Consider the following 71,863-nt stretch of genomic DNA (forward strand, 5'->3'; position numbering starts at 1 on the left):
GAACAGTAATTGACAGTGTTGTGGTCACTCACTGACCCTTAGGCTATGGCATTCTGACTCATATTGTGCTGCAAGGTGTGACCTTTGACCCTCTCCTAAAATATGTGATGATTGTTCTGTCTCATCCAGGAGTAGAACATTTGGAATCTGGTTTTCCAATGTCTCCTGGTATTTTTCTCTTATGTTCTGGAATTTCTCACAATTTAGCAGGAAGTACATCTCTATCTCCACCTCACCTGCCGTACAGTGACCACATATTCTTTGCTCTTTTGATATCCAAGATGTTTTGTGTGTCTGCCGTTTTCAGTGGCGAGACTGTAGCCAGTGAGCCTGTACTTGGTAAGGATGTGTCTGTGCTGACAGTGGACAGATAGTCAGCCAGTTTGTGTTCTCTTTTTAGGGCCCGATAACATTCTCATTTGTGTTGTAATTTGGTTTCTATGTCCCAGTGTTCCACATATGAGTCGTTGCATTGTGTGATGATGTGGTTTACTCTAATCTGTAGTTGGTCAGCAGTGCTAGTCGGAAGCTCGTCTATGTTAGTGGTGACGGGGTTAGTTAGTTTCACAACCAGCTTACTGAGGGGACTCTTTCTTAGCTCTTGGATTCAAAATGCTTTAAATTGCAGTGTGTCGTGGGGACTTGATTTAAGGTGCATCCAGAATTTTGCAATTTTAGCAGGGCATCATCAGCTGTTGACAGCTGAGAATTGCTTATGGCATGAAACAGGCTTGTACTGTCTCATAAAAAATGTACTTGACTCATATATATATATACTTGTGTGTGTGTGTGTGTGTGTGTGTGTGTGTGTGTGTGTGTGTGTGTGTGTGTGTGTGTGTCCCATCCTGAGGAAATTTCTGATCACCAGTCTTCTTCTTTTGAGATTACTTTAAACAGCAAGGTATATAAAAAGTGTTTTGTATTATCTCTATGCAAACCAATCACTTCTTTACTAGGACAGTGTTACTGAGGGCATTTTGCTCCTCCGTGCTGTGGCTGTCTCCCTGATTAATTTGGTCTGTGTGGTCTGGTGGGTTTCTAAGTGAACTTGATCCTGAAGCTTGAGGCTGGCTGCGGCATGCAGGGCAGAAAGGGTCTGTATGCAGCTAGTCTGGATCTGGGCCAGCTATGTACTTAACACTTGTCCACATCCCTTTAATGAAAGTGGCCTTTTCCTCAGTGGCCTCTTTTTCATTAACAGGGTCAAGGGTCAAAACTCAGTGCTGGTGTGTCTGCTTGGCGGACAGGGTGGAAGGGTGAGGAAGACCTGAGAAAGGTAAAATGAGGGGAGCAGAGATTTGCGGGCTGAAGGTAGAAACCATGTGGTAACCAGTCGGTTCTTGATCCCTTTGCTTCCTTTTCCCATAGCTTACAGTCAGCCTTCACCTTCACCTGGACTCCTGGTTCTTCGTAATGGACACAATTCTTTTTCTAAGGGCAAAGTTTCTGTTAAAAGTTGTTCCTATTGCAGACACCACTCCAGTCTCTTTGCTCGTCTTCTCTGGCCAAGGTTTTTTTTTTTTTGTGCTGTAGCCTGGTGTTCCACTTATTTTGCAACCTGGTTAAACCTGCAGAAACTAGCTAAAGTTAATGACATGCTCCATCATAAAAGGGATAATTGTTATTGATTTCAAAGCAAATATTGTCTGTATATTTAGATAAGTGTTCTGTAGTGTTAAACCTTGATAGACAACTCTACTTGTTAATTTCCATCTTCTGCTGCTACCTGGCTATGGGAGACCAAGGCAAGCTATACCCCACCATTGGCCCCTGTCAGGGTACACTAGAAAACAGATACCAGAGCGCTCAGAATCAGAAATACTTTATTTGTCGTTTCATTTCATGCACTTGCGCACATGAAATTAAATGAAACATCATTTCCCCCAGTCCACAGCAGTGCAACACAAAGACAAAACACATCCAAAAACTACAAGAACACACATATCCAAACTAACACAAAAAAAAAAATCACTTTCCAGGAGAACGAATGCCAGCCAGGACGACTGTTGGAGCTGCAGGTCTGCATGGGCTAGCAGTTAGCTTAGCCTGCCCCACTTTGGCATCCTGTCAGACCGCCCTCGGTGTTTCCGCTTCGGGTGCAGCTCCAGTCAGGGCCGTGGTCCTTGGGCCCACAGGATGCAGCAGACCAGGCTCCCTCAGCCGATCCAATGCTAGCTCTCCCAGCCAGACACCTTCGACAAACTTCCCCGCACTCCACACGACAACACTAAAAACACAGTCAACCCTAAGTGAGGCCGCCACCAGTCCGCCCTCAGTGTTATCGGAACTGCCGCTCTGCGTGGGATAGCAGCTAGCTTAGCCTGCCCCGCTTCCACTTCCTGTCAGACCGCCCTCGATGTTACCTCTTCGGGCACAGCTCCAGGCAGGGCTATGGTCCTCGGGCCCACAGGACGCAGCAGACCAAGCTCTCCCAGCCGATCCAGCGCCAGCTCTCCCAGCCATCAAACGAAGACAAAGTTAGACGTGGACAAAGACACTGCATGGACGGTACTGGGTGAGGCCACCGCAAACATGAATTCATGCCGCCATCTTCCCACACCAGAAGAAGCTGACTTCAAACCTACGTGTTGAGTTCTTAATTCAGAATAACCACCTCCCTTCTCTTTGACTAAAGAGACTCGAGCAAAATCTATCCTTAAAGCCACACTTTGCATTTCTTTCTTTAACCAATTAAGTGTTCACGGAGAATTAATTGCACCCACTGGTGATTCAATACACCGAGTAGTTTTGCTGCTGTAGTTTCAAATGGTTCGGTGCAAATGAACCTGGTTTTGAACAGTATAATACGGTGGTAGCAAGAAAATAGACATTTTTGCATCAAGACCTCCTTACTGGGTGTCACTGCACCCTTACAATGTTTATAGAAAGCAGTGAGGAAGTACCGCCCATAGCAAAAAAGCGCTGCTACTGTGCCAAACATTTAAAGCCTAGTTTTAAGCTATTCAGCTGCAAAACCAGTAGGGGTAAAAGAACAAGACCCATTCGTACAGTAGGCACATGCCTATATATCTCAAACATGTCTACTGGCAATAACAAAACAAAAAAAACTCATTTACATTACAATCCAAAACTTAAGAGTTGGTTCTGGTCATATTTAAAGACCTTGATTTACAAGTTTCAGATCTCGGCTTTAACCAGTGAGGGCTGGTGCTAAAAATTATTTGGGGGGGGGGCAATTTAGGTTGGCGCGGCACACCTGACAGCTGCTTTAATGTCTACAGTCAGTTATTAAGAAGGACAATGTAGCCTATAGATTTTATCAGGGTTCGTACACGGTGGATGATTGACAGTCGAGACGAGGCATCATGGTGGGAGTGAACATGATTGACAGCCACGAGAATTGTCCAATCACATTAGATCAAACAACATTAAAACAATACCAATTCATTGCCAATAAAAGTGGGCGCACAGAACTGCGCCCCCTGGAAAATCTGAAGAAACCAATCAGACAGCAGCCTCAGGTCACCGGCTCGCCACAAGTTTGAGGGCTTACATAAGGTATCGTTTGGCCGGCGCTCCTCACCCAGGAAGTATATGTATTCAGACAGGAAGTATATGTATTCAGACAGAAATCAACCAAATACCATTGGAACCAGTATTTAATGCTGCTGACAGGCGCTCACAGACTGACAACACTTTTATTTCATCATTATTTGCATTATACACCTACATTATATTTAACATGTTCAGTAGATTTTCATCTCTTGATATTTGAAGGGGGCGGCGCCCCAGTGCCCTGTACTGGCCAGCCGCCACTGACTTTAACCCCTAAGGTCCACATTCCCAACCTTTAAATTGATTTAGTTTCAGCACCAGTGGTCTAGCCGAGTCAAAAGTTCAAAGTCTGCTTCGAACAAGAGGTGTCTGTGAGTTTGCCACTTGCACAGCATCCCTCTGCTCCTCTCCCATCCGCCTCGGGTTGCAACTTGGCTGAGGAGACAGGGCACTGCTGAGAGCAAGTGAAGTGTGTATGGGTGTGAGTATAAAGAGACGGAGAGACAGGAGTTCACATCCCTTCCTTCCAATTGCCGTCAACACTCTTTCACCCCCCCCCCTTCCTGTTCCCTTTTCGTTTCTTCTGGCTCTCCTCCCTCTTCCTTTCTTCTCTCTCTGTTATGCCCCCTTTACACAGATGTGGTCAACTAGAGACAGAAAGAGAGAGAGAGAGAGAGAGAGAGAGAGAGAGAGAGAGAGAGAGAGAGGCAGCCAGCCAACATCCCTCTCTTCCTACTCTTACCCTTTACCCCGGCCTCTTGCACATGAAAGGGGCCGCGGTGGGCCGATGATGGGCCAGTGGGGTGTGTGCTATGCGAGGGCCCCAGACCCAGACACAACACAACACACAGAGCACCACAGGCCTCTACAGCTGGGCTGGAATGTGACCTGCTCCAGATTTTAATGCCTGTCCGGGCCATGTGTGTGTGTGAAAAGGAAATGGGAGGGGGAGTATGTGGATGGAAGGATGTCAAATATAACACTACACATTCATCTGGGCACATCTAAATCTAATGTTTGGATGTGCTTTCTGATACAGGTTTTCTAAATAAGCTGCGAGGGTTGTTTTCCCTCTTGCACACAAACAGCACAACGTTAAAGAGAACGGGCAATTGTCACAAATTGTGTCTTGGTCATCTTTATTTCTTTACCGTCTCATTGCATAAAAGTCTTAAGAACAGTAATATGTCGTGATAACAATATTTCTACTCTTCTCCTAGTTAGATTCACGAAAGTACACACTGCTTATAAATCAACTGGTCGTAACCCTATAAAGAGAGGATCAAAAAATAAATATAAAATTCAAAAATCCATGTAAATACTGATGGAAATCACTACCTTTCAAAATGGATTCCACATAAAGTAGAACCAAGGAGCTTATTTGATTCTGGTGGATGAAAATGAGGCTTCACAATAAATCTATTTGTGAGCTCGAGTGCTCAGAACATTTACTCACAATGAATCTTTCCAGACACCCCACACAGCATAACACAGAAGTACCAATTATATAAAGCCATACTTTTATAGGACCGTCATTAGTGAATACAAGATAAAGTTTGAAAATTAAAACTTGATGTATAAAGCCATTTTAGTTTAACTTAAAAAGTTACAAAGATTAAATACTTTTTACAGGGTATGCGGGTTTCACTATTACTATTTAGTCAAGGCTTAGACTCTAAAAAGATCTCCAGGCTTTCATTTCATTTGGACAGCTTTAACAAAGCAATAGTCCAAAAGTAATACATGAGAAATACTGAAAATAAAATCTATGTTGATTGATGTGGCTAACAAGCTTTCTTAAGATCTACTAAGCAATGGTACAAGAGTCAGAGAGAATGAAAACATATGAGACCTGCGTCACAAAAACCCACATAGACTGCAGATAACTTGCTAAGTTTGTGGTAAATGACAGTCACTCAGACTGGTGAGGTCACTGGAACTTGATACACAGAAATATGGGAAATAGATCGATGGAGCATCTGTCCATTGGTTCTATAATGTGGAAGAGCTTGAAAGACTCTACTGGCTGGTAGGGAACTCTTTAAGAAAATCACACGTCTTCTTTTGAATGACTTCTCGAAGCTTTCTTACCCTCCGGGTACTGGAGTAGCCTACAAAACTGTCAGGCTGCAGCACGGCCATGCCATTGTGAACATCTCCCATAATGATCAGCTGTCCTTCAGCCATAGTGATATTGGGACAGGGGCACTTCCAGTCCATGTTCAACAGAGTCACCTCCAAGGGTTCTTTGCCAAAGAACTTGAGACCCATCTTCTCATCCTTCAAGATCTCCTCCACTGTCAACAGAGCATGGCCCGACTCTTGCTCCTCTGTCAGCTCTGTTACGTGCCCCAATATCACAAAGTCACTCTTGCAGAAGCTCGTCACCATTTTGGCCCGTGGTTTACATATCTTGCAGTTGAGGTTCTTCGGAAAGGGGCACATCTCTTCACAGGCTTCTTTGGACTCAAAGTTGTTCTCATTGCCGCCACAGCCTCCATATACAAAGGACTGGCACTGTTTGAGGCTGCTACTGTATGCCCAACGAGGTTCATAGGCCTTGCAGGGTCCTTGGAGGCTGGGAAGGCTACAGGGTGCAGATAGTTCTGCCCCACATGACAGCATGCAGGCTTCATAGGTGTCAAAATGGTTACGGTTTTTATTGCACTGGCTGTAGGTGAAGGTGAAACAATTGTTCCTCTTTGATTCGTAGTACCAGCTCATGCTCTCTTCACCGCAGTCATCTGTATCTGGACTTTTCAGGCACTCCTCTGCTGGAAAGGGCAAATTGGTGCTATTAACTTCTGCATTTTTACCTCTCGGTTCTCTCCTAATCACCGCCAAGGGAAAGTGGGATGATATGGTACCACCGACATTTCTGGCAGTACATGTGTATATGCCAGCGTCCTTGAGTTGAGCATTGTATATGACCAACTGGCCAATGTTGGTGACCACAACATTCCCTCGGACGTGATTAGGCTTCATTATAATGTTTTCCTTGCCCTCTAACTGTTTTTCCCAGGTGATTTCCGGTCGTGGCTTCCCAGACACCTCACACAAGAAGCTGGCTGTCTCACCCACAAACACAGCCTGTTGGGTGGGGCCACTAAGCATGGTTGGGGGGTGAATGTCAGCTGGTAGAGTGGTCTGAAGTGTAGTGGTAGGGCGAAGGGTGGTCTCCACAGGAATGGGGCTGGTGTTTGGCCAGGTCAAGTGGTACCTGTAGGTAAGGTGCAAAAATATGAGTCAATTCCAGGCTACAGTATACCGGTGGTAAGCAAGGCTCCTTTAATTATTTATTTTTTTATATTATAGATTTTTTCTCCCCAATTGTACTTGGCCAATTACCCCACTCTTCCGAGCCGTCCTAGTCGCTGCGCCACCCCCTCTGCCGATCTGGGGAGGGCTGCAGACTACCACAGGCCTCCTCCCATACATGTGGAGTCACCAGCCGCTTCTTTTCACCTGACAGTGAAGAGTTTCGTCAGGGGGACGTAGCACGTGGGAGCATCACGCTATTCCCTCCAGTTCCCCCTCCCCCTAAACAGGCGCCCCGACCGACCAGATGAGGCGCTAGTGCAGCAACCAGGACACATACCCACATCCGGCTCCCCAGCCGCAGACACGGCCAATTGTGTCTGTAGGGACGCCCGACCAAGCCGGAGGTAACACGGGGATTTTAACCGGCGATCCCCGTGTTGGTAGACAACGGAATAGACCGCCACGCCACCCGGACACCCTACTCTAATTATTTTGACATACAAAGCATGGGTACAACACATTTGTGACATGACAGCAACACATTTATGACGCACATATGAGACATAACAAATAAAGAATCTTGAATTTGTGCTTCGTACGAAAAACAATCACAAAAGGTAAACATACAGAATCATAGTTTTAAATATTCAGCACTGATGCAAGATCACTTTACCTCAGTACAGCAACAAGAATATGGGCAGAGATTTTAAATACTTAACATGTTACCTGCAGGTGACCACAGAGATAGAGATACCCTTTGAGCAGGCCTCTGCATCCATGTAGCACTTATTGTAATAGGTCATGCCATCAGATGCACAGGTGAAGTGAGGCTCTCTCTCACAGCGGTCCCGGCACTTACAGACAGGCTGGCCATCCCAGATGTCACACTCAGACCCCTGCTGAGTGCACATGAACTTGTCACAGGTGGCGCCCTTTGGCATCCCAATGGGGCCCTTGTTGCCCTTAATGTCCATGTACCGCGCTGCCACACAGCTCTTGTTGCCGCATACGTTGGCACAGCACTTCTCGAACGCCTCGCAGTCCTGGGGGGTTATAAGAGAAACACAACAGTTGTACTAATGAAAGCTCGTTTGTCCTGATGATTTAGATGTGTGAATAAAACAAAACAAAACATATGGCTTTATGTCGCAGTTTCAAGCAAAAAAGACCACAGTCGTACTATTGTTAGCATAACTGGCATCAAAATTTCGAAGTGCGAATGAAAAAAAGTCAAAGACTTTATCCAAAATGTAACGGCTTCAGTCTACAATTTGTCTGTAGTGATCTAACATATATTATCAAGCCCAGACAGCATCTGGATGTGGGCCACTTCAGGCAATGATGCGGCACTGATGGCCTTCTTCTGGCCCTGACAAAACGGGTGTGAGCCTGAAGTGGCCCACCTGTATAGTAGCAAATATGGCCCAAATATGGCAAATCAAACGTGGGCCTTTTTGGCAAAGATGCGGTGCTCTGGGCAACATGTGATCTGGATGTGACCCTGAAGTGCCCCGTGTGGTAAACGGTGAACGTGGCCCAAATATCACAAAACAAATATGGCCACCTTTGGTAAATATGTGGCACATGAAGCATTGCTATGGCTTGGTTCTGGCCCAGATCTGGCAAACGGGAGCGGACCGCCCAAGTGCCATCATTCCACGCGGTATGTGGGCCGGATGAAAGTGTCGGGTGTGGGACGGGTCCGGGCCACAGCAGTTTTGCTATCTGGGAGGCTAGGAAAAAATAGTGCTGCACCTGGATTACTTAAATAAAAAAATAAAAAAATAAAAATAAATCAAATTGTGAGTTGTATTCATGTATACAATGATCAAGTGTTATATTTTGGAAAACTGTTATTACCATTTCAATGTGTTCTCAAATGGCACGGCGTGCATACGTCACACTATTTATGCATGGTGCAGATTTAAAGTTAAATGGAGCTAAAGTGCGTAAAACAAAACTGTTGGCATACTATTAGTCATGCAGATAGACGGTGAAGTTGTGTGCTTCTAGTTGATTTTCATTTTGACCCCTTTGTAGGATCACTTGCTTATGACAAAAGACACTACATTGATGGTTAATGATCATTTTGCTGCGTTGTTGAAGTCGGCGTTTCACATCGACCACATAGTCCACACAACACAGTCGAAAGAAATACAAAACTGAAGTGGAGAAGGTTCACAAAGCCCATGAAGATGCATTCAGAACCACGACACTGGGTTGGATGCACTGACAGCTGCAATGCAACACAAGTCTAATAGTCTTCCATAATATATATATTTCTCTTTCAAAGCCATTATGTCTCATGCTTTAATGAGGCTATAAATTATTCTGGCGTGCTAAGCATTTCGTCCAGTTCTTCCTCAATGCACAACCAGTTCTTACTAACATTGTATTACTCGGAAACGCTGCAAGCGGTCACGCCGTCCAGCTTGGGGGTCATGCTGTGTCCTCCTCATCACACGGTGTCCCAAACCGTGACGCGACTCTAACACAGGCTGTGATATTCAAGCGAAGCAGTGTTTTATAACTTGCTCATGGGCAGCGTCAGGTGATCTAGACAGCAGAGTACGCAGCGTACGGCCATCACAGGGTCGCATAGTGTGTGTGTGTGTGGGGGGGGGGTCAGATATGTAGCCAAGTGCACGTGCCGCCCGCTACAATTGCGTGTTTGGCTGTCAAAACGTTTGTTAATCAACTTAAATCCCACTGGGGAAAGAAAGCCTACCTGGTCGGATTCACACTCGCGCATGCAGGTGCTCATGGCATCCACCCACAGGTTGGGGTTCATGTCGTTGGGGCACATGCCCGCGTGGGAATACACCACTTTCGCCACGGACATGGGCATCGCCCTGGCGCGGAACCCGTCCAGAACCAGGAGCAGAATACAACATCGTCCCAAGAGAAACCAGATCCATCGAGGGAACAGCATCCACCACATGTCCAGCGCGTAACGGGACGGCCACGGATCCCGAGGAGACGGATCCAGAGAGAGCCGCTGTAGGGAAATGACGCAAGTCAGATGGCTTCCAAGGACGTACAAAAGAAAAAACAAATGCGCCTCGGAAATGTCAGCTGATGAATGGCCAAATCTCAGAGACCGTAAGAACTCTTGTGTGGTGGGGTGGGGTGGGGTGGGTGGGTGGTGGGGGTGGACAAGCCGAGGGACGTGCAGCGGTGGTCTCGATGCAAGTGGAGAACTCCTGACGAGTCCGCTCTCCCACCTTTAGTAGTGCTACCAGATTAGGGTCGCGGCGTGCAAACCTTACTACGATCTGACTACTTGAATCACGGCGACTCGTCTCCTTCGGCAGCGAGTCCCAGCGGAGCTACACTGATGGTGAACCTCATTCAAGAAGAAGAAGAAGAAGAAAGTGCTACAATAGTCTGCAGGCTGCGGTCTCGCGCGGAGCACCGGCGAGACACCTGTGCGTAAAAGCCACCTTAACCCTTCGCTCGCCATGTCCACGTGAACGCGATACCTCAACGGATGCGACGAAACGTGCGTCAATACGCATTTCACGAGGCGTGTGCCGATTGTTTCACTGCCAAATGGCAAGTGTGCCCAGAAATGTTGAGCCTGTACACTGCAACTTCACATCCCAACAGCTGCTGCTTCTTCTTTTCTTTTTTCGTCAGGTGAAACTGAACAACTGGGCTTAATAATAACCACTGGCGGCTGCTGCTGCTAAACATTTTTTTTGGGGGGGGGCGCAATTTAGCTTGGTGCAGCACACCTGACAGCTGCTTTAACGTCCACACAGTCACTCACACAGTTATTAAGAAGGACAACGTAGCCTATAGATTTTATCAGGGTTCATAGACGGTGGATGATTGACAGTCGAGACGAGGCGTCGTGGTGGGTGTGAACATGATTGACAGCCACGAGAATTGTCCAGTCACATTAGATCAAAAACCGTTAAAACAATACCAATTCACTGCCAATAAAAGTGGGAGTGTCTGGAAAATCTGAAGAAACCAATCAGACAGCAGCCTCACGTCACCTGCTTGCCACAAGTTGGAGGGCTTACATAAAGTATCGTTTGGCCGTCGCCCCTCACCCAGGAAGTATATGTATTCAGACAGGAAGTATATGTATTCAGAGCCAGTGGCAGCTGGCCAGTACAGGGCGCTGGGGCACCGCCCCCTTCAAATATCAAGAGATGAAAATCTACTTAAACATGTTAAATATAATGTAGGTGTATGATGCAAATAATGATGAAATAAAAGTGTTTTCAGTCTGTGAGCGCCTGTCAGCAGCATTAAATACTGGTTCAAATTGTATTTGGTTGATTCCTGCCTGAATACATATACTTCCTGTCTGACTACATATACTTCCTGTCTGAATACATATACTTCCTGGGTGAGGGGCGACGGCCAAACGATACTTTATGTAAGCCCTCAAACTTGTGGCGAGCAGGTGACGTGAGGCTGCTGTCTGATTGGTTTCTTCAGATTTTCCAGACACTCCCGCCTTTATTGGCAGCGAATTGGTATTGTTTTAATGCTGTTTGATCTAATGTGATTGGACAATTCTTGTGGCTGTCAATCATGTTCACATCCACCACCACGCCTCGTCTCGACTGTCAATCATCCACTGTCTATGAGCCCTGATAAAATCTATAGGCTACATTGTCCTTCTTGATAACTCTGACTGTGTGGAGATTAAAGCAGCTGTCGGGTGTGCTGCGCCAAGCTAAATTGCGCCCCCCCAAACATTTTTAGCACCAGCCGCCACTGGGTGAAACTGAAAAACTGGGTTTGATAATGACTAACATCACCTTTAAGAGGCGTTTCATGTTTGAAATGTCGACTGCAAAATCAAAGCATCTGCCCTGCTGAGATAATAGCTACTATATCTAGTAGTTCGTCTGTTTCCACGGTCCTCCTATGCATCCTGTTGTGAGTTGCTTGCTACACCTCAGCACCCCTCTCTTCCTCCATTGTGTGTACATGAACCATCTGACAGTTCTCCATCCAGCACCTCAACTGCTGCCCAACGTGAATCAGAATACTTTATTCCTCCTGAGGGGAAATTGGGTGGAGCGAAACGAATTTTCTCGGGCACATATGTGTTTATATACAATCGTTGAAGGCAATGCTGATGCTTTCATGATTGCGCGCAGCCCATACTGTCCCGGCTGGTTGGTTCACAAAATTCTGCTCCAAAAACAAATTAGCAAGAGGGATTGCTGGCAAAAAACGGCATCATTGCCAACCAGTAGGTGTGTCGTTCACTGGTAGTAATGTAACCTACAAAAAGACTCACTGGCCGGTCGCCAGGGGGTCTGCCCCCTTTAGTCAAGCGGTTAGCGATGTCGTCTTGTACTTCGGATTGAATCCCACAGCAGGCGGAAATGTGCTCGGTTACATTCGTGGCAGCGGTGAAATCCGGAAGTGTCCGGAAGCGTGCAAATTCTCAAAAGTCTCTTCGGAGCGCAGGAATAGCGAAGTGCGAGGGCGTGCTTCCGGGTGAGGGTGAGTACCCTAACCTACAAAAATACTCGCTGGCCGATCGGGTTGGGGGTCGACATGTCGCCTCGTGGGGCCGTACAACCCCCTACCGTGTTCCATAGCGGGCGGAAATACACTCGCTTACAATAATAATGATGATAATAACAATTTTCGTGGCATTTATTTAAGTGAAATTCCGCTCTGGTAATAAAAGGGGAGCGAGACAAGAATGTCACATGGTATTGTGAAACGTTAATAACCGCCGCCTGAGGTCTTTTGGGACAAGTAGACAAATTCATCTCTTGTTTTTTACTTGTGTGATTGTGAGTGTTGTGCAGTATCGTAATCCTACATGGTACTACAGGCGTTTGTCCACTACTCTGAAGTCAAAACCGCTCTGCCAAATGAAAATCTGCTCAAAGATTGTAGGCCGACCTCACTGAGAAACTCCCTGAATTAGCCTGCCACAATAACATATTAACGTTGGCCGGCGACATTGTCTCTGACCCCAGCCGTGCCCTCAACAACGAACACAAACTGTTTACCGTCAAAGCCGAGATACAGGGGTTTCCACCATTTCATAAGGTCAGACTGAAATGCTCTTTTGTGCACCAGTCAATCCTGAAATTAAATATGGAGCCTAATCCCAGGTCAAATGTACTGTAGCGAATTCAGGGGGCAGCCCGGGAACCGCTGCAACCGGGATGTGAACCTGGGTCTCCCGTACCAGGGGCGACAACGTTAACGACTGGTTAACGATGTCGCCCGTGGTGTGGGAGACCGGGTTCGCGTCCTGGCTGTGGTGGTCCCCAGCTGCCCCCCGAATTCACTACAGTACATTGAAGGGCCTTGATTGTATTGTTATTGTAGCGCAAATTCAGGGGGCGGGCGGGAATCGAACATGAGATCCCCACACGACGGGCGGCTACGCTAACCAGTCAACTAAAGGGTCTGACCCATTAGCCAAGGGCTAGCGAGTCTACACATCCATGGTCGTTACATTATGCTAAATGTATGTCTTTCTTTCTTGTCTTAACCGTCGTCTTTATTGCGAAGTTGCAAATGGAGACGTTGCGATGCAAGAACATTTTCAGACTTGACCTGACATTAAAGTATCATCATCATCATCATCATGCTTGCAAACATGGCACACATGAAATCAACCTTACAGGTGCACCCCGGGGTCCATCTCACAGTCTCTCTTATGGGCGACTGTCTATTCCTCCCCTCCCTTATCCCCTGTCTTCCAGCTCACATCCTACCAAGGCCCCGTTTCTCCGTTTACTCTGTACTGACTTTGCTACACTCAGTGAGCTTCCCATACACTTCTCTGCTATCGGCTAACTGCTAACATTCATCCATCCATCCATTATCAGTACCACTTATCCTGCTCTCAGGGTCGCGGGGATGCTGGAGCCTATCCCATCAGTCATTGGGTGGCAGGCAGGGAGACACCCTGGACAGGCCGCCAGGCCATAACACAGGTCTGACATACACACAAACACCCACAGACATTCATACCTAGGGACAATGTAGTACGGCCGAGTCACCGGACCTACATGTCTTTGGACTGTGGGAGGAAACCAGAGCCCCCAGAGGAAACCCACACAGACACGGGGAGAACATGCAAACTCCACACAGAGGACGATCCGGGACGACCCCCAAGGTTAGACTACCCCGGGGCTCGAACCCAGGACCTTCTTGCTGTGAGGTGACCGCGCTAACCACTACGCCACCGGGGCGCCTAACAGTTAACAATAGGCCTGTATTTGTTCACAGGTTGTGCAACTAAATATTAGACAAGGGTGCCTTTAATGGGGTGGCACGGTGGCACAGTGGTTGGTGCGGTTGCCTCGCAGCGGGGGGGGGGGGGGTCCTGGGTTCAAGCCCTGGGGTAGTCCAACCGTTGGGGTCGTCCCGGGTCATCCTCTGTGTGGAGTTTGCATGTTCTCCCCGTGTCTGTGTGGGTTTCCTCTGAGGGCTCTGGTTTCCTCCCACAGTCCAAAGACATGTAGGTCCGGTGACTCGGCCGTACTACATTGTCCCTAGGTATGAATGTGTGTGTGTGTGTGTGTGTGTGTGGGCCCTGTGATGGCCTGGTGGCCTGTCCAGGGTGTCTCCCCGCCTGCCGCCCAATGACTGCTGGGATAGGCTCCAGTATCCCTGCGACCCTGAGAGCAGGATAAGCGGTTTGGATAATGGATGAATGGATGGAGAAGACACTTTATAGCAGCATTGTTCTGCGACACATGAGCTTTAAGTATCTATCCAAGCAGTATAGACTGAAGTTAAACACAGTATAAGCTCATACATGCTCAAAGACTAAAAGTACACAGACATCACATATGATCATATGACAGACATGTGATCATCTGAGCCTACAGGTCACATGATTACAAAACTGCCTTCACATTATGATAATAACATGCTCAAAAATCAAAATACTAATATAACATTAAGGTTTCGGAAACACCTTCCAACAGCAAAGCAAACTTTACATGTTGTACGTAATAACATTTTTAACAAATAAAACCCAGCTGAAGCGTCTTTATTATCTTACTTTGTTGGTTTGTTTTGCAATAGAAAACTGAGCAGCTGGGCATGGCTTTTGACTTTTAGCTCGTGAATCATAAAAACACTTTTTAGCTTTACAAGAAATCTAAAAGCGCTTGTGTGTTAGGGATTAACAAATTCCATTAAAAATAGCTTGGCTTGTAAACTGTTCTCCATCATTTTTATGTGTATGGTAAGATTATATAGTATATTTCACGCGTATAGTAAGATTATATAGTATATTATATGTGTAAGGTAAGATTATATAGTGTATTTCACGCGTATAGTAAGATTATATAGTATATTATATGTGTAAAGTAAGATTATATAGTATATTTCACACGTATAGTAAGATTATATAGTATATTATACGTGTATGGTAAGATTGAATATTATATTTTATGGGTATGGTAATATTATATAGGATATTTTATATGTATGGTAAGATTTTCTGTGTATGGTAAGATATAGGATGTTTTACGTGTATGGTAAGATTATATAGGATATTTTAAGTGTAAGGTAAGATTACATAGTATATTTTACATGTATGGTAAGATTATAAAGGATATTTTACGTGTATGGTAAGATTATATAGGATATTTTACGTGTATGGTAAGATTACATAGTATATTTTATGTGTATAGTAAGTTTATATAGGATATTTTACGTGTATGGTAAGATTACATAGTATATTATAGGTGTATGGTAAGATTACATATTATATTTTATGTGTATGGTAAGATTATATAGGATATTTTAGGTGTATGGTAAGATTATATAGGATATTTTAGGTGTATAGTAAGATTATATAGGATATTTTATGTGTATGGTAAGATTATATAGGATATTTTAGGTGTATGGTAAGATTATATAGGATATTTTATGTGTATGGTAAGATTATATAGGCTATTTTAGGTGTATGGTAAGATTGTATAGGATATTTTAGGTGTATGGTAAGATTGTATAGGATATTTTAGGTGTATGGTAAGATTATATAGGATATTTTAGGTGTATGGTAAGATTATATAGGATATTTTAGGTGTATGGTAAGATTATATAGGATATTTTAGGTGTATAGTAAGATTATATAGGATATTTTATGTGTGTGGTAAGATTATATAGGATATTTTAGGTGTATGGTAAGATTTGATAGGATATTTTACGTGTATGGTAAGATTACATAGTATATTTTATGTGTATAGTAAGTTTATATAGGATATTTTACGTGTATGGTAAGATTACATAGTATATTATAGGTGTATGGTAAGATTACATATTATATTTTATGTGTATGGTAAGATTATACAGGATATTTTAGGTGTATGGTAAGATTATATAGGATATTTTATGTGTATGGTAAGATTATATAGGATATTTTAGGTATATGGTAAGATTATATAGGATATTTTAGGTGTATGGTAAGATTATATAGGATATTTTAGGTGTATGGTAAGATTATATAGGATATTTTAGGTGTATGGTAAGATTATATAGGATATTTTATGTGTATGGTAAGATTATATAGGCTATTTTATGTGTATGGTAAGATTATATAGGATATTTTAGGTGTACGGTAAGATTATATAGGATATTCTATGTGTATGGTAAGATTATATAGGCTATTTTATGTGTATGGTAAGATTATATAGGATATTTTAGGTGTACGGTAAGATTATATAGGATATTCTATGTGTATGGTAAGATTATATAGGCTATTTTATGTGTATGGTAAGATTATATAGGATATTTTAGGTGTATGGTAAGATTGTATAGGATATGTTAGGTGTATGGTAAGATTATATAAGATATTTTATGTGTATGGTAAGATTATATAGGATATTTTAGGTGTATGGTAAGATTATATAGGATATTTTATGTGTATGGTAAGATTATATAGGATATTTTAAGTGTATAGTAAGATTATATAGGATATTTTATGTGTATGGTAAGATTATGTAGTGTATAGTATAGTATATGAATCTATGGCCAAGTATTGGTTCTCGTTCTCCTTTCGTTGTGGAGTGTGTTGGCAGCAGGTTCAGTCTCTTGCAAGTCAAACGGTTTTTTAAGTGTGAGTGTGTGTGTGAGAGAGAGAGACACAGAGAGAGAGAGTGTGTGTGTGTGTGTTAAGTGTGTTCCTCCACAATCTGTGCTTCCCAAGCTAAGCCCCTGCTGAGCCCAAAGAGGCCCAGTGCTCTGCAGCCCTAACCCTTCAGTCTCAGTCTGGCCTGTTGTCTGTGAGCCCTCACACACACACACACACACACACACACACACACACACACACACACACACACACACACACACACACACACACACACACACACACACACACACACACACACAAATGCACACAACACAAAAGCACACATTTGTGGAGTATAGTAAAAGCATAGCCGAAGTACAACAGCATGAACTGGTACAGACACACATAAATGCATGCACATACAGACACACACTTTTACTGAGTATCATGATTCACTTCCCATTTCTGCTCGTGGTGCACGTCCCCCTGCCCAAACATTCACCACTCAGCTGGTGGGCTGCAAGGACTTCTTACTACTGTTGCAAAACAACAAACAATCAATAGCTCACACGAGCATGGACAGACACAGACATGCCTATCCATCCATCCATCCATCCATCCATCCATCAATTCATCCATCTGTCCGTCCATCCAACCGTCTGTCCATCCAGTCCATCCATCCATTAATCCAACCATCCACCCGTCTGTCCATCCATCCAACCATCCCTCTGTCCACCCAGTCCATCCATCCATTAATCCACCTATGCATCCATCTGTCCATCCAGCCATCAATCCAACCATCCTTCTGTCCACCCAGTCCATCCATCCATTGATCCACCTATCCATCCGTCTGTCCATCCATCCAACCATCTGTCCATCCAATCATCCTTCTGTCTACCCAGTCCAGCCATCCATTAATCCCCCTATCCACCCTTGCAGACTGTCACACGTGCACGTCAGCACACATATGCGTTCAAACACAAGTGCACAAATGTGCTGTTATTTCCATGTCTTGTCTCCCTCTGGTCCTCCACCCCTAACCTTCACCCCTTAGCACCCTACATTCCCCACATAGCCGATGTTGGAGGGGCAAGGGGGCATGTCGCATGTTGAATAAAGCCACATGGAAGACCCCCTGCAGAGGACTCCAACAGCCTTTCTGCCTTTAACACATGTATTGTCTGATGCCTTGACTTTGACCCTCACCATGCACCCACCCCAAAGGAGCCAAAAACAACGATGCTAAGTGGGTTCAACAATGTAAAATCTGTCACTAATGGCCTTGTTTTAGCCCAGAAAGACAAGATATTACTGTAGTTCTGAGTAAACGTCCTTCTTTCTTCTCTTTTCTTATCATGATTTGTGTTGTTGCTGTTGTTGTTGTTGTCACTATGATATCTATTGATGTTTTCTCTGAGAGAAAATCATCTGTTAAAGTTTTAATGTGACCTTAGGTGACATAAATTTCCTCAACCTTTGTCTTGCAGTCAAGACCACCCAAGGCAACACCAAGTCCAGAACAAGCTGGGAACAAAGCTTATCGAGTCTGAGTCAAGTCCAAGACTCTAGGTAGCGAGTCCAACTCATGATCATGACCAAAGGGGCCAAAAGTCATGTCAAGACTAATACCAGGCCAGAAGTCCCCTGAAACACCATGACTGTAACTGTAGTGGTCCAACTACACTAATATTTATGTAGGCTTTTTATGTATATGTTTCAGATTCCAATTTTCCAATGTTTCGGTAAAATAAATTAATAATACATAAAAAAGAGACAAGTTAGATTAAATTGCGCTTTATCGAATCTTTTCAGGGGAAGTTTGATATTCATTTCAAAAATTAAAAAAGAAAAAGGTAAATTAAATTCTTGTACTCGACCGGTCTTGAAAAGTACATACGGTCTGAGACTGAATTAAGTTCAATTCGTTGTGCCATCAAGTCAAAGAATGAGACCTTCACAATGCAGACGAGACCTAGTCCATTCTCGAGTACTACAAGTCCACTCATCCTGTCATCGAAGACGCCGTATGTGGCCATTATTGAAATATTTGGTAGCTATTTCTTGCTGATGTATCACTGAACATGTTGATCAATCAATCAATCAATCAGTCAATCAGTGGTTTTACTGTGGCTACTATCAGATAACAGTGCTCTTTAGTGGAAGGAAATACATAGCAGCACGCTTGTGCACTTCTTTGAATGAATACGAGTGCTGACATGCATGTGTGACTGCACGGATGGATGGACTGGGTGGACAGAAGGATGGTTGGATGAACGGATGGATGGGTAGGCATGTTCGAGTCTGTCCATGCAAACCTTCTTAAAGGAAAGAGATGCAGGACGTCTAAAACACTGGTATTAGTAATTCCAGTTCAACTTTATTGTCATATGTATTTGGAAGGTTGTCGCTTGCTTGTCGTTTGCTGATAGCAGACCGAGGTTGCAACTCCTTCGGAACCTGTCTGGGTTGGTCCCATAGCCTTTACCCCCCCCCCCCCCAGGGCGTCTACAGGGCAGTAGTTTGTTTTGTTATTTAACCCATACTTGGGGTAACCTTTACTCAATTACCGGGACATGTCCGTGTTCCAGTGGGCCATAGTAATTGGTCTACGGGGGGTTACTCCTCCAGAGGTTTTCTGACGGGGGTTGCCCCCCCTTAGCCTTTGGCTAAATAGCCTATCCCACCAGGCAGCAGGGGGCCAGTTACTTTCTAGGGCGCCGGCGATTCGCCCATGGCCACAGCCCCGTTAGTGACAACAGTCTGAACCATGGCAAGGTGGGGTTGACTTGCCTGGGAGAAGCTTTGTGTTGTGCGAGACGTGTGTTTTTGACACACGCCACACCACACCAGAGCAGACCAGTTCAGACCTTCGACTGTGGCCGAAGGATGATGATGGTCTATCTAGAATACAATGAACTTCTCATGCTCTGGCTCTCTCTGCCTTAAGACAAGGGACACAAGCACAAAGAACAAAAGGACACGCCATCCCAAAAAGAAAAAAAAACAGACTGTGTACACAGTCAAGCCATACATTATATACACAATATACAGCACACAATAACACAACAGTGTAAGATGCATATGGGTGCGTCAGCTGTTCAGCAAGCTGACTGCCTGTGGAAAGACTTACTGAGACAGGTGGTGTGTGAGTTGATGCTCCAGTAACGACTTCTAGATGGAAAGCGCGAGAACAGAACAGGAGCAGGGTGGCTGGTGTCCTTAATGATGTTTTGGGCTTTCCTTTTGCACCGAGTGGTGTAAATATTATGAAGTTGTGATAGCTCCACGCCACATTCAGTATTTCGTTCCTCAGTACAGTGGGACAGTTTGTTCTGAAGCAACACAAACAATGCAAATCTGATCACAGAGCCTAGACACATTTATTGTTCAAACTCCACCATTTAAGGAAAGCCCTTGACTGGCAAGGGACTTCCTCAAGGAAAACGTGGCTTAGTGGTCAAAGCCTTGGCGGGCTTCCTTTTGGCCGTCAGACCTAACATGCTACAAGAAATGCTTCGCAGGCTTAGGGAGAGTGCTCGACAACAGTGACGCGTGGCAGCCACATCCTAATCTGTCCTAATCAATGTCACGAGGTTTGTTTAGTGTGCGCACCCCTGCAGACTATGCTACTTGTTAGCACAGCATCATCTGCATATAATAAATACTGTCGAGCAGAGCTGCGGTCACCGTAGACCTGTCCTCAGGATTTTATGTCACCACGATCCAAAATGGCCATAACCTCTATGGCAATTAACTGTTTGTTGTGACTGAATGGTGTTAAAGCAGTTTGGGGGTGGGGTGGGGTGGTATTCAATGCTCCTGTTGGTGAGCAACACATTTAAAGAAATGATATGGATTGAGGGCAGCACGGTGGCGCAGTGGTTAGCACAGTTGCCTCACAGCAAGAAGGTCCTGGGTTCGAGCCCCGGGGTAGTCCAACCTTGAGGGTCGTCCCGGGTCGTCCTCTGTGTGGAGTTTGCATGTTCTCCCCGTGTCTGTGTGGGTTTCCTTCCACAATCCAAAGACATGTACGTCAGGTGCCTCAAAGACATGTAGGTCAGGTGCCTCGGCCGTACTACATTGCCCCTAGGTGCGAATGTGTGTGTGTGTGTGTGTGTGTGTGTGTGTGTGTGTGTGTGTGTGTGTGTGTGTGTGTGTGTGTGTGTGTGTGTGTGTGATGGCCTGGCGGCCTGTTCAGGGTGTCTCCCCGCCTGCCGCCCCATGACTGCTGGAATAGGCTCCAGCACCCCTGCGACCCTGAGAGCAGGATCAGTGGTTTGGATAATGGATGGATGGGTGTGGATTGGCGCGTTCTCATTCTTCCAGGGACATAGGATAGCTTTTGGTTGGCTTTTTGAATGCTCAAAAATATCTTTTTAAACTTGTCTCAAAACAATGTGAGGTCAGTAGAGCAAGATTAACCCTGCAACTTTATGTAACAGGAAAAAACACACACAAAAACCTTGTGTTAATGGGTTGGCTAAGGAAAATCTCTACACCCAAAAAATGGATCCGGAATTTCCATCTGTCCATTATACGAGAAGTTAATTAATAATGCATATTTTCATGTCTGCTATACGCCATACATATGTAAATCCATAGGTTAACTCATTAACGTATTAACATTCATACTGTGTGGTGCCTGGGTAGCATAGCGGTCTGTTCCGTTGCCTACCAACACAGGGGTCGTTGGTTCGAATCCCCGTGTTACCTCCGGCTTGGTCAGGCGTCTCTACAGACACAGTTAGCCGTGTCTGCAGGCGGGAAGCCGGATGTGAAGAGTAGGGTAATTGGCCAAGTACAATTGGGGAGAAAAAAAAGGGAGGGGGGACATTCATACTGATATAACTGTATGAATATTTCATTTTCATATTTGGTTTTGTATGTGAATTGCAACAATATCCATCCATCCATTGTCCGAACCGCTTATCCTGCTCTCAGGGTCGCAGGGATGCTGGAGCCTATCCCAGCAGCCACTAGGCAGCAGGCTGCCAGGCCATCACACACACACACACACACACACACACCTAGCGACAATTTAGTACGGCCAAGTCACCTGACCTACATGTCTTTGAGTCACCTGACCTACATGTCTTTGGACTGTGGGAGGAAACCGGAGCCCCCGGAGGAAACCCACGCAGACACGGGGAGAACATGCAAACTCCACACAGAGGACAACTCGAGATGACCCCCAGGGTTGGACTACCCCGGGGCTCGAACCCAGGACCTTCTTGCTGTGAGGCGACTGCGCTAACCACTGCACCACTGTGCCGCCCTAGCAACAGTGTGAATTTACTTATTTGTATGCTTGTTTTACAATATTGTGAATAGCTTGTAAGGTACACAAGCACATTACTTTTTCCAACATGAAAATCTTCACAAAAGGATACTCTATTTATTTGCTTGAGTAGTTTCAATGTACTTGTTCATGTGATTTTGATTATTTCAGTACTCTCAATTTGCATTGATTTTTATTCATAGTCTATTTTCCACATTTGAAGTTCCATTTAATCTGATCTGGAAGGGGATTCGTTTTGAGATTCTGTACCAACAACTCACTGGTCAAATACTACGTCTCTTAAAAGGTTTGTTTTTGGTTTTTTTACAAAAGTGTCTTAAGGTAAGCAAATAAATGATATTTTTTCTCCAAAGGATTTCTTGCTTAGCTCTTTCAGTTCTGTCGTAAAGCTGCTCAGATACTTGTGCGGCGAGTTAAGTAACCCTGTTCATTTGCTGTGTGCAGGATTCCATGGAGAGGGGAGCAAATCGCACCAAGGGCCACAGTCCAAGCACATCGACCGAGGCAGGTACCTGCAAGTAATGTCGCCCATTCTCTGTACTCTTGAAATGCTCTTAGGGGTCCCTTGTATGTCCCCCGTTTCTCTGGTCCATATTTGAGACCTGGGAAGCTGGCGAGGCTAGGCTCAAACAATGAAGGTGTTATGACTGTTCATACTAAGCTTATTATGAGCGTCTGACACCAGAACAAAGGAGAGAGACGCTTTCAGTCCCAGCGGGACCTTAAGCTGATTTCTAGCCCCTAGTCAGGAGAGAAAGGGTCTAGACACAGCAGAACATATACACAGTAACTCCTGTATGCCCATGTTCAGATTTGGACACAAACACGTACGCACTCACAAACACATTTAGTAATCGTGACCAATAATTTTCCAAGAACTGAGCATTGTGCTGCCATTATGCAATATTTGTTATCTCCGTTGACATTGGCTCATGACTTCAGAACACCTGTTCGCCACATGGACACTCTTGTCTTCATTTCAATGAAGAGTTTAAGGAATTCACACATATTTGGCTTGTGTGACTGTAACTTACTTTTTGTTTATGTTCTTTATATCAAGGAAGGAACATAACAGAACTAAGTGTACTCTTACACATGCCTCTTTAATATGTCTGAAAACAGTGCAATTCAATACACTGGCTTGCTGTGCAGACGCAGGTCAAAAGTGAATGAACGGGCTGAAGTCAAAACAGCCACAGCTGGACTGCACTTATTGAGCTTTGGTGGAATCTGTGGACCATCTCCAGTAATGATATCCATGCATTCATGATGTAGTTAATGGGAGGAACTAAAGGGACATGATCAATCTCACCTTTAGCTTTCAAGCTGTCAGTGATTTGGTGTGTGTACAGCAGAACAGTATTGCAAAATTCCCGAGATTTATTTGTCCAGTGTAGGGATCATCAAGTGTCTTTGAATGGCAATGCTGATATGGATTAAAATGCAAAACTCAACCTTACAAATGAGCAACATTACATTAATTTTTTTTCTTAAATTAAAAGTACTTATTCTCATAATAAAATGCCATTTTGCTGGCTCAACACATCCATCCATCCATCCATCCATTTATTGCCGACTACAGGCCCATCTCCAACTTACCATTCCTCAGCAAAATCCTTGAAAAAACAGTTTATTCTCAAGTTAATAACTATTTAATATCTAACAACCTTCTAGGCATTTGTCAATCGGGTTTTCGCTCTCACCATAGCACAGAAACAGCACTTATCAAATATATATACCAAGTCCAGTTGCACTCGATTCAATTCCATTGGATAACCATGACCTGGATGAATGAAAACATTCACAGACACTTCTCAAAGTTGTGAACAATCTGCATATGAACACAGATTCTAATAAATTGTCTGTTCTTGTGCTCCTGGATCTCAGTGCTGCTTTCGACACTGTTGATCATGATATTTTGCTAGAGAGATTAGAAAAATGGGTCTGCCTTTCTGGCCCGTTTCTCAACTGGTTTAGAACATACCTGCAGGACAGGCAGTTCTTTGTGTCTATTGGAGACTTTTCCTCTGTCAAAGTGGGTCTAATGTGTGGGCTACCCCAAGGTTCGATTCTTGGACCACTACTGTTCAATCTCTATATGCTCCCACTTGCACATGTTATGCAGAAACACAAAATAAATTGCCATAATTATGCAGATGATTCACAACTGTACATATCCCTATCTTCTGATGACCTAGCTCCCATACGTTACCTAATTCAGTGTATTGACAATATTACTTTATGGATGTCAGAGAACTTTTTACAACTGAACAAAGGCAAGACAGAAATACTTATTTTTGGTGCAAAGACTCAGAGACAGAGAATTGCAGCTCATCTCAGCTCTCTGTCTCTGGAGTGCAAAGGTGAAGCTAGAAATCTGGGTGTAATCGTAGACAGTGATCTAAATTTTAAGAGCCACATCAATCTTCTCACAAGATCAGCCTTATACCATCTTAAAAACCTTTCAAAACTAAGGGGCTTTCTATCAATATCAGACCGTGAGAAATTAATCCATGCATTTATAACAAGTAGACTACTAGACTACTGCAATAGACTATTCACCGGCCTCCCAAAATCAGTTGTGCACCAACTACAATTAATTCAAAATGCGGCAGCACGTGTTCTCACCAGAACTAAAAAGTATGAGCACATTACACCTGTTCTTACATCTCTGCATTGGCTCCCCGTTAAAACTAGAATTGATTTTAAAATTCTATTAACTGTATACAAAGCGCTAAATGGCCTTGCACCACGCAATATAAAAGATATGTTAATTCCCTATAAACCAGCAAGACCTCTAAGGTCCAATGGCAGTGGTCTTTTAACCATCCCTCGTGTGAGCAGGGGAAGCTGCGTTTTCTATTTACGTCCCAAGTAGATGGAACGCTCTGCCTGAGGACCTGAGAGAGGCCTCCACACTGGACACATTTACAAGCAGGTTAAAAACCTTACTTTTCAAAACAGCCTACAGCTAAATTCATAGTGTGTGTGTGTGTGTGTGTGTGTGTCTGTGTGTGTGTGTGTGTGGTTTTTTTATATATATTTAGCTATTTTTATATATTCTGCTCTATTGTTACTTTTAATTAATCAGTGTTTATGGCACTTTTATTTATTTATTTCACTAACTCAGTTTTAAACTTGTTTGTACTTTTCTAGAATTTGCCTGTACTTTTATTTATTTATTTTTTGTGAGGGGGGAGATTTTATTGATTTCATTGTTTTATTGTGTGAAGCACTTTGTGTTACATTTGTTTGTATGAAAAGTGCTATACAAATAAAATCTGATTCATTGATTGATTGATCTATTATCCAAACCGCTTATCCTGCTCTCAGGATCGCGGGGATGCTGGATCCTATCCCAGCAGTCTTTGGGCGGCAGGCGGGGAGACACCCTGGACAGGCCGTATGAATTATATTGTTAGACAGTGTGCTACAGTGGAGAATGTCTGTACAATAGTAAAGGTGACATATGCAGTGGTACTGTAAACAGTTAACTTGTGCAAATGGCAGATTGTGCAGTCGGTAACAGTATCCATAATGAACAGGTATTGTAACAGTAAGTTTGTGCAAATACCAGCTGTGCAGTCGGTAACAGTATCCATAATGAACAGGTATTGTAACAGTAAGTTTGTGCAAATACCAGCTGTGCAGTCGGTAAAAGTAGCCATAATGAACAGTTTAAGAGTGCATTTCCAATAGTGAAGGGGCAGTCTGTGATTGAGTGATCAGTTTAAAGGTCTTATGGCTTTGGGATAGAAGCTGTCTTGAAAACTGTTGGTATGAGACTTGATACTCAGGTACCTCTTGCCAGACAAAAGTAGAGAAAACAGTTTGTGTCCCAGCTGGCTAGGGTCCCTGAATACTTTGTGGGCCTTCTTTAGGCACCATCAGAAATAAATGTACTGCATGGTGGGCAGATGGGACCCATGATATACGTGCGCTGCTGTTCTCACTTCCCTCTGTAGAGCTTTGATATCGAGGGGGGAACCGCTGCCGTACCAGGTAGTGATGCAGCCAGTCAGGATGCTCTCAATGGTGCATTGGAAAAAGTCAGAAAGTGTCCGTGGGGCCATGCCAAATTTGCTCAGCCTCCAGAAGAAGAATAGTCACTGGTACGCTGTCTTGATCACAGTGTCCGTATTAAGGGATCAAGACAAGTCCTCGGTGATGTGAACACTAAGGAACTTGAAACTGCTGACCCTTTCCACTGGCGATCCATTGATATGGATGGGAGCATGCATACCCTCCTGTTGTCTCCTGAAGTCCACGATCATCTCTTAGGTTTTGCTGATGTTGAGGCAGAGATTGATGTCCTGGCAGCACCTCACCAGGGCTTTCACCTCTTACCTGCCATTTTTGATGAGGCCAATGACGGTGGTGTCATCGGCAAACTTGACAATGGAATTAGAGTTGCTGTGGGCCATATATAGTCGTGGGTGAACAGAGAGTACTGGAGCATGCTTAGTGGGCAACAGTGTTCAGGATCAATGAGGAGGAGGAGGAGATGTTGCCCATCCTCACCACCTGGGGTCTGCCTGTCAGAAAGTCCAGGATCCAGTTGCCGACGGAGATATTGAGTCCCAGGTGCCTGAGCTTGGTGACAAGCTTGAGGACTCAATGGTGTTGAATGTTGAGCTGTAGTCAATGAACAGCATTCTCACATAAGTGTTCCTCTTGTCCGGATCAGAAAGAGCGGTGTGTAGTGTGGTAGCCATGGTATCATCAGTGGATTGGTTTGATCTGTAGGCAAACTGCAGTGGGTCCAGCACATCAGGTACTGATGAGGGGATGTGGGTTCTGACTAGCCAATCAAAACACTTCATGATGTGAGTGCTACAGGGTGGTAGTCGTTGAGGCAGGTTACCCTGGCTTTCTTGGGAACTGTGATGATGGTGGCCTTTTTGAAGCATGTGGGGACTACAAACTGGACCATAGAAATGTTGATTATGTCCATGAACACGCCAGCCAGCTGATCAGCACAGCTTTGAGAACCTGCCCCAGAATGCCATTCGGGCTAGGTGCTTTGCGGAAGTTAATCTTCTTGAAGGTTTTCCCCACCTTGGCCACAGTCAGTGATAGCATGGTGTCTTCCGGTGCTGCAAGTATCTCTGCAGTACACTCAATGAAGAAGTGTAGAAGATGTTGAGCTCGTCTGGTAGCGAGGCTAACGACTGTGGGGCACAGCCAGGTTTTCAATAATTTGGACAGGCACGGTAATGGTTCTTGTCAGCAAGCCACATGTCATCCCTACCTCTCCCAACCTGATTTGGTTGAATCAAATGAGATTTGATGAGAACAACTGCTGTTATCATATCTGCCATTACTCGCAAAGCTATGCAAAGGGAATGAAAGAAATACTGTCAGCCTTACATCACTGTACCGTTTATACGTTTGAACTCAAAATGAAATCTGATGAGTTACATCTGCAGCATGTTGCAGAGAATTCGTCATTCACTGTTTGAGACCACACGAGTGATTGTAAATGAAGAGTGGCGAACATACACAACAGCAAACATTTTTATTTTGATGCTGGTTTTGTTACTTTAACAGCACTGTCTTTATGCATGCTCAATAATCCAGGTAAGAAAATCCAAGAAGGTTGAATCAGTTCATCTGGAGACAACGTTTATTGACAGATATGTTTCATCACTCATCTAAGTGACCTCTTTCAGTCAAAATTGACTGCAGGTATCCCACTCTTATAAACAATACAGTGGCATAACCACCCAAACCAGCGACCAGTTTCATATGCCAATATGGGCGTGAGCATTAACTAGAGTTAGTTACAATGGTCATGTGTACTATTCACAGAGGATTTGGGAATATTTGCAATCACAGCATTGTAAGATGGTGATGCTTATAATGCTGTGACAGATGTACTCCAAGCGCCCCCCCCTCCCCCGGTTCAGGGATGGTCGTTCCCTCTTCACATAGATGGCCTCTTTGACTCCTCGTTCAAACCTTTGTTCCTCCCTATCAAGGATGTGCACATCCTCATTCTTGAAAGAGTGACCGTGTGGAGCCCTGGTCTGTAGCTGGGTGTAGACTGTGGAGTCCTGGCCTGTAGATGGTGTAGACTGTGGAGGCCTGGCCTGTAGCTGGGTGTAGACTGTGGAGTCCTGGCCTGTAGATGGTATAGACTGTGGAGCCCTGGCCTGTAGCTGGGTGTAGACTATGGAGCCCTGGCCTGTAGCTGGGTGTAGACTGTGGAGTCCTGGCCTGTAGCTGGGTGTAGACTGTGGAGCCCTGGCCTGTAGCTGGGTGTAGACTGTGGAGTCCTGGCCTGTAGCTGAGTGTAGACTGTGGAGTCCTGGCCTGTAGATGGTATAGACTGTGGAGCCCTGGCCTGTAGCTGGGTGTAGACTGTGGAGCCCTGGCCTGTAGCTGGGTGTAGACTGTGGAGTCCTGGCCTGTAGCTGGGTGTAGACTGTGGAGTCCTGGACAATGTAGTATGGCCGAGTCACCTGGCCTACATGTGTTTGGACTGTGGGAGGAAACCCACACAGACACAGGGAGAACATGCAAACTCCACACAGAGGACGACCCGAGACCACCCCCAAGGTTGGACTACCCCGGGGCTCGAACCCAGCACCTTCTTGCTATGAGGCGACCGCGCTAACCACTGCACCACCGTGCTGCCTAAATACAATATCACAACATGTAATATGATGTGCAAAACCGTATACAGCACGGTGGCCCAGTGGTTAGCGCTGTTGCCTCATAGCAACAAGGATGCATGCATGCATGTTTTCCCCATGTCTGCGTGGGTTTCCGCCCGGTACTCTGGTTTCCTCCCACCGTCAGACATGTTATTACAGGTTAATGCTCCTGTCTGTGCCGCTCAGCAAGGCAATGGAAAGAAGAACTGCAGTTGGTCCCCGGGTGCTGCATCTGCACACTGCTCCTGTACAACAGGATGGGTTAAATACAAATACCTGTACTAGCACTGAACAAGGTTTTTACACATACCTTTCCAAACTTCTCAACCTGGATTCTTTTTTTTTCTTTTTCTTTTTTAATATAATTTCCCCTTTTTTCAGATTTCTAAGAAGCCTGTTCCAGTTGATTCACCAAGGTAAGTAATGTCAACTGATCCATAGTCCTCACCGTGAGGGACAAATGTTGAAATAAACTTTTAAAAAGTCTTGAAAAAGCTTATAAGTATTTCATACTAAGTGTATAAAGAATACCATAGCACGTGTGTTACATTGCACTTTTTGGCTCAAATGTGATGACAGAGGGCCAGTATTCACAAATGGCAGATGGATCAATACAACTATTGGATTATCCTATACTATTTGGTTCTGTTCATTCATCATCAGCCGCTTCTCTAGGATCGGGTCACGGTGGCAGCAAGCTAAGTAGGGCACTCCAGACATCCCTCTCCCCAGCAACGCCCTTCAGCTCCTCCTGAGGGATCCCAAGACGTTCCCAGGCCAGATTGGACCTGTAGTCCCTCCAGCAAGTTCTGGGTCTACCCCAGGCTCTCCTCCCAGTTGGACACGCCTGGTAAATCTCCAAAGGAAGGTGCCCAGGAAGCATCCTAATCAGATGCCTGAACCACCTCAACTGGCTCCTTTTGACGTGAAGGAGTAGCGGCTCTACTCCGAGCTCCTTCTGGATGTCCGAACTCCTCACCCTATCTCTAAGGCTGAGCCCAGACACCCTACGGAGGAAACTCATTTCAGCCGCTTGTATCCACGATCTCACCCTTTCAGTCACTACCCAAAGCTCATGACCATAGGTGAGGGTTGGAATGAAGACTGACTGGTAAATTGAGAGCTTTGTCTTCCGGCTCAGCTCCCTCTTCACCACAACAGTCTGGTACAACGTCCACATTACTGCTGATGCTGCACCAATCCGCCTGTCAATCTCCCGCTCCATCCTACCCTCAGTCGTGAACAAGACCCCGAGATACTTCAACTTCTTCACTTGAGGCAACAACTCATCCACAACTCGGAGGGAGCAAGCCACCATTTTCCGGTAGGTATTTTATTCTGTATTAATATTAATGTTTTAGGCTGGGAACACAGATATCAAATTAGAAAAAAAATGTAAGCCCATGCTACATGCAATAAGCCAATGTCTCTTATTAAAAAGAGGATGATTTAAGGCTCCCCTGGAGAGAGAAAGGCAGATGCAATGAAATATTGGAGCATTTAAACACCAATATAAGATGGACTTAAGTCGCAAGAATGGGTTCGGGAACATATCTCTTTATTTCCAGACCTATTTATTGGCGTTTTTCTGCTTAACAAAGTAGTTGTTGAAACGCAACACTCATGTTGTACAGTTTCCATAATCTCACCTGAGGGCTTACATATCTCATCTCAGTGAGGGACTGGTATCCTAAATACTTTTGACTGAACAAATATGTACTTGTTTGAACATTTTTGGTTTATCGTATTATCTATCGGATTAGCCTATCCTCCATTCTTCTTCCCTGAGCTGCACCACAGGACATTAGAAAACAATTTAGATTGGTTCATTATATAGTTTATATATTTTAAAGCAGCACCATTTGTTCTAGTAGCCTTCTTACACTATTTCCAGTCCTTAGTTCATGTTTCCGATGATGAAACCTTCTCAGATGTATATTCTGTACAGTCGCTTTTTATTTTTAAACTTGCAAAACAATACCTTCTACAGACTTCTACTGATGTCTCTTGTGCCATTTTCACACTATATAATGGACATATTTATCCATCCATTCATTATCCAAACCGCTTATCCTGCACTCAGGGTCACGAGGATGCTGGAGCCTATCCCAGCAGTCATTGGGCAGCAAGTGGGGAGACACCCTGGGCAGGCCGCCAGTCCATCACAGGGCCAGCACACACACACACATTCACACCTAGGGACAATTTAGTACGACCAATTCACCTGACCTGCATGTCTTTGGACTGTGGGAGGAAACCGGAGCCCTGGAGGAAACCAACGCTGGCACGGGGAGAACATGCAAACTCCACACAGAGGATGACCCGGGACGACCCCTGAGGTTGGACTACCCTGGGGCTCGAACCCAGGACCCTCTTGCTGTGAGGCAACCGCGCTAACCACTGTGCCGCCCATATATATATATATAATACTTAGCACAAAAAGTAAGGAAATGTGTGTTTGGTAGATTATTTCTTTGTTGTAACAATGCTTCTTGGCAATACATCTTATACCGTTGGAAAGCCTGTTTATTTCTCTTTTAAATGGGGCCACATTTGTGAGGAACATGCATTTGTGGGATGAGCAGCAGAGCTGAGTATGTGGGTTGCACCCATGAAACATTTGCCAAATCTTCTCTGCCAATGCCAAACAGCTTATTTTGGTGCTGATATTGACTCTTGTGTTGAGCTTCTGGTACCCCAGGTGTTGACCATCAGCTGCCTGATATAAGATTTATTGCCAAGAAGCATTGTTACAACAAAGACATAATCTACCAAACACACATGTCCTTACTTTTTGTGCTAAGTTTATTTATATATATATATATATAATATCAATATAGATGTAGGAAAAAAACGTTTACTAATTAGCAGTACAAGCTTGTTTCGTGCATTGCGCACTCATCAGCTGCTAATGTGATTCCACAAAGAAAAACAGTTTACGTTGCCCTGCGTCACGCCCCTAATTTTGGTGGACAGCGACCAGTCAGAGGGGGGAAAAAAAGAAAAAAGGAAATATATGACGCCCTGTGATGGACTGGTGGCCTGTTCAGTGTGTCTCCCCGCCTGCCGCCCAATGACTGCTGGGATAGGCTCCAGCATCCCCGCGCCCCTGAGAGCAGGATAAGCGGTTAAGATAATGGATGGATGGGTGGATCTATATATGACCATGTGCGTGTGTAAATGTATGGGAACACACATGTAAGTCATCTGCATGACCGTTACTTTGTCCCCTTGCGTATTTATACCCAAACACTTAGTGTAATGTTGATGTACGCCTTATGTAAGTAACCGTCCAAGTCAAATTCCTTGTATGTGTGAACTTACTTGGCTGATAAAACTGATTCCAATTCTGAAATTTGCCTTTCTACTCCCTCTAGTGGCCATCAGCTGAAACGTGGGTTTAATTCATTTAACCCCCCCCCCCCCACACACACACACACAGATAAAAAACTACAGACTGTCATATGATGGAGGCAGAAAAAAAATTATATGTAGGTCTTGATTTTAAAAGTGATGTGTGATGATAAAAGTTAAACTGTCTGTTAAAATGTTAATACTTCAACTGTTCATGATAACATCAGTTCTTGCCACTCAGTCAGATAGCCACGTCCTTTCATAAAACATGAGACCAATTTGAGAGGAAAAGAAGGAATTGAGGGCGGCACGGTGGCGCTGTGGTTAGCGCCATCGCCTCACAGCAAGAAGGTCCTGGGTTCGAGCCCCGGGGTAGTCCAACCTTGGGGGTCGTCCCGGGTCGTCCTCTGTGTGGAGTTTGCATGTTCTCCCCGTGTCTGTGTGGGTTTCCTCCGGGTGCTCCGGTTTCCTCCCACAGTCCAAAGACATGTAGGTCCGGTGAATCGGCCGTCCTAAATTGTCCCTAGGTGTGAACGTGTGCATGTGTCGACCCGGTGAAGGATTAGCGGCCTGTACAGGGTGTCTCCCTGCCTGCCGCCCAATTACTGCTGGGATTCCAGCATCCCGCCACCCCGGTTGGGATACGTGGCTTGGGTAATGAATGAATGAATGAATGAAGAAGGAATTGAAATTTAAAAGGATTCACCATGCTTTATCAAAGAACAGATACATATCCCAAGATCCAAAATCAAATGTTTAACAGTGCCTAAGGTAATTTCTCAAGGTACACATGGTGTTTATAAAAATATCAGACTCTGAATGCATAGGTTAAGTCAAACTGTATTCTTCTAAAAACATCAAGCAACCCAACAGATACAATGTTAGTCATCTCCTTACCACAAATTCCCAAATCCAGGAATGGCATTCTCAATTATCCAGGGCACAAAATGGCCAGAGGTGATCGGACCACGTTGTCCCATGCTCCCGACCAACCACCCATTGTCTGGCACAATGACACCCAGGAAAGCCTTTAAAATAGTCGGGAATAGGGCTGTGTGATATGACGACATGGATCGTGTGGCGATAGAAAACGTCTGACGTTTCATATTAAGCTCTATCGTCTATTTCGCTGTGTCGCAAATCATCCTCTTTACGGCAATATTTTTCGTTATTTGGACGACCCTTACCACTCTTTGCACACCAGGGACGCTGAGGACATTTGCATGAAGGCAATACAAACAAACATGGAGGACAGTGAAGGTAACGCAGAACGCGCTAATTCCCAACAGAAGGACTCCAACCAGCCAGGACAAAACCAGGAGCAGCTTGTACCTAAAAGAGGGGCTACGTCTATCATGTGGACGTGGTTTGGGTATGAAAAGTCTGACACGGACCAGAAAACTCTACTTTGCAAAATATGCCGCATACCGGTCCCCACAACAGACGCAAACACCACGAGCCTCTTTTACCACCTGCACAAGAATCCTGTCAAACGGTACGGACAGAGTCTACACATGTCGAGTGCTGAAAACAAACCCCACACTCAGACGCTGCAAGAGGCTCCTTCACACCACATGTCAAAGAATCACGAAGATGGAAGGAGAGAACGACTGCCGCTGCAACCTACATCTGCAAAGACATGGCCCCAATTTTGTTATTTTGTTACATGCGTCATTGAAAAGATGCGCAAAGGTTCAAAATAAAGGGAGAAAAATAATCAAATATGAGTAAGTACCTTTTATTTGTCGAGTATATAATTCAAAATGTAATAATAGGCCTTTCCATGTGGTCATTTTATATAAACTATTTATTCAATTAATTTACAGAAGATGACCTATATTGTGATATGTATCGTTATCATATGAACGACCTATATCATATGTATCATTACCATGATATGAATGACCTATATCGTGATATGTATTATCATATGAACGACCTATATCATATGTATCGTTATCATATGAATGACCTATATCGTGATATGTATTGTTGTCATGATACGAATGGCCTATATCATATGTATCGTTATCATATGAACGACCTATATTGGGATATGTATCGTTGTCATGATATGAATGGCCTATATCATATGTATCGTTATATGAATGACCTATATCGTGATATGTATCGTTATCATATGAGCGGCTTATATCGTGATATGTATTATTATCATGATATGAATGGCCTATATCGTGATATGTATCGTTATCGTGATATGAATGACCTATATAATATGTATCGTTATATGAATGACCTGTATCGTGATATGTATCATTAGCATGATATGAACGGCCTATATCGTGATATGTATCGTTATATGAACGACCCATATCGTGATATGCATCGTTTTCATGATATGAGTGACCGATATCGTCATATGAGATTTTGGTCATATCGCACAGCCCGACTCGGGAACATAAAACTAAGCCCTCCTGATAAGTCTGTTTCGACCCTTCTCTTTTCCCTTCACAGTAAACTTTCTGGAAACATTCTTTACCCACAGTGCACTTGGCTTCAGCTAATGTATCGCCACTCTTCTCCAAATCCTTGCACACCTGCTCATACAGTCGTAGACTTTGACACAAAACACAAAAGGCCTAGCTTGTTTAAAAATAGATATAAATTAATAAAAAATATAAAACACAGGATTACAGTAAGAACTTAAGGTATACATTAAACAGTAAACAATCGCCACCAGGTTAGAAACTGTTGATTGTAGAACTTGTGTAACGGCCATCTCCTGCACTTCTCAACTTGAACTAGCCAGCAGTAGGAATTAACGGAACACTGTCTTTTCATCTTCCTCGTCAGTCAACTGGGTTGATAGGGAAGCAGCAAAAATAGCATTCTTATCTGACGTTGTGGCTGTGTTCCTTGACCTTTTGGTCTTTTAGTGTACACGGAGGATTCCTGTCAGATATAATAGTTGACTTCTTTGTGAAATCTACATGCCAAATCAGAAAGCAACAATTCTGATAAAGCTACTGAGTGAACACGGCAGCAAGTTAAATAATATTATTTTTCCTCACAAAATTAAATATCAGTGCTAGATTAGGCTTGACAATCAAATTGAAGAATATTTATATTCATCTCTATATCTATGTCAGACAGATATATACTCAGATGTATCTGAATACTTTTATCATCACAATAGAGTCTAAATTTAAATTGACACGGCATAAAACAAAGATCAGAATTTAAGGAATATTAATTTGGAATAGTACTGTGAATTCAAGGGAAGCACTTAGTTGTTAGACAAGGTGTCACAGACCATTGACACACAAACCATTGCATCCTCTGCTACATCTTACTTATTTTCAGTTGAAAACAGTTACTTGATTTTTAACAACTGAGTTTATTCTAGATTACCTCTTTTTGCTGGCTAGATTAGTGTTTGGTTTTAAAGAGGTTTAAGTAACTGACAATGTTCGTGGGGTAAGAGGCCAAACTTGTATGATAAATTAAGGAGGAACCTCGCCACCTGTGCCGAGACTCAAACTTAGGCAGCCCCAAGTGCTCTGAAGGTCTGGTTACAAGAATAAATATAACCTTTATACAAATTTACAGCTGGCATTAGTATCTTTAAGTGTCAGTCTGAAAGATTAGAGTAGTGCACATTGCAAATTAGAAATGATAACCCAATATAGAAAATTATAGGACTGATCCTGCGCCAACATTTGGTCATACGTCACCCGCAACAGTAAAAATTAGTTTTCTTGTGTTAGTACAAATAGTACTAATAATTTAGTACCAATAGTACTCATAATTTCTTTTACACAGCATAGGCTTGATTGATTTGAATCTGCAGACAAGCAAAAAAAAAATCTATTTTCAACATTTTTTGTTTTCAGTGTTGACATGAATACAGATTAAAGCCTGTGTGCTCAGCAAACAGAAGTAACATAGGTCCAAAGACACTTTGATCTCCACTGGTATGACATAAAACTTAACTTCCCCTCTCCTACACTCAGGCCAAAAGCAAACAGCCTCTGCAGCAAAGACACTAAGGCTTATGCCTACAGCATGTACAAATGTCTCGATGTGTGTGTGTGTGTGTGTGTAAGCCAGCTGGAACATCTGAAAACGTTCTCTCAGGCAAGTTGCTATATGCAAGTCCACTGCGCTGCAACTTTGTACTGTGCCGTAGACTTCTGGAGAATTTATCACGAAAAGTTATGCAAACCACTTCTGTTGCCTCTTGTCCTGCTTTTATCATACCGTGTTTGTCTATGGTCATAGATGGCTACTATGGGAATGTTTCCATTTAAGGCTATTGCTGAGTCCCATGAAGACCAGTCAAGACGACCTGCTGTCCCCTTTTGACGTTCCACTGGAGTCTCGGCACAATGTGCAGAGGATAGAAAGAGAGAGAAGAGAGGTGGGGGAATAGAGGCCCGAATACTTCAGCGCATATCTGAGGACACCATGCATGAGTAATTGCTTAGCGCTGGTTGGGTAAACTACAGCAGAAGAGGGCCAGAGAATGAAAGGAGGACAATAGCTACAGAACTGAGAACATGAATCCTGTTGAACAATTTGGCCAAACAAAACAGAACAGAACAGCAACATGGGGCCCAGATGGCTGTGGTTGCTTGGTGTTTGCTAAATAAAGCCATTATCGCAAGGGCAATTTTGGCTCAATAGTGGCTCTAGTAGGTGAGGCGAGAGGCCTTCATGTTGTAGCAGGGTCTGTCGGTGAGGCTCCCGGTCCCAGAAAAGAGAGGCAGACCTTCAGCCTTCTCCAGAACCACTTCCAGCTCCTGGAAGTCCTGCAACCGCGCCACATCTTTGTCCTGGAAAAGGAAATTGCATGTTAATCAAAACTTATAATTTCCAGACACAACTACACTGGTATTACATTGAACAAGGAAATACTTCAGGAAAATATTGTCAAATTAAATTAACAGACATAGCATCAATTAGGATTAATCTATCTCCATATATAAATCAAAGAAAGTAAAGGCAATACTTACCAAATAATTTTTTTTTATCCCCCCCCCACCCCTTTTCTCCCCAGTTGTACCCGGCCAATTACCCCACTCTTCTGAGCGTCCCGGTCTCTGCTCCACCCCCTCTGCTGATCCAGGGAGGGCTGCAGACTACCACATGCCTCCTCCCATACATGTGGAGTCACCAGCCGCTTCTTTTCACCTGACAGTGAGGAGTTTCACCTGGGGCACGTAGCGTGTGGGAGGATCATGCTATTCCCCCCAGTCCCCCCCCCCCCGAACAGGCGCTCCAACCGACCAGCGGAGGCACTAGTGCAGCGACCAAGACACAGACCCACATCCGGCTTCCCACCCGCAGACCCGGCCAATTGTGTCTGTAAGGATGCCCAACCAAGCTGGAGGTAACACGAGGATCTCCGGTTCGAATCCCTGCGTTAGGCAACGGAATAGACCACCACACCACCCGGATGCCCCACTTACCAAATAATAATTACTAAAGATGCAAACAAAAAGCTTGTGTGTCACAATTGTGCAACATTACCCAATTTGTTCAAGTTCCAATCGTTATTTTCATTGTAACCGTTTGTCAGATGCATTGACAAACAATACTATCGATTACATAGGAAGGGCAAAGTCACTTTAAATGGAAGCAACAAAAAAAAAAATAGAGCTAGTGGCAATATATGGAGGTTAAAGTGCTATTTTGTGTACACACAAGCATGAGTCAGACAGATGAATGTAAAGAAAGTGAGACAAAGGGGACAGACTGAGGAGCAAAATAATGTGCTCATCAGTGTGACAAAACAAGATAGGTGACATTCTTTCTCTGGGCTTCTCCGCTCAAACCTTCGGTTTCATATTAGCAATTTAACTAAACTGAACACAACTGTCAAAGTGTTTGCTATATTACAGGACAGAATAGTAAAACTGCCCCCTGCAATGAATTTATAGTTGCATCTGTGTTTTTACATCACTTTTCTTCAGCTTATAGTGAGCACGAAGTCATAGGCACTGAAGCTGAAAAAAGATTGAAAAGAGGGCGGCTCAGAACTATTATCTAATGATGAAAAATATTTAGTTAAGTAGCTGCAATATATTATTTCACATGTAAATGTTTAGAAATCAATATTCATGTTTAAAATGAATAGTAAAGAAAAAACAATATAAGATGAGTGATCAAGCTCCAGATGGCTGGAGTGTAAAGATTCAAATAGCGAATCTTTGTGCTTCAGTTTGTGTGTGTTTTTTGTATGAATTGCTCATACTTATTATCATTTTCCCTTCATGAGCTTGATGCTGGAAAAGTAAATGAACTTGTGCTTAGACTGTACATGCAGGCCCCCATTTTCATACCTTTCTTAACATGGTGTTGGGCAGTTTACGGATCTTCTCCACATGCTCGGCACTGATGTCCAACTCGCGACAACAGACCCTCAGGAGGGAGCGATATGTTAGCTCCTGGCGATCCAGCTCAACTTCAATGAAGTCATTCTCTCGTGCATTGGGGTTCTGGATACGCACCTTCAACACCAGCTCTGAGCAGAATGGAGAGATCATTAGACTTGTCTACACTCTTTAACCGGATAATGTTGCCTGTAGCAACATCAAGACCACTGTGTGCTCAGAACATCTCAATACCAACAAGTTTTAAAGATGAAGTTAAATGTCTTCAAACTTGTGCTAGAATATATTCATTCAACACTAGTTGGACATACTTTGACACATCAAAACATGTTTCCTCCCCTCACCTTGCACATTAACAGGGAAGGTACTGGTGAAAAAAAAAGGCTGGAAAGCTGGCATCGGCCCCCCGACCTGGCCACAGCTCAGCTGCTGAGGAATGGATTGCTTTCTGCTCTTTGTAGGGTTAGTGCTAGCCAATGGGGCCTGGACCTGGTTTCCACTACTGCTGGCTGTGCTGGGGCTAGGGGAGGCGATTGGTGGTGAGCACATGGCACTATTGTGGGCCAAGGTATGAGGGTAGTCGGCATGGTTGACCAAGTGGTGCTCCACTGACAGGTCCATAAGCAAAGCCCCGTTAACTGTAGAGTGGTGGTGGGAGGAAGTCGGGCTGGGAGCAACACCGTTCTGCTCAGAAATATTGATGAATGCTCCCACTTGACCTTGGCTGTGGACAGTTGGGTTGGTAGTAGGGATGTCAGGGGCCAGGCTCTGTGGTTGCATAGGCTCATGAGTAGGAGAAAGTGATGCTGAATCACTGTGTTGGTCCTCTGCATGGTCCCCTGAGCCATTCTGGCTAAAATGCTGGGCCAGGATTACCTCTGCCTTGTCCATCTTGCTGTACATGAAGGGAGGATTAGACAGGTAGTTGGGGATGATTGGCAATTCTGGCTCCTTGACTTCAGGCACGTCCTCCACCTCAACTGTTATAATTGACCACAAAATGTAGAGTTATTTACTAAGGAAATGTTTTTCCCCCACACAAACCTTTTTTCACCTCCAGTCATAAACCTAACAGTTCAGGATAAGCATACATATACGTACGTATATTATCAACACCCAAGGCTACGACTGCTTTGTTACACATAATTAGTGCTTGGCAATATGGAAAATATCATCATCATCATGATTATAAGGAACATGAAATGTATATCATGATATCTGCTTACATATACAAAAATACCATAATTAAGGATTTGACTGAGGTTCATCACATTGAACTGTTTGGTAATGTAAAGTATAATATCAAACCTAAACTAGTTTTCAAATAATACTCTGTCAAATATATCTGACGTCATTTTATGAGAACCTTTAGGTCATACATTCTTGTTGTCCTTAATTCAGATAACAAAAATGTGCATCACAATATAATATCCACATTTCATCCCGATACAATACCTGTGACAGGCGATAAACAATACTACTGAATTACTGCTAATCCCTACACTAAATCAATGTTACTATGAACATTTTATACAGCTAGGATCATTAATGCATTATACATTCAAAACCGAGGCTAACCCCAGGGTACTGACTACAGACTGACAAACATATAATATGCTGTACCTCCTAACAGTCGTTTGATCTCTGGTTTAGATGTCAGCTGTGCAGCCAGCTCATCCTTAGCTGTAAGGATCTCTTTGTCTGCTCCAGAACTAAGCAAGTAGGACACAATATGTTTATGGTTCCTCTTGCAAGCCCAGTGCAAGCATGTCCTATCGTGGGGGGAAAGAAATGGCGATTAGCTCACCAATTAAACAAGACAACACATGCATGAAGACGACTATTGACTTATAAGGTTGATTCTCGTTACGTCACGTTTATACAAACAACAGCAGCCATGTGCAATCCGTCGTTAACGTTATAACTACGTTCAATAAGGCCGCCTTCTGTTTTATTCAGCAACCCTGAATAATCAGCAAGCCTTTCGGTTTAGCAGAGCCTGCCGAGGACAGAATGTGTGTGTGTGCAGTGCTTACACAACAAGCAAGGCAACAAAGTGGCGGCTCAAGCTGATGAACAACCTTGCTGCTGAGTAACAGGAGATAACACTGATCTAGTTTAATGCGTGTGATGCCGCACACGCTGCCGGCCGGCCGGCCGGCCGCCGCACACGCTGCCGGCGGCCGCCGCACAGGACGCTCGGTGCCGGCAAGTTTTCAGCACAACTGTTCATATACATCTGTGCGTTTTGGGGTTTTGTTTTGGTTTTGTTTTGTTGCGAAAGGGTATATGGTCACGTAATGTGACGCAGACTAGCGTTCCTCCGTGTATGTTGGGCATTGTGCGGTCCAGCAGCCGTTGGCGGAAACACGTACCATCCGTTTATCTCGTTCTGTGAGTTGACGTTTACGCCACTCTCCACCAATGTCCGCACTTCGTCGATGTCTCCGATCGCGGACGCCTCTCGCAGTCGCTCCTGCAGTTCCCTGTCCAGCGAAGTGGTTGACATTTTCACACTGACGATTTAGCGTGGCCAGACCATAGGAGAACCCGACGTCTTTCCGAAGAGGTCGTCAACACCAGTCGCTTGTCGACCCCCTCGTCTTCTGGCGCCGAATCCCAGCGGAAATCGACTGAAAAGTGGACGGCAGGCTAGCCAGGCTGCTAGCTTGCTAGCCAGGCTGCTAGCTTGCTAGCTTATGTAAGCTAGGAGCAAAACGCCTCCTGCTAGCTAACCCAACTTCTGCTGGCCGCGTAGCCTTTCACGTTCACAAAAGGACACCAGCACGATCCTTACTGCCCGTCAAATGTTGAACTCAATTCATAACATCCCGTAAATACGTGGCCGCTGTTCGCTCTTCAGTTGCGTTAAGCTGCCCACCGGCCTTCCTGAAACGGAGGCATCTGTGGAAGTGACGGGCTGACACAGTCACTAGTAGCGACACACCGGGGGGCCCCTTTACATGTTGCAACCACGCATCCAACTGTTGGTTCCCCTGAAAACCACTGGGACGTACGTGTGTGTGTGTGTATGTTTCCTCACACACACACACACACACGTGTTAATACACTTGGTTTGCTTATCTAAAATCTTGAAATATGACCAGTTTTCTCGTGGACCTTGTCATTAGGGTGATTATGATGACTGGATAGATATGGAACAGGTGGTGACACGTGTTGCTGTTCGGCAGTCTGTCAGCTGCCAGAGGACGAAGAGGAACCGCCACGGCGCACTGCGCAGATAAAGAGGAACCTGTTACATCTAAAATCTGACATTCTCAAACATTTTAACCGTCAGCTGCACACATGTGATGGTACATGATACAACGATTCCACATCATTCCTGGGTTCATTTTAGGACGTTTTATTGAGAAAAAAAACAAACCTTTTTTTTGGACCTCCACCCCAAAATATTTGTGCGACAACGGTACAGAATCAAAGAGAAAATTATGAACTCAATATCATGAGACAATACTCAGAGAGGAATACAATTCTCAAAATCTACAAAAATGTCAGCGAAAAATTAAGCAGAAAGGCAAAACCGCTTGAAACCTCACGCGTAGCTGTGGGTGGACCTAGGTGGGCCTGGGACTACCCACTTGGCACTCTAGTCCACCCAATCAGAAGGCTTCCTTTTTTTTTTTTTGCTGGACCAACCAATGAATAGCAGTCAGTGAATACAGTTTCAATTATCTGACTAGTTATAATGCCGCATTCGTTTATCCCGGAAGTGGGAGGTCGGAAGTTGGGAACACGCCATTACCGACGTTCTGGTTCGAGCTACCAGGCGGGAATAAACACGGACGCCCGCAATGCTGACCACCGGAAGGTGCAGATATTATGGAAGAAGTCCAGAGTGGCGTTCAATGACCGCTCGCTAGCAACGTTGTCATATTTTCGTCAACAATAGGCTGGAATCAAATAATTTTTAATATCATCATGGTTCAGAGTTTTCTTCTCGTTGCCAACGAGCATTTTCAAGTTAGCGACCTTGTGATTGGCGATAGATTAACCTTTTAAAACCGCTAATAACAACTGATATTCAGTTTTATATTGTAGCGAATTCAGGGGGTGGGGGCAGCTTGGGACGCCAACCCGTGGCTCCCACACCACGAGCGGCTACGTTAACCGCTCGACTAAAGGGTCCGACCCGTTAGCCAAGGGCTGAAGGGTCCGACCCGTTAGCTAAAGGGTTCGACCCGTTAGCCAAGGGCTGAAGGGTCCGACCCGTTGGCTAAAGGGTCCGACCCGTTAGCCAAGGGCTGAAGGGTCCGACCCGTTGGCTAAAGGGTCCGACCCGTTGGCTAAAGGGTCCGACCCGTTAGCCAAGGGCTGAAGGGTCCGACCCGTTAGCCTAGGGCTAAAGGGTCTACTTATCCGTGCACGCTACAGTATGTTTAACCAACTATTGTACATGGTATCTTTGTTGATCTAAAAGCATACCATGCTGAAAATCAAACTTAAATGTGTTTTTAAAAGCATACAATCTTGTAAAGATTGATAAAGATTAATATTATTGACACTGGGGGGGCAGCCATGTTGATGTGACGTCATATAATTCCGTGTCGTGAACTGGGGGTTGAGAAAAGCAACCCGAGTTCGCGACTAGGAACTCCGAGCCCACGTGCAGTTTGAGTTTTCCTAGTGGGAACTAGGAATTTCCGACCTCCGAGTTATAATCAAACGCAGCGTCAGATTTGTTGCGTGGCAGGGCCGCTCGCAGATGCCATGTCAGAAGTGGGATGGTGAGCTCGTGAAAGGACCGTGAGGCCAGCGGAAGCGTTTCCCGAAAGGGGGGGGGGGTAGTGTAACGTAAACAAATAAGTAGACACGTTAGCCCTTGGCTAATGGGTCGGACCCTGTAGCCCTTGGCTAATGGGTCGGAGCCTGTAGTCGACTGGTTAACGTTGTCGCCCGCGGTGCGGGAGATCCGAGTTCACTACAATATTGTAACGTGCATGGATAAGTAGACACGTTGGTCCTTGATTAACGGGTCGGACCCTTTAGTCGACTGGTTAACGTTGTCGCTTGCGGTGCAGGAAATACTGGCTCGCGTCCTGGCTGTGGCGATTCCCAGGCTGCCCCCCAAATCCACTGCAATATTTTGACCACTGCAATGTGGAAAATTGTAAAGTGGAGAAGGTGCAAGCAACGTGCCTGCACTGCAAGGGAAATCATGATATGGGGTCAGAAAAATATCCAAAAAGAATTGAACAGGAGAAAGTGAATAAGATGAGCAGGAAAGGGCTTGTCATATGCTGAAGCCACTAAGAGAATGGAGAGAAACAATGAAAATTATGTGAGCCAAAAAGCTAATGAGGACAAGTCAGTCAGGAAGCATGCTGAGTTTTGCTTTGTAAGGACCATCTGAAGTTTTTTGGCCTTTTTGGAAATGGTAATTAACTGTACTGCTGGAGTCGAAAGGAAGTCTGTGAGAATTGACATAATTGTAGTTGCAGCAAGGACATTTCTGGGTATTGTAGAAATGTCTGGAGAAGGTGTGCAGCAGCTGCTGATAGAGGCGTTTAGTCCCTCTCAGAAGCCTGTGAAATAACTAGTTTAATTGAGAAAACGAGTTTGTTTTTTTTAGGTAAATTGACATTTTGATCCACTCTCCGTTCCAGTTGGTGGCGGTAGTGCACCAAATCTTTGTTTGCCAACCGCCAATAATCCTAAAAGAAGAAGATTTGCTCGTATTTCCAGAGGTTCTGCACAAGATGGGAGTGCTACACAAGGCTCAGCTGTCAGCTAGACGCAAGCAAACCATGTGAGCTTTCTCAACTTAGCCTCAGCCACTTTAAAGATGGTGAATAAGAGGTTCGTTGTAACCTCCGGGCTCACTTTCAAGGCCCAGCTGTTGTTGGGTATTATGGTGAAGAACCATTATCTGTTTCTGCCTGTTGCATTTAGGAAGAGGGTTTTTAATGTATCTCACAGCAAGAGCATCCCGGGTGTGATCCCTATCCTTCTGTTTGGAGTTTGAATCTCCTGCCTGTTTTTGTTGGGGTTTCCTCCAAGTCCAAAGGCAAGCATTTTTGTGAGCTGGAAACCTTTCAATTACCCAAAAGTGTGAATGAGAGTGAGATCGTGTGTGGACCCCATGATTTACAGGAAACATGCACAGGATGTCTCCCTGCCTATGCTCCAGCCCACTATGTTCCAAATCGAATGATCCACTGAATGAATTGATGGCTTGAATTGAATTGATCAAATGAATTCATGGCTTCTGTGTCTCTAAAAGGAAGTCTGCTGGCTATTATTCTAAATTTGTCAAATCTACAAATAATTACATTAAATGACCATGCAAACCATTGTTTTAAACTGTAAACTTAGGTTCGGGAAGCTGTACATTCACCACTTTTTTTCTCTTTTTTTTAAATAGACGTGGCTAAATTTACACCGCCAGCTGCCAGGGGCGCTCATGATCCAGTATCACAGCCTTATCGCCACAGCGAACACATTCTGCTTCCGGTTTATATGAGCGCCATGTGACAAGTTCTGTCAAGTTAGCTAGAGAAACACAGCCCAATACCAGAAGTACTTGAGAGTTTACCTTCAAAATAAAGCTGTCTATGTGGGGTGTACTGCACAGCAACATGACACAAACGGTACGAAACTATAGTATATCAATAAGACGAGTTGTTTATTCTGAATCTTGAAATGAAGCCTCGTTTGCCTAGCTACAGGAGCACATGGTTCTCAAAGATTCAGTAGCAATTATACCACTGCTCAAATCGGTCTCCTGTTTACACTCGCCCCCTACAGGCGGTGCAGGACCAGGGCTAAAAGGATTATTATGGATCCCCATCGCCCCGATAACGGTGCGTTTCAGCCGCTGCAGTCAGGCAGACGTCTCCGTAGCCACAAGGCCAACAGTGGGAGACTCAGAAGGAGTTTCTTCCCCTAGGCCATATCATCATCATCCTCGGCGGTCACTCGGGGTCGAGTATGACTGTCCTCCTTCTGGGTCCTCAGGTGGGCGTAGAGGCCGATACTGGAGTCGCATAATGGGAGGATGCCTGCACGTGACAGCTTTTTACGTGGAGTGGCTGATGCACCTGCAGCCACCACACAGTCCTGGGCAGAGTCCCGTGGCATGGAGAACCAAGATGATCGGGGACCACCCTCTGCTGCAGCCCTCATCCGCCTTCACTGCCGTTGTGACCTGGAGACATCTTTCACCACTTCCGCCATTGGGGTCTTTGGTCTTTGTTGGATCGCGCTTCATCTGGGACCCCCCCCCCCCCCGACCTATCCGCCTTGGATCAATCAAGTTGCATTTTTTATAGCGCCTCTCTAGCTGCAACAGCCAGTCAAAGCGCTTTACAGTTAATTAATTCACACACACACACACACACACACACACACACACACACACACACACACACACACACACACACACACACACACGAGACCCTAGCAGGAGCCAAGCTCCGGACGGCACAACTCTCGGGATCATTGGTACACGCAAGCTTCTCCACCACGGCAAGGTGGCGATCCAGGAGAAGGAATAGGCCATAAGGACACTAAATACTACAACATAACAATACATTTGTAATACTACCACCAGGTTTACCACTTTCCACAGACACTTTACGCTTTACTCATTCAGTCTGTTTACACATGTGTACTTGTTCTTACTTGTACTTGTACTGTGTACAGCAACTGCACGTTGTACATGTGTATTTACCGGGTTATACCTTCTGTATGCTTTTAATTGTATTGTATTTTTACTTTATTCTCATTTGTTGTTCATTTCTCTTGTTGCACCGTTTCTGAGTTGCCAAGAACCATTTCACTGCTTATTGTACTTGTACATGAAGTATGTGACAAACAAACCTTTGGATCTTGAAGTAAGCAAATTACACAATGGGAGGACCTACACTCACAGATATTCAGATATGATCACAATTCTTTTGTTCTTTCTAGCATGGTCAGTGATTGTATTTCTTTCTCCTTCTCTAGGGCGACCGGGCATGGACTGCCATTTAAAGAAATCAATGTCATCCATAAGTAAAATAATAATAATAAACTCAATATATTATTAAATTAAAATTATTTTAGTATTATGAGGCATGTGTTTACTGAGATTTAGACTCGACTAAAACTCATGCATTCACTTGTTTTTATAGAGTATTGTAACATTGTAGGAAAGACGTCTTGAGGACCTCGGGACATTTTCCACCACCACCTTCTGAGGACCGCGTGGCGGTTCCATGGACAGTATGTGGCCATGCCACAGCTCATTATTCACACACAGCTGTGACATCTTTTCATTCTTGACAAACTCTGCTTGAAATTCAACATACTGATATCCAAATATCAACTAAAGTCACATACGTTTGGGTCTTTATATGGGTTTGTTGCGCGTTAATGATAAACAGATGTGTTTACTGTGAAAGGTTACCGGAAGTCTTGTTCCTTACCCCTGTTGTCTTGACAACTGGTCGATAAAGCCTGCCTTGTTGCATGTTGTGAGCGCATTCGGGAGCTGCCATTTTGTTTGGAGCCACTTTTGCGCGCAGTCGATGTTGTGAACGAGTTACACGGGAGGGGTCCGGGTACCGTCGGTCAGAGCTGTCGATTGAAAATGCTTTCCGCAGCGCAGTTACTCGATGAGTTGATGGGTCGGGACAGAAACTTGGCCCCCGACGAAAAACGATGCAACGTACGATGGGACCACGAAACGGTACGTTAGCTTTAGCCGTCTAGCTAGGCTACTTTTGCTAAGCTAACGCAAACACGACGTTTCAAGCGCTTCTGTTAGAAAAGACGTCATGTTGATGTAACGTCGCGCTCATTAGACGATGGGTGGAATGGCTGTTTTCTCGATGCCGCCTAAAAAGGGAAATTGTGAGCTGCTTCCGAGAATCGCGCTGATGTGTGCGAGCCGCATTGCTAACTCGGGCCGCGACGCCAGAGTCCGCGCTGCTCGTCTCGGATTGCCCGCAGCCGGAAGCCCGCCCGCCCGCGGCGGTTGCTGCGTTTCAGCGGCGGCTTGCTGCGTTGCAGCGGCGGCTTGCTGCGTTTCAGCGGCGCTTGCTGTTTAGACGTCATCTGAAACACACAGTTTAGCGCATAACGCCTTAAAAGCACAAACACGCTGCATTGATCTTGTTTTTACGGTTTCCAACGTTCTCCATCTTTTCTTCTTTTCTTTTTAATCACTTTCCGGTAAATCTGACGGCGGGCTACTGCTGAACAAAATTAAGATTGATTGGTGAACAGTTTGAAACAAAATGCACTTTGAACATTTGTTTGGGTAATAAGTCCTCTGAGATCGTTTATCTAGACCCTATGAATGAACAGTTGGCACGACCATGTGCTAAGATTCTGGTCTCTCCCTAACTAGGTGTGCCGCTATTATCTGTGTGGTTTCTGCCCAGCGGAGCTATTCACAAACACACGATCTGACTTGGGTTAGTATGAACCTTGGTGTACAGCTGTTGAACACTTGCTGCAGATACATTAGCAGTGAGTGCATTCATACATCATGCTTGGATAGTGGTGTAAATTGTTTTTCTTTTTCTAGGCCCTTGCGAGAAAATTCACGATGAAAATCTTAGGAAAATGTAAGTTCTCTTTGTGGATGTTAAAACCGTGTGTGTGTGTGTGTGTGTTTCCATTCCTGTTATCATTCAATGACCTTTTTCTACTCTACCCTGCCCAGGTATGAGAAGAGCTCTCGGTTTATGAAAGAGGGCTATGAGCGGGACTTCCTTCGTTACCTACAGTCCCTCCTGGCAGAGGTGGAGAGGAGGATTCGCAGGGGCCATGCCCGTCTGGCACTCTCCCAGGCTCAGCAGAACGCAGGGGTCAGTTAAGTGTGTCTTGTATTCACTATTCATAGCAAGGTGGGGATTCATTGTAATTCTGTCCTTGTCATATTTTTTGGAAACTATACAAGGATGGGCAACATGATCCAGAAAGGACTGGTGAGAGTGTAGGTCTTTGTTCCAACTAAGCAGTTACGCACCTGAGTCAATCAAAGTCCTTAGCAAAGACTTCAGGGCGCAACGGGGGTGCAGAGGTTGCAATGCACACAGGCGCCGCATCAGCGGGGGCGCCAAAAGACCGTACGCAAAAAAAATTGTAATGAAAAAATATAACGTGTAACTATATATTCTAATCCAAAATTCTAATTTAAGTGAGAATATTTATAAATATTAAACTTTTAAAAAACAAATAGGCCTATAACCAGATATTGTTTACTGTACACTGTACTTTTGGCACTCCCGCTGATGCGTCGCCTATGTGCATTACACCCTCTGCACCCCCCCCCCCCCCCGATTGTGCCCCTGAGACTATTGGTTGACTAATAGAATCAGGTTGGTTGCTTGGTTGGAACAAAGACCTCCACCCAAACCGGCCATTTCTGGATCATGTTGCCCATCCCTGGATCGGGCAAACCTAACTGCAACTGGCCGAGGCATGGCAAGACGAACTGGAGTAGTTGGTACCCGGGTGTTGCACGGCGGCTGCCCACTGCTCCTAGCTACACAGCTAGGATGGGTTAAACAGAGAGTAATTTCCCTACGGGGCTCAATAAAGTATCTCAAAATTTAAAAAATAATAGTCTGGGTGTAATTTGCTTTAGGAGTATTCCCTATACATCCTAAACATTGTGTCAGAAGAAGATGATTCAGAGTTGTCAGTCTCTGTGCTACAATTCAGGTATTCATGTATTGATTGTTGTTTCTGCAGGGGCCTGGTCCATCAGGGAAGAATGAAGAGAAGATCCAAGTTCTGACTGAGAAAATTGAGGACCTAGTTGTACAGGTTTGTTTATTTTAGTATATATTCCCCCTCATAATTACTAAAGTTATTCAAATGATTGAATGTGCATGTTTATGTAAGTTTGACTGACGGTAGACTATGATACTGTTGTTATACAAGTCTTTGTTTTACCACAGCTGAAGCTACTCTTATTAACTAAATCCATGCAGTATTTTTAATAATAGTTAAAAAAAACCTTATGTTTATTAGTTCTCTCGTTGATGGTGTGTGAATTCAGAATATCAGATGGTATATTGTTTAGTTAAAACGAACTTTTACATAGGATTGGCTCTAGATTGGGCGCTGCTGTCTTTGAACATCGTATTACACTGTTACAACACCTCTTCTGTAATTGCTGGTGTTATCAAATTGTGTAGTTTTTGGTCTCAAGTGTTTTCTGTCTCTGTATTTGGCACAGATTGAGGAGCTTGGATCAGAGGGGCGTGTGGAGGAAGCCCAGGGAATGATGAAGCTGGTGGAGCAGCTGAAGGAGGAGAGGGAGCTACTCAGCTCCACCCCCTCAGTAAGTGAGTTAGCTATCTTAAGAGAGGACCTACAGTTGTTGGGAAAGGTAATAGATGCTGCTCAGTTAAGCGTTAGATTTTTTTGTGTAATACCTAGATGATTCTTTGCTCTGAATGTAGTCTAAGCTCCTGATGAAAACTGATTGTGCAGTCTTTTTAATAAATACATAAACCAACACAAAAAGGATGTTGATTTTACCCTTTTGAGCCTATCTTGATTGATTTGAAGTTGATATAAAGTGGCAATCTTGAAGATTCCCACCTAAATAAATGCCTGTCAAGTTACTGTCTTTTGCTGAACGAGGCAACACAATGATGATTCAGCCTGTAAGAAACAACACAACTGGAATCTTCCTGATTGCCACTTTAAGTTAATTTTTCAATTGAGATTTACGAACGATATTATGCTAGTGCTATTGCTGTTATTCATTTAGTGATTCATGTCTCAGATGTACTGATATCAGAGATCAGACAGTGTCAAGCACTCGTCATTCAGTTGTCTGATGGATTTCCCTTGGTTCTAATCAAAAGTATGATTTAATAGATTTTAAAAAACAAAACAGATTAACTTGAATGGGAAATTGCCTTTTAAATTGCATAATATGCAAAGATTTATTCTCTTTTTAAGTGTTTGTGCATTTGTTCCACTGTTGTATGAGCAACAAAAATCATTTTTATGTTTCATACTGCTTGATTGTTTTTGTTATACCCTAATATTGTGTTTGAATGTGCTGATCTTCCCAGACCATTGAGAGTTTTGCAGCCCAGGAGAAGCAGATGGAGGTGTGCGAGGTATGTGGGGCCTTCCTCATTGTGGGCGACGCCCAGTCCCGGGTAGATGACCATCTGATGGGCAAGCAGCACATGGGCTATGCCAAGATCAAATCTACTGTGGAAGAGCTCAAGGTAACGTTGCCTGAGTGGTGTCTTGGTCCCATGTGGGAAATTGAGTTGAGTAGGCAACTATTGGGTGGGACGGGTCAATGATCTATGTGATCTTTTTTTATGTCAGGAAAAACTACGCCGTCGCTCAGAGGACCCCCTTGGAGAAAACCCTGCGGTCAGGAAGGACAGAGAAGACAGGGAGCGCGAGAGGGAGGAAAGGGAGAAGAAACGCAGGGAGGAGGAGGAGAAGGAGAAAGAGCGAGAGAAAGAACGTGAAAAAGAAAGAGAGCGGGAGCGTGAGAGGGAGCGAGACAGAGATCGAGACAGAGACAGAGACCGGGATCGGGAAAGAGAGAGGAGAGCGCGGCGAAGCCATTCTAATAGCCGCCACTCTAGCCGCACATCGGACAGAAAGAGAAGCCGATCCCGGGATCGCCGGAGGTCAAGGAGCAGGGATAGGGACAGGGAACGCAAGCGCAGCAGGTAATGTCATCTGCTTTTATTCAAAATATTTAAAGTATAATCTTAATTCATTTTTGTTTTTTCACATAAGTCCTCTTTACACTGTAATTGTTTGAATATGGGAAAAGCAGAGCAGATTCACCAAAAGCTTGGGATTGCAAGCATTTCTTAGTCGGATTTAGTGGGTTCTGTTGCCCTGCTGCTGCTGGCCATTTTTCTGATGACCTGCCCCAAATAAATAAATTGCCATAAAACATAATTCAGAGCTTGAAAGTTTGTTCCATTATTTTATCATATCATCTGGTAGCTAAAAAGTAGTGTTCGAGAAATTGAGGGGCCAAGAATTTTTTTCTTTGATTTTTAAAAAGAATTGCAATTAGAATACTTAAAAGTGGACAGAAAAAGTACTTCAATGAAGTCAACTGTATTCTCTTGTTCTTTTCTCTAGGAGCAGGGACAGGGAGAGGAGACGCAGCCGTGAGCGGTCGGACAGAAAGCGTCGCTCCCGCAGTCGTGAGAGGAGGAGGTCACGAAGCTCTGAGCGCAAGTCCCACCGCCAACGCAGCCGCAGCAGAGATAAAGACAGGGACAAAGATAGAGACAAGGATAAGGACAGAGAGCGGTCCTCCAGAGACAAAGGTGAGGATATCTAGTTACTTTATGATTGGGATTTGTATTTACACCACAGGCCCCCCCCCCTTTTATCGGCGCAAACCAACTCAGACCTGCAAAGGGGCTCACACACTCATTCACATGTAGAGGAAAGTCATCAAAGGGCCAAAACAAAACAAAAAATGATAGAGAGGCTGTGAAGGTAGAAGAAATTGCTTTATGCTTAGGGGATTTGGGGTCTGAACCAGTATTGAAAAATTTAAGGTAGATAATGGAAAAACAGTGTAAATTAAAAACAATATCGGTGATCTCCACTCTTGTATTAAATCAGTAATGCCACAGGATTTACTCAGGAGCTCTGCATATTTCAGGTTTACTGTTATGGAATATGTTTGTTAAGGATGGTCTAGATCAGTTCTTGAGTTGATTGGTGTTTTTAAGATCTCTTGTTTCTTTGCAAAATGCCCTGACAAAGCCTTTTGCGAATTACTGAGACACATTATTGATGTGCACCCTCTCCTGGTTGGATGATTTCATTGTGTTCAATAAATACAATGACGGTAAAATGCATTTTTACCTCAGAATTTTTAGTTAGCAGGAGAGCAGAAACGGCTATGGCAGCTACTGAAGAATTCCTAATTCAACAAAAACCCAGTGATCTTGGTGAGCAAACATGAATTTTTGATGTTGTGTCACCTTCTCTTTCAGACCGTAAGGACACAGAAGAAAGGAAGAGCAGCAGCTCTAAGAAAGACAAGCCCTCTGACAACAGCGATGCGGCCGCCACCAAGGCCTCGTCAGAAGTGGAGCCTATGGAGACTGCTGGCTCTGCCTCCTCACCCCTACTTAATGGCCAGCAAGAGCTCCTCCATTCTGAAGGTGACACTCAGTCCAATTAAAACTGATCTGATAGGACCTCAGATCAGGCTCAGGTAAGTGTGCCCTCCTCCTCTCCTCCTCTGGCTCTCCACCCAACCCAGCTTTCCTCCCACTCCTTCCTTCCCGCCACACCCCCACCTCTCCCATCTTCCTTACCCTCCTCTTACCTGACCTGTCTCCCTACTTCAGCTCCCCGTTTACGTTCAGTTCAATGCCTATATTTTTTCTTATATACTGTACGCATATATCTTTATCCTGTTTTTGAATAGTGCATCGTAAGTATGCACTGAAGATGAAGGACTAGGCCCGATGATTGAGAAGAAGGTAGAAAACAATCACACAAAGCCAAGAGGGAAAGGCCAGTGTAGTCCTGTGCAAACATACCCGGAGGTACCCCTCATTTTGTATCGGTTTTATGACACATATAGCTGTATATATGTCTTTGTGGACAAAATGGCAAAAAAAAAAAAAAAAATCAAACTTAATCCGATCAGTTTTATTTTTCCTGCCTGTGTTTTACTGTTTTTAAACAAATGGCAGTTGAAATATGAAATGACTTTTTTGATTTGTTTTATTTTCCACATGCAGGGCAAATTACAGTGTGTCTATATATATATATATTGGGGGGATTTTAAATCTTCATATATGAACACACAGCCTTTTTAGACATACTTGTAACAAAGGAAGCTATCATTTCAGGTATGTGTGAAAAAAAGCCATTTTATGTTGCCGTAATAATGCCTAATAATGCCATGCAGTGTGTGTTTGGGGGGGAGGGGTGTGTAGCACTGGGGGAGCCTAACGTAACTAACTGGAGGGTAGGGTTTACCGAATGAATTGCAGCTGACTTCCATACCTCACACAGCGTTGGTGTTGTGAGCGAGACCACATGAGAAAAAGGCAAATTAAAAATCATGGATACTCTCTGACTCTCAAACTGTGCAGGTACTCACCCCAGGTACTCCTTTCTCTACCCACATCCATTTCTGAATGCTGTTGCCTGTCAAAAAAAAAAAATGCTTCTCCAGATCTTGATCTTTTAGAAGCTTGATTGTGTAAGATTGTGTGGAACACAGTTCCATGATGGAGCAGTGAGTTGCCTGGTCAGCCCATTTGATATCCCTCTGTGACCAGCTGAAGTTATTGCCATCATCATCATTATTATTGTAAAACATGTTGCAGTGTCATGGCCTCGCTGTGCAAAGTGTTCCTTATGGATCATGGACTCGAGGTTTGTTCAGCTGGTAGAATGTTGTGCATGCCACCCTAGATGTCATTTTAATTGTAATGTGTGACATTTTCACATGGCTGCTGGAATATCAAAAGGGCTGCCGCTAAAAGATGTAGGTGTAAGATAGTGAGTTGAACATAAGTGAAGTTACCTATAAGTGCGGGCAAGCGATCAACATCTTCACTCATTTCAAAATAGTCTGAAGAACATCCGCAAACTGCCAGGATATTCTGTCTGAAAAGCAGTCGGCACTCACAATGTCAGTTGTGTTAGTGAATAGTTAGCGTTTACACAAAGTATGGCCGTTGATATTCTTCACTTTCCTCTGTGACTGAGATGAGGGATGTATTTAGACCCTACCTGTGGATGACGCTGTCACACCGGCAGCAACGTGTTGCTACAAGCTCTTGTTGGGGGGCCTTGGCTAATACGGCATTTTGTTAACATCTTTACCCGATAGGGGAAGCTGGGAAATCTGGAGCAGGAAGAATCAGAAGAGTGCACCCCATCCTTACCCCGAACCTGACGCTTCGCTGCTTAAAAACAAGGTGAACCACAAATGTGTAGTGGCTTATTTAAAAAGAGATGACCAGAAGTGTGTAAAAGTGGAACAATACATTGTTATTTTACTTGTTTTGAGTTCATAGTTCATGATTTCTTGAATGGATGGGGGTGGGGGGTGGGGGGGTTGGTTCATCTTGACTGTATTTGTTGGTCTTTTTAGCACTCTGCCCCAAAAGCAAAAAGAGACATTTCTGAGAATCTCTACACCTCCTTGTTCTTGGCATTTAGTGAGAATACTTTTTCAAAGCAGTACTTGTGGCTTGTTTTTGGTTTATATCAGGTCCTACTTCTTGACTTTTTATTTCTTTTTTTGAAAAGTCCGTATGTACAATTCTGATGTTAGGGTGTCTCCTTTTCCTCCACCTGAATCTCACTTGGATTGCTCTAGTCCCCGTACTGTAAAATATTTTGATTTATTTGGATCAGAAGGCTGTGAGGATTAAATGAAGTGTTGTTTTACTGCTTTGATTTTAATGCCCATCTTGTCTTGATGAATAAAAAAAGAAGTTCAAACCGGAGCGTACTGTCTTTCTTTGTGTGGTTGGAGCAGTGTGGTAGTTGACGGGCAGTTTGTTTGTGTTGCAATACATTCAGAGAGTTGGTGTTGACACCAGCATGTTAGAGCCATAGTTCAGAATCCTTAGTTCAAGCCCCTGTGACTGCTGGCAACAATCAGACCCAGCTGCAGCATAATACCTGTGCTACCTCCCTGCAGACAAGCAAGTGAAAAGAGGCTTTCGGGAGTCCCGTCCCCCCCCCGGGACTAGTTGACTACTGCAAAGCCTGGCTTGTGCTTCAGTCATCAGGGGAAGTTGCGCGAATCCTTTGCCCTGCAGGGGACAGTCGGGCAATGGCCACGTGCATGTACTAAGTGTCAAGTGCTTTGTTGTCCCAGGTGCCCTTGCTGTCCTTGTTACGGTTTCTGGTTAGCAGCGAATCTCTTGAGCCTGTTCGTTCGTTCTTTCTAGTTAGCTGGACTCAAAAGCGTCATCTTGAGATGACTATAATGGTATTCAGCAATCAAATGTATATCTAGCTCGTTACGTGCGTACCGCCTTCAAAGCCCCGGCTAGTTGCAACGTGAGTTGCTGGCTCGGGTCAAACCGCTGCACCAACAACTTTGCTGTAATTCAGTGAAGCAAAGGTTTTGGTAGGTGCTGAAAATCACCTGTAACCATCACGTCACCTGTGACCAAATGCCTCACCCAGACAGCAGCCGGATGTGGGCCGCTTCAGGCAATGATGCGGCACTGATGGTCTTCTGGCCCTGACAGAACAGATGTGAGCCTGAAGTGGCCCACATGTATAACAGCAAATATGGCAAATCAAACGTGGGCCTTTTTTGGCAAAGATGCGGTGCTCTGGGCAACATGTGATCTGGATGTGAGCCTGAAGTGGCCCGTGTGGTAAATGGTGAATATGGCTCAAATATCACAAAACAGATATGGGCCACCTTTGGCAAATATGTGGCACATGCGGCATTGCTTTGGCTCGGTTCTGGCCCAGATCTGGCAAACAGGAGCGGACCGCCCAAGTGCCATCATTCCACATGGTATGTGGGACGGGTCCGCGCCACGGCAGTTTTGCCGTCTGGGACCCCTGTCAAAGTGGTGTTGAGTGAAGGTCGGCACACCGCCGCACAAACGGTGGTGCGTCAAATGACTGCAAGCACCAGTGACGTCAGTCAAATACGCACGAGGGGCACCGTGTTTGCTGCTTCTCGGCAAAACGAGTGAGAAGCGGCGTGGTGGTCCGTCTGTGGGGGCAGCAGTGCCGGGGGAAGCGTGGTCAGGCAGGCCTCTGTAGTGCCGTTTGAAACAAGTCACAATAAGCAGTACTACACAAACATATTGGGAAGATCGAATATGAATACAAAATATGAAATGTATATTAATATATATATCCATCCATTATCCAAACCGCTTATCCTGCTCTCAGGGTCGCAGGGATGCTGGAGCCTCCTATCCCAGCAGCCATTGGGCAGAAGGCGGGGAGACACCCTGGACAGGCCGCCAGGCCATCACAGGGCAATAAACTAATAATAATAATAATCCGTCAATAAATTGTTTGTTGACGAATAAATTGTTTATTGCATGGAAGACTGCCCCCTACTGGCCCACCAACACCACTTCCGGCAGCAACTCAGTTTTCCCTTAAAAGAATTACCTTTCAAGCTCTGTAGCAAGCTCTCCTATCTTGTTCAGGGAGTTGCATGTTATTGTTGAGTAACCTCATTCTTGTGTGTTTGAATTCTATGAGTCAGGTGGTTTGTCTAAGACATGCACCTTGTTGGGTTTTAGAAGATATCTTCCTGCCACATATCCTGGGACACAGCTAGACACACAGTGGTGGGCCTACTCAGTCCAGTTGGAGGCATCATTGAGCGTAACACTCTGTCCTCTCAGATTAGAAGGGCAATTGGAAGGGGGTTACACATAATAAAGACCATTTCAGGCAAAGAGGTGTATAAGAAAAGGTATCTCAAAGAGACGAGGAGTCCAATTTCCAAGGAGAAATTAATTAGTTCAGTTCACTTCAATGGGCATTTCACTCAGATCAGTCTTAATCTGTGTAAAATGACGCTTGTATTGCAAACAATGAAAGAATTGGGGAACAACATGGACCCCCCTTCATTTAAACTGCGGCTCTGTGTAAATGATTTAAATTTGAATTTGAATGTGGGTTGCAGGCGCGCCGGAGTCGTTTCAGAAGTGGGAGGGGGCAACAATGATATATATGCGTGGGCCGGGGTGTACTGTATCGTGCTATAAGAGCGCGGCGCAGCTCCGTGCGGCGCGGCGCGGCGCAGCTCCGTATGCCTGTAGGTGCGGTTTTAATATAATAAAGCACATTATTGAAGACACGTGTCCGCCCCATATTCTGGCTTTGTTGCAGTTAGGCAGGGCCGGATCATGACGTTTATGGGCCATAGGCCTCGCCTCCGTTTTGGGCCCCCCACCCCCAAACCCCACCAACTTGAAAAGTAAATGCAATATAACAGACAGCTGGCGAATACGGACGGAGCACGCACAGAGTGCAATACCAATGAATTTATTATAGGTTAGTTAAATGAGTATCGTTCATTATAATTAGATAAGTAATAAATAAGCATTCAATAGGCTACAGTTAATACACGTAATGCCCGGTAGGTTGCTTGTGTGAGGCAACAATAGGCTACTGAGTGCCGCACTCTTGATTTAATACGTCCACCAGAGGGAGACAGCTTGGGAAAGGAAGTTGGAAATATCTCAAACGCTTCCCTGTGTTCAAATGCTGCTGAACGATATGTCATTTAAGAAAACATTATCTTTTCTTAAACCAAAAACCTCTTGACTGTGCCTCATCATCTATCTGTCGTTGACTGGTGATCTCGAAAATCCCTATTTAACTTGTGTCAAATGCAATCCGGCATGGCCTTCTGGGAGATGGAGTTCTTAGGGGTAGATTGAACGATTCCACGGTTTTATTTGCGTTATTTCTTTTTATGGCATATTAACTGTTCCTGATTGATAGACATATATTTATTTGGCGTGTATGTGTCAAAGGAATTGTTGATATTGTAATGTGCACGGATAAATGGACTCGGTAGCACTTTGCTTGTGAGTCGAACCCTTTAGTTGACTGGTTAACACGCCCCTGGTGCGAGAAACCCGGTTTCGCGTCCCGGCTGCGGCAGTTCCCGGGCTGCCCCCCCCCCGAATTCGCTACAATGGCAAAAAAAAAAAAAAAAGAGTTCCTGAAAATAGAAAAAGAATTCCAGAAGAAAAAAAGAGTTCCTGAAAAGAGAAAAAGAATTCCAGAAAAAAAGAGTTCCTGAAAAGAGAAAAAGAATTCCAGGAAAAAAAGAGTTCCTGAAAAGACAAAAAGAATTCCAGAAGACAAAAAAGAGTTCCTGAAAAGAGAAAAAGAATTCCAGAAAAAAAAGAGTTCCTGAAAAGAGAAAAAGAATTCCAGAAAAAAAAGAGTTCCTGAAAAGAGAAAAAGAATTCCAGGAAAAAAAGAGTTCCTGAAAAGACAAAAAGAATTCCAGAAGACAAAAAAGAGTTCCTGAAAAGAGAAAACGAATTCCAGAAAAAAAAGAGTTCCTGAAAAGAGAAAAAGAATTCCAGGAAAAAAAGAGTTCCTGAAAAGAGAAAAAGAATTCCAGAAAAAAAGTTCCTGAAAAGAGAAAAAGAATTCCAGAAAAAAAGAGTTACTGAAAAGAGAAAAAGAATTCCAGGAAAAAAGAGTTCCTGAAAAGAGAAAAAGAATTCCAGAAGAAAAAAAGAGTTCCTGAAAAGAGAAAAAGAATTCCAGAAAAAAAAGAGTTCCTAAAAAGAGAAAAAAAATTCCAGGAAAAAAAGAGTTCCTGAAAAGACAAAAAGAATTCCAGAAGACAAAAAAGAGTTCCTGAAAAGAGAAAAAGAATTCCAGAAAAAAAAGAGTTCCTGAAAAGAGAAAAAGAATTCCAGGAAAAAAAGAGTTCCTGAAAAGAGAAAAAGAATTCCAGAAGAAAAAAAGTTCCTGAAAAGAGAAAAAGAATTCCAGAAAAAAAGAGTTCCTGAAAAGAGAAAAAGAATTCCAGGAAAAAAAGAGTTCCTGAAAAGACAAAAAGAATTCCAGAAGACAAAAAAGAGTTCCTGAAAAGAGAAAACGAATTCCAGAAAAAAAAAGAGTTCCTGAAAAGAGAAAAAGAATTCCAGAAAAAAAAGAGTTCCTAAAAAGAGAAAAAAAATTCCAGGAAAAAAAGAGTTCCTGAAAAGAGAAAAAGAATTCCAGAAGACAAAAAAGAGTTCCTGAAAAGAGAAAAAGAATTCCAGGAAAAAAGAGTTCCTGAAAAGAGAAAAAGAATTCCAGAAGAAAAAAAGAGTTCCTGAAAAGAGAAAAAGAATTCCAGGAAAAAAAGAGTTCCTGAAAAGAGAAAAAGAATTCCAGAAGAAAAAAAGAGTTCCTGAAAAGAGAAAAAGAATTCCAGAAGAAAAAAGAGTTCCTGAAAAGAGAAAAAGAATTGCAGAAGAAAAAAAGAGTTCCTGATCCGGCTCTTCTCTTTCTCTAAGGTTCCAAGGGCCAGGGGCCAGGCGTGTTCGAGATCCAGGGCCATCAGTTCAAGTTGCTGTTACATAGAGCTGTCACATTCGGGGACGAATGCTTTCTTTAAAGGGGGAGAGCAATGTAGCATATCAGGATTTGGTAACCTAGCAACAAATGTGGATGGGCTTTTTGGGGGTGGTTTTTGAGCAGGAGTCGAGAGGAAGTGGGTTTTCTTTTCATGTTTTGGTCTGCGCGGCGAGCAGCTAGTGCGAATCAGTAGGGTTTGCTGTCGTTGACATGTCAGGATCTTTCCAGTGTTCCTTTTTTTTTTTAAGGATCCTTTCTTTTTTCAGTTTCACGTTTGCAGATTTCAGACTCTCAAAAAAAAGAAAAGGTTGTTAATATAGATTCCCAAAATCAATAACATGTTGGTACATGATGCATGTAACAGACATTAGATAAATGATGGCAGCAGCACACAATTATGCCTGCGTGAATTGTGCTCTAGCTAATGGTCTGAGTTTACAAAAAATACAAATTGCAACTCACAATGGACATGGGGCAGAAAACGGTACTGCAGACAGATTCGGGCTAGGTAATGTTACAGCGCCTTGACAATAGCAAAAATGCAAATTATAATGAATAACTCAATTTCCTGCATCTTTCTCAAGCAAAAACAATGACATAATCGCAGTACAAACTTTTGTTTGCTGTTAGATCATGCACATGAAACAATCATTACATGTGCCAGAAAATTTGACGAAGTATGCTCGATTGTTTTTTTTTCTTTTTAAATTTTCCCCCTTTTTTCTCCCCAGTTGTATCTGGCCAATTACCCCACTCTTTTTTGAGCCGTCCCGGTCGCTGCTCCACCCCTTCTCTGCCGATCCGAGGAGCGCCCCGACCGACAAGAGGAGGTACTAGTGCAGCCACCAGGACACATACCCACGACCGACTTCTCACCCGCAGACACGGCCAACTGTGTCTGTAGAGATGCCCGACCAAGCCGGAGGTAACACAGGGATTCGAACCGCCAACCCCCGTGTTGGGAGGCAACAGAATAGACCACTACGCTACCCGAGCGCAAATATGGATAGGCTTTTTTTTTCATTATTAAATTTCTTTTTTTTCCCTCCCTTGTCTGTATTTATGTGAATGAGGTCATTTTATATCTGTCACATATTTATTTGTACTTGATGTGATTTCGGAGGTTTTGGGGGGGGTGAGACATGTTATTGTGTTGTGCGTGTTGCACAGGGCGTGTGTGATGCGTCAGTGCAGTAGTACTGGGGTAGTAGTGCTTATAGTTAGTGCATGCCGCATGCTGCTTCTGCTTGCTACTTTCTGCTTTCAGCTCCTGCCGCCGGCTAGCCCTCCTTTGTGGGGGTGAAAAGAGAAGCCGAGTGCGTAAGTCTCCCCTGCCGGTACATGGCCTCTCTACCGCCAAGACTCCTGAAGTGCCTCCTCGTGACCACACACGGTAACTGGGTACCTTGCGGTCCCTGACTAAACTGTAGGGGATCTCGGAGCCACAGTGGTCCCCAGAGGCCTAATGCACAGGCCCACGTGAAGTGGACACGCCCTGGCATTGACCAATCACTGTCCCGCTGCCTTGTGGGTAAGTGTAGGACGACAAAGGCTAGGGGAGCACACCCTGAGAGAAAAGCAACGTGCATGGCGGTGCACGATAGGCGGTCCTCCGACAGACTGGAGCTCCGGCAGCCTCCTGCAGCTGTGGAAGAGTGCTGACTAGCCTTTCTGACTAGCTTCGTCTAGTCAGAAAGGCACGAACTGAGGAAGCCTCTTGGATGAGAGGGGAAACGTCTTCACGGATATATACCAAGTCCAGTTGCACTTGATTCAACTCCTTTGGATAACCATGACCTGGATGACTGAGAACATTCACAGACAAGAGTGCTGGTCATCTTGGGCTCCCCTTGCCACCGGATCCCACCCTCTCACAGTGAAGAAATGCTGCTGGGACATGCGCACCCCAAACGGCACTCTAAATAATCTCTTTGCGCAGGTATCCACCTCTGCCTCGGTGAGACCAGCAACCGGAATATGGATCAAAGTCTGGTGGTGATGGGGTGTCTGGTGACGGGAGCAGGTATGAATGCACTGGAAGCTCCTAATCAGACCCCTGCACGCCAGCGGCATGGGGCTATTCATGGTCGACAGCAGCTGGGTTTGAGTGGCAGCTGCTCTCGGCCGACCCCTGTGTGACCGAGCAGCCCTATTTAGGAGCCACACTGCTCACCCCAACTGTGGAGGGGCCTGGAAAAGGTGGCCTAAACATTGCCCACCCGAAACATCCTGGATAGGCTACCGCACCTATCGGGACATTCCACTCTGCGGTCGAAATAAACAAAAGAAAATAATTCCCTTTAAACTGGCAACATGGAACATAAGAACTCTGCTGGACGTTAATGCCGAAAGACCTCAGCGAAGGACTGCACTCATTGCAGCAGAACTCAACCGCTACAATATTGACATTGCTGCACTCAGTGAAACCAGGTTTCTGGATGAAGGCTCCCTGAAGGAAGACACCTACACCTTCTTCTGGAAGGGATACCTTGCAGGAGGACAACATCAGCATGGTGTGGGATTTGCAATAAAAAACAGCCTCCTACCAAGACTCACTGAAACACCGATTGGCATAAGCGAAAGGCTCATGTCACTCAGGATCCCTCTGGCTAAGAAATACTATGGCACCCTCCTAGGTGCCTATGCACCACCACTACCATCAGGGGATGACGTAAAGGACTGCTTCTATCAGTCACTAGATGAGGCTCTCCGTCGTATACCCGAGGAGGACAAGATCTTTTTGCTGGACGATTTCAATTCCAGAGTGGGGAAAGAACAAGGTGTGGAGTGCTGTCATTGGTGGGCATGGCATTGGGAAAGTCAATGCTAATGGACTGCGCCTCCTAAGCCTCTGTGCTAAGCATAGCTTGACCATCACAAACACCCTCTTCCAATTAAAAAATAAGCACAAAACATCCTGGATGCACCCACACGCCAAACATTGGCACCTCTTGGACTACATCATTGTGAGACGCGTTGATATAAAAGAGGTCTTACTCACTCGTACAATGAGAGGTGCTGAGTGCTGGACAGATCACCGGCTCATCATGACCAGGCTCCAGGTGGAGGTACGCCCTGCTGTTCGTCTCCAATGGTCAAGAAAGTAGAGGCTTGACTGTACCCGGCTATAAAAGGCTGAAGTCCAGAACAATCTCTGCCTCTGTCTGGCTGAAAACCTGGAAGACATTGAGCTTCTCTTGAACACAGATGATTCCATTGATCGGAAATGGTCTTCTGTGAGCTCCAGACTCTACGAGGCAGCATCCCAATCCATCGGTTACAAGAGCAGAAAGCACCAGGACTGGTTCAATGACAACACAGGCACAATAACTACCATACTCAAAGGCGTGCACAAAGCACACAGTGCTGTCCTCAACAATCCCACATCAGCTACGCTCCGGCAACAATGGTAAGCATCCAGGAGAGAGGTGCAGTCAAAATTGCGTGCCCTGCAGAATGAGTGGTGGATATCGAAGGCAAATGAAATACAATCCAATACCGATAGAAACAATATGCACAACTTTTATGATGCAGTGAAAACCATCTACGGCCCAAGAAACTGCTCTGTCTCCCCCCTGAAGTCTGATGATGGCACCACCCTCATAAAGGATCAGAAACTCATCACAAAAAGATGGGCAGAACATTTTGAGACCCTTTTGAACCAGCCCTCCCCAACAGATCCCTCAGTCTTGGATGAACTACCTGTCCGCCCCACCATCCAAGATCTTGACCTTCCACCAACCTTTGAAGAGGTTCATTGTGCAGTTAGGTTGCTGAAAAATAACAAGACCCCTGGCCCTGACAGTATCCCTGCAGAGATTTTTAAACAGGGAGGCTACCTCTGCACCCGTGCACTTTTCCTGTTCATCTCACACGTATGGAAGAACGAAACCGTCCCTCAGCAGTGGAGGGATGCTAACATCATCTCCATATATAAAGGCAAAGGAGACAAGTCCCTCTATGGCCACAGCCGTGGCATTTCACTACTGGCTGTTGCTGGAAAAGTCCTGGCCAAAGTCATGTTACACAGGCTGGTAAAAAACATCTCAGAGGAGCTGTTGCCTGAGTCACAGTGTGGGTTCAGGAGGAATAGGAGTACTGTGGACATGGTGTTCACAGCACAGCAACTCCAGGAGAAGTGTAGGGAGCAACACCAGGACCTCTTCATAGCCTTCATCGACCTGTCAAAGGCTTTCGACACAGTCAACAGGGACATCCTATGGAACGTCCTCCTGAAGTTTGGCTGCCCACGAAAGTTTGTCAACATCCTTCAACAATTTCATGTGGGGATGATGGCACGTGTGATCATTGGAGACCAGGAATCCGAGCCCTTCAGGGTGTGCACCAGGGTACGTCAGGGGTGCATCCTTGCTGCAGTTCTTTTTAACATCTTGCTCCTGTGTGTGACATTGCTGCTCCATGAAGAAATCAGGAAGGACAGTGGATTTATTGTAGACTTCAGACTAGATGGAAACCTATTTAACATCTGTAGGCTCCAAGTGGTCACAAAAATGACATCTGAGTACATCATCGAGCTACAGTACGCAGATGACTATGCAGTTGTGGCCCACACATCGGAGGCACTGTAAGGCTCGATGGTGTTTTAAGCCCCCAACGTACTCTTCCAGGCAACACTGCATGGAAGGCACTCCCCGCCCCCAACAGTTTCATCCAATCAAAATGGGTTTTTTTTTAAATGACATATGCTTTGAAATATAGCCAACACTAGCTGCTAGGGATTTTCTTTGCTGAACGGACACCTCAGCTATCTAGCTAACTGTAAACAGATTGCAGTGGTAGATTTTTGCTAACTACTTTAAGCCAATGTTAGCTCAAATGCAGTCAATCTGTTCAAATAGCTGGCAGTGGTGAGCATTCAGTTTATGTTGGCATGTACTACTTTTAAACTTATCCGTGCAGGACAGAGTTTACTTAGTAATGGACTAGCAGTTAGCGCTAGCAAAGTTCCAGGCAGACAATTCATTTTTTGGGGTGGTTATGAGAGCGACTGAGTAGTGCTATTGCTGTGTAGTTAGGCATTAGCCTATGTCTCCCAGTCTACTTATTTAAACAACTACGAGACAACCTAGCTTTAAGTGAGCTGCACAAAGGCATGGTTGACTGGGTGTCTTTCCAAAACTCCTTTAGGCATCCAGTTGCTAGATAAGTTGTAAGACATCTAGACATAGCAGCTAAGTAAGTTAAAGCAAAACTGTCACCAAAATGCAATCTAGGGTCTTTTTGTGAATGTACACGAGTCAAACTTTTGTTTAAAAGGATATTTACGTCAAACGCTGCACTTTTAAGATTGACGTTTGTTTGAGTCGAACTCCTTCACTGAAGAGGGAGGGAAAAAGTTGAAATCTAGCGCCAGTGCTGTGATTGGCTGAAACTGTAGGGGCGGGGAGTGCCTTCCATGTAGCGCTGCCTTGAAGAGTACATTGGGGGCTTAAAACACCATCGAGCCACTGTAAGCTACCCTTGCAGCTGCTGCAAGGGCGTATGGTAGGCTGGGTCTCTCTATAAACGTGGCAAAGACTTAAGTAGTATGCCAGTGGGCATCTACTCCTCCATCGTATTCACCAACTTTCACCATCCCCGACAAACCACTCACAACAGTGGAATCCTTCAAATACCTGGGCAGCTTCCTCTCTTACGACTGCAGCATCAACAGGGAGATACAAAACCGGATTAAACAAGCGTCATCCTCTTTTGGCAGACTTAGGAGAAGGGTTTTTCAAAACAAAGACCTCAACATCCACACCAAAATATCTGTCTACTTGGCATTTGTCATCACGATTCTCCTCTACAGCTGCGAGGCGTGGACCCTGTACAGCCACCACCTCAGGATGCTTGAGGCCTTCCACATCAGATGCCTACAATGCATCCTGAGGATAACCTGGTGTGACCGAGTGCCCCATACTGAAATACTCCGCAAGACCAACTGCATCAGCATGGAGGCTACCGTCACCCAGCACCAACTTCGATGGCTCGGTCACGTCAACAGGATGCCGAAGGAGCGCTTACCGCATAAAGTGCTGTATGGCCAGCTACATCTTGGCCGCCGCTTGGCAGGGGCCCAGAAAAAACGGTACAAAGACCAACTGAAGACCATCATAAAAAAGTGCGGCCTGAACCCGAGCCAGCTGGAGGACACTGCCGCCCAACGCTCCATCTGGCAGCAGCTCTTTCAACAAGGGGTGCAAAAGCTCGAGGAGGACCGAGGTGATCGACGGACCAGAAGACGTCTGAAGACACATGAAGCCAGTACCACACCTACACCCCCAGTCAGTGCTCTCACCTGTTCTGTCTGTGCCAGACAGTGTGGATCGCTGATTGGGCTTTACAGCCATAAGAAGACTCACAAGTAACAGAGGCAGGATTGTCATCGTCGGACACGACGGACAACCTAAAGCAAGTTGTGTGTGTGTGTGTGTCTGTGTGTGTGTGTGTGTGTGTGTGTGTGTGTGTGTGTGTGTGTGTGTGTGTGTGTGTGTGTGTGTGTGTGTGTGTGTGTGCCCGCATGCGCGCCTATGATTGATGTTATTTGATATTATTTTGTGTTTATTCGTATTTGGGACTTAGTACTATTTGTCTTTATTCATGATGTGATTTTGAGAAATTCTGTTTTATAGCCTACAATAATTTGGCATTACATTTAAAGAAACCTTGTTGTGTCATAGCTCATAGGTAATTCATGTTTAATAACTGTTTAAAATGATAGATAAAAATTAGGACAAGAGACGTGTCTGTGAATGTTCAAAACCAAAATCCAAGCGTTATATCTTTATTATATATCATACATTTATTTGGAGGCAGTGCCAGTTATTTTAGTTTAAATTAGAGTAGCATTGAAAGTTTAAAAGCATACAAGTATTAGCTAGTGCCATTTAGTTTGAAACTGTACCCTGGCCCCGCCCATAGTACTACTACAAATATTAGATTTTTACATAGCTACATGGGACGGGTGTTATACTGTCCCTCGCAGAGTGGAACTATGATGTCAGGAACTGGGAACTCCTGGCAGTGAAGATGGTACTGGAGGAGTGGCACCACTGGCTGGAGGGCCAGCCAGCACCCCTTTACTGTCTGAACCGACCACAAGAACTTGGCCTATAGTCAGACAACCAAACGCCTGAACTCCAGGCAAGCCAGGAGGGCCTTATTCTTTGGCCGGTTTAATTTTATTCTAACTTATCGTCCAGAGTCAAAAAATGTCAAGCCCAGTCCCTTGTCCCCCCCAGCAGTGGCTCCTCCACGCATGGGAGGGCGGCCCAGTATATACCATCTGGCGGCTTTTGGACGTACGCCGTTGAGGCCGTAGTCTGCAGTACCTGGTGAGTTGGGAGGGGTACGGTCCTGAGGAATGCTGCTGGGTCCCTCACCATCACATCCTGGACCTTCTGCTCATCCGAGCTTTCCATTAGCTCCATCCTGACAAGCCCGTGGGGGGGGGGTACTGTCACAGCCGTCCCCGTGCCCTCCCAGGCTCACCCTCTTTGTCCCAGTCTCCCTAATTGTCTCCCTTATCTTGGCTACTCCCCTGCCCTAGTTTCTCTCTCTCCTGTTAGTGTGTGTATGTGTCTTCAGGATTGGAGGCAGGTGTGTGGCAGGCAGATCAGAAGTACACCACCTGCATGTCATCTGCAGCAATCAACCCTACCCCTTATGTACCAAGCCTTGCCACATCCGCCTTGACAGATTAGTGCCTGCGCAGTTCGGCCTACGGTTCCAGCCTTTATGTTGAGACATTGCCTGTTTCCTCATCTAGACCTGGCTCTTCGCGTTTCCCACAGTCCTGCCTGCTCTGCCCAGCCCCCGCCTCCGGTCGTTAGTCTGTCTGTGTCGGCACATTGGGTTCAACCTTGCAGCCCGGTTAAAAACAATTAATCCCACCGCTCACGATTCTGACCACGTGTTTTTTTCCTTTCTTTTTTTTCTGGAAGTGGTAAAAGTGTTGTTGTTGGCTTTGGGCAAGAAATTCCGTTTTAAAATGGAAAAATAGATTGTCTTGATTGAGAATTATCAATGTCATGTGACTAGTTTGAAAGGTCACATGACCAGATCAGTTTACTTCCTGCTTGCGCCTCTGGAAGAAGATGTCTTCTACAAAAGGAAGTAAGTAAAACACCTTAATTAACAGAACTGTCATATTTTGTACATATAATCTTTTAAAGCTCTACTACTGATATATATTTAGAATTATACTCGTGCATATATATTTTGCTCGTAAGAGGTGTAAATTTGATAACGGTCCAGTATCACGCCAAAGCGTGTAATACACCCGCCGGTCCAACGTGTCAGTGTCACGGTTTGCGTCGCTCAGGCGTGAAAAGTAGACGCGTGTATGAATGCAGTACCAGCAGGGGGCGATGATTAACTCAATGCCAGCGACTCCACGGAGGAAAAGAAGCATACAGCATTTTCCAAAATCCCTCCCCATCAGGTACATGGCTGGCTGCTATATATTTTTTTATTTTTATGTTGCCTGTGAGTGTTGTAATGTTAATTACATTTCATTTGGCGGTAGAGAGTCAAACCCTAACCCTAAACTCCCTCCTTGCTGGCGCCCCGGCGTCGGCCATCAGACCTCTGGAGCTTGTTCAGAAAGCTGCAGCTCGTCTGGTGTTAAACCACCCTAAGTTCTCCCACACAACTCCCCTTCTCATGTCCCTACACTGGCTCCCAGTAGCTGCTCACATCCAGTTTAAGACTCTGGTGCTAGCCTACAGGGCAGTGAAAGGAACGGCTCCTTCCTATCTCCAGGCCATGGTCAAGCCCTACACCCCCGCCCCACCACTTCGCTCTGCTGCCTCGGGACGCCTGGTTGCCCCGTCGCTCAGAGGCCCCTGCTGCCGATCGACCCGGTCCCGGCTCTGTTCTGTCCTGGCCCCACAGTGGTGGACTGAACTCCCCACTGATATGAGGACAGCGGAGTCACTGCCCATCTTTCGGCGCAGGTTGAAAACTCACCTCTTTAAGAACTACGAGTACCTTGTTACTTGCTCTTAGTACTTACTGTATTCACTCTGCTAAAAAAAAAACTTTCTTGCGCTTTTACTTTAGCACTGGTTTTGCTCTTCGATGCTTGTTTAGAGAGAAGATGCACTTATGACCTCTGATGACGAGTAGTTCTGCTGATCTCCTACGTTAAATGATGCACTTATTGTAAGTCGCGTTGGATAAAAGCGTCGGCTAAATGACTGGAATGTAATATCATAATGAAACGTTGTTGAATTGCAAATATTAGAAATTTACAGTGAAAAACCACTTGTAAATGTTGAGGACAAACGACCTTTTAGTTCTCAAAGTCCATTAGCTCAATTGTGCGGGTTACACCATGTCATTATTCTGTTCTCACGTTTGCACCGAGGCTAAGTGGTTAGCATCTAGGCTGAGTGGTTAGCACTAAGGCTAAGTGATTAGCACCGCGGCTGAGTGGTTAGCATCTAGGCTGAGTGGTTAGCACTAAGGCTAAGTGATTAGCACCGCGGCTAAGTGATTGGCACCGCGGCTAAGTGGTTAGCATCTAGGCTGAGTGGTTAGCACTAAGGCTAAGTGGTTAGCATCGCGGCTAAGTGATTACCATCAAGGCAGAGTGGTTAGCAACGAGGCCGAGTGGTTAGGCTGAGCAGTTAGCACCAAGGCCGAGTGGTTAGCATCGCGGCTAAGTGGTTAGCACCGCGGCTTAGTGGTTAGCACTGAGGCCGAGTGGTTAATACCGAGGCCGAGTGGTTAGCACCGAGGCCGAGTGGTTAGGCTGAGTGGTTAGCACCGAGGCCGAGTGGTTAGCATCGCGGTACACCGAGGCCGAGTGGTTAGGCTGAGTGGTTAATACCGAGGCCGAGTGGTTAGCATCGCGGCTAAGTGGTTAGCACCGGGGCCGAGTGGTTAGGCTGAGTGGTTATGGCCGCGCCCATCGTTATCGGAGCTACTGATATGCGTGGCTCAATAGCTCCGATAACGACGGGCGCGGCCATAACATCGGTACACAAAAGAGCCACGCATATCTATGGCTCTGTTAGCGACGGGCGTTGGTAAACATCTGATCACAAAGAGCCACGCATATCAACAGCTCTGCAACGACTCCTAGAGGACAAATACTGAGTCTCATCAGCAGCCAGGCAGACTAGCTTGGTCTAGTCAGACAGGCACGAACTGAGGAAGCCTCTTGGATGAGAGGCGAAACGTCTTCACAGATATATACCAAGTCCAGTTGCACTTGATTCAATTCCTTTGGGTACTCATGTTGGTTTGTTTTATAGTCTGATTTATCCTCATGTTTGTTTGTTTGTTTTATCGTCTGATTTATCTTCATGTTGGTTTGTTTTATAGCTGATTTATCCTCATGTTTGTTTGTTTTATAGTCTGATTTATCCTCATGTTTGTTTGTTTGTTTTATAGTCTGATTTATCCTCATGTTGGTTTGTTTTATAGTCTGATTTATCCTCATGTTTGTTTGTTTTATAGTCTGATGTATCCTCATGTTTGGTTGTTTTATAGTCTGATTTATCCTCCTGTTTGTTTGTTTGTTTTATAGTCTGATTTATGCTCATGTTTGTTTGTTTTATAGCTGATTTATCCTCATGTTGGTTTGTTTTATAGTCTTATTTACCCTCATGTTTGTGTGGAATGCAGTGCTGGCCTGAGGTTGGTTGGTCGTAGTATTTGTTAAAGGGTTAGTGAGTCTCAGAACCAGCTGCTTCAGGGGACTCTTTTCGAGGGTCAGTTCTTGGGTTTTCACAGCTTTAAAGTGCAATTTATTTGTTGGGCTTGTATTTTAGTGCATCCAGAAATTTAGAGATCTTTTTTATACATTTATCAAAAATGGAAACCGGCCTAATTCTGCCCTACATGTGTTGTTTGTTGTTTTCCTTTGTATTTTCAGAATCATTCTACCGAATTCAGCATGTAGGGTTTCTGCTGTATGCTTGTCCCATCTAGTGTAGCTGGAAAGACTGAGTGGACCCCATACCTCACTTCCATAGAGCGCAATGGGCAAAATTACACTATCAAACAGTTTGCACCAGATGGAGATTGGTATATCAATGTTAAAGAATTTATTTTTAATTGCATTTAGAGCTCTGCCAGCTTTTTGTTTTAGGTTATTCACTGCCCTACTGAAACTCCCTGATGCTGTAATAATTAGACCAAGTTAAGTATACTGCACCGTATGCTCTAAGGTGATGCTACCTAGAGTCAGCTGGTATCTATTTTCTTGACATCTGGGCTTCTTCTGGAAGATCATTACTTTTGTCTTTTTTGGATTTATTGCCAGGGCCCAGTGCTGGCAATAGTCCTCAAGCAGGTCTAGTAGTTGTTGCAGCCCACTTGCGGTTGGTGACAACAAAACTAGATCCTCTGCATAAAGCAAAAATTTCACTTCCATGTCATACAGGGGGAGACCTGGGGCTGCAGACTGTTCCAGCTGCACCGCCAGTTCATTAATATATATATTAAACAATGTCGGGCTAAGTCCACAGCCCTGTCTTACCCCTCTATTCTGAGTGAAGAACTCAGTGTGTTTGTCTCCAATCTTAACTGCACATTTGTTGTCTGAATACATTGACTTTATTATGTCATATACTTTACCCCTACACCACTTTGTAAAAGTTTATAGTATAGTCCTTCATGCCAGATAGAGTCGAAAGCTTTTTTGAAGTCAATAAAACAAGCAAATATTTTTCCATTTTTGGTTTGATTCACATTTGCATTTATGAGGGTGTGTAGGGTGTAAATATGGCCCGTAGTCCGGTGATTTGGGAGGAAGCCAGTTTGACCTTTGCTCAGGACATTGTGTTCGTTAAGGAGGGTTAGAATTCGATTGTTCAAAATGCTATTAAACACCTCCCCCAGACTACTGCTCACACAAATGCCTCTGGAATTATTAGGATCCAATTTGTCTCCATTTTTATGAATAGGAGTTATAAGCCCTTTACTCCAGATGTCAGGAAAATATCCCGAACTTAGAACGATGTTGACTAATTTGAGTACTGCCCTTTGCAGCTCAGGTGTGCTGTTTTTAAGCATCTCGCTTCTGATGCTGTCAAGGCCACAAGCTTTATTGGGATTTAAGGATTTGAGCTTCTGCTCCAATTCTTCTCGTGTTATTGGAAAATCCAGTGAGTTTTGGTTGTCTTTTATAGGGCGTTCCAGCAACTGTAATTTCTGTTTGATCAGATTGTAATTGGAATTTGAGTGTTCTTGTTGGATTTCCGAAGAGATATGTTCAAAATGATTTTTCCAAATGTCTCCATTTTGGATAGGCAGGTCTTGTGGTTTTGTAGAGCTCAAATTATTCCACATTTCCCAGAATTGGTTTTGATTCAGGGAATGTTCTATTTCCTGTAGGGTT

At 44.6% G+C, this 71,863-nt stretch overlaps 3 protein-coding genes across 3 annotated transcripts; 1 reads left to right on the forward strand and 2 right to left on the reverse strand.

Moving 5' to 3' along the window:
• Positions 1 to 5,535: 5,535 nt before the first annotated feature.
• LOC130119993 (WAP, Kazal, immunoglobulin, Kunitz and NTR domain-containing protein 2-like) lies at positions 5,536 to 9,718 on the reverse strand. Its single transcript, XM_056288606.1, has 3 exons — positions 9,506 to 9,718; positions 7,504 to 7,820; positions 5,536 to 6,736 (listed from the first exon to the last, which is right to left on the reverse strand). Exons 1-3 carry the CDS (start codon positions 9,716 to 9,718, stop codon positions 5,536 to 5,538), a joined length of 1,731 nt encoding a protein of 576 aa, XP_056144581.1.
• Positions 9,719 to 32,821: 23,103 nt separating this feature from the next.
• Positions 32,822 to 41,413, reverse strand: ankrd40 (ankyrin repeat domain 40). The gene is made up of 5 exons (XM_056287814.1): positions 40,854 to 41,413; positions 40,102 to 40,250; positions 38,823 to 39,458; positions 38,428 to 38,609; positions 32,822 to 36,918 (listed from the first exon to the last, which is right to left on the reverse strand). The coding sequence occupies exons 1-5, from the start codon at positions 40,985 to 40,987 to the stop codon at positions 36,775 to 36,777; spliced, it is 1,245 nt and encodes a 414-aa protein (XP_056143789.1). The 5' UTR covers positions 40,988 to 41,413; the 3' UTR covers positions 32,822 to 36,774.
• Positions 41,414 to 46,970: 5,557 nt separating this feature from the next.
• luc7l3 (LUC7-like 3 pre-mRNA splicing factor) lies at positions 46,971 to 54,924 on the forward strand. Its single transcript, XM_056287796.1, has 11 exons — positions 46,971 to 47,167; positions 47,831 to 47,897; positions 48,011 to 48,050; positions 48,149 to 48,293; positions 49,183 to 49,257; positions 49,673 to 49,777; positions 50,523 to 50,684; positions 50,791 to 51,146; positions 51,574 to 51,764; positions 52,446 to 52,669; positions 54,308 to 54,924. The coding sequence occupies exons 1-10, from the start codon at positions 47,069 to 47,071 to the stop codon at positions 52,634 to 52,636; spliced, it is 1,431 nt and encodes a 476-aa protein (XP_056143771.1). The 5' UTR covers positions 46,971 to 47,068; the 3' UTR covers positions 52,637 to 52,669; positions 54,308 to 54,924.
• The last annotated feature ends 16,939 nt before the right edge of the window (positions 54,925 to 71,863 follow it).

This window comes from Lampris incognitus, chromosome 10 (genome assembly GCF_029633865.1).
Source record: "Lampris incognitus isolate fLamInc1 chromosome 10, fLamInc1.hap2, whole genome shotgun sequence".
NCBI lineage: Eukaryota > Metazoa > Chordata > Actinopteri > Lampriformes > Lampridae > Lampris > Lampris incognitus.

Bases quoted from the DNA above. Each gene is read 5' to 3' on its own strand.
- LOC130119993 (XM_056288606.1), bottom strand. From the start codon at position 9,718: ATGTGGTGGATGCTGTTCCCTCGATGGATCTGGTTTCTCTTGGGACGA. The intron at 7,821-9,505 runs GTAGGCTTTCTT...ATAACCCCCCAG, and splicing joins GCGAGTGTGAATCCGACCAG to GACTGCGAGGCGTTCGAGAA. The intron at 6,737-7,503 runs GTAACATGTTAA...CCTTACCTACAG, and splicing joins ATCTCTGTGGTCACCTGCAG to GTACCACTTGACCTGGCCAA.
- luc7l3 (XM_056287796.1), top strand. From the start codon at position 47,069: ATGCTTTCCGCAGCGCAGTTACTCGATGAGTTGATGGGTCGGGACAGA. The intron at 47,898-48,010 runs GTTAGTATGAAC...TTCTTTTTCTAG, and splicing joins AAACACACGATCTGACTTGG to GCCCTTGCGAGAAAATTCAC. The intron at 50,685-50,790 runs GTAACGTTGCCT...TTTTTATGTCAG, and splicing joins CTACTGTGGAAGAGCTCAAG to GAAAAACTACGCCGTCGCTC.
- ankrd40 (XM_056287814.1), bottom strand. From the start codon at position 40,987: ATGTCAACCACTTCGCTGGACAGGGAACTGCAGGAGCGACTGCGAGAG. The intron at 40,251-40,853 runs GTACGTGTTTCC...CCCCCACGATAG, and splicing joins CAGAACGAGATAAACGGATG to GACATGCTTGCACTGGGCTT. The intron at 38,610-38,822 runs GTGAGGGGAGGA...CATTCTGCTCAG, and splicing joins CTTCCCTGTTAATGTGCAAG to AGCTGGTGTTGAAGGTGCGT.